Source organism: Pagrus pagrus (genome assembly GCF_965226575.1).
Source record: "Pagrus pagrus genome assembly, chromosome: 10".
NCBI lineage: Eukaryota > Metazoa > Chordata > Actinopteri > Spariformes > Sparidae > Pagrus > Pagrus pagrus.
The window spans coordinates 17,021,763-17,093,851 of record NC_140194.1 but is presented as its reverse complement, the minus strand read 5'-3'; the positions used below and the strand labels follow the sequence as shown (position 1 = coordinate 17,093,851).

General features: G+C 40.9%; 3 protein-coding genes across 4 annotated transcripts in view; 1 reads left to right on the top strand and 2 right to left on the bottom strand.

The window, feature by feature from the left end:
- The window catches only part of ppm1h (protein phosphatase, Mg2+/Mn2+ dependent, 1H), a 33,841-nt gene extending 25,836 nt beyond the window's left edge, over positions 1–8,005 (top strand). The window contains exons 8-10 of the mRNA XM_084364100.1: positions 2,648–2,755; positions 5,059–5,210; positions 5,565–8,005. Of these exons, the coding sequence (XP_084220226.1) occupies positions 2,648–2,755; positions 5,059–5,210; positions 5,565–5,712 (408 nt within the window). The 3' untranslated portion in view covers positions 5,713–8,005. The remainder of the gene's footprint in view (positions 1–2,647; positions 2,756–5,058; positions 5,211–5,564) is intronic.
- Positions 8,006–16,992: 8,987 nt separating this feature from the next.
- mon2 (MON2 homolog, regulator of endosome-to-Golgi trafficking) lies at positions 16,993–56,047 on the bottom strand. Of its 2 annotated transcripts, XM_084363208.1 has the most exons (35): positions 55,552–56,047; positions 48,492–48,555; positions 46,880–47,007; positions 42,194–42,325; positions 41,603–41,732; positions 40,349–40,446; positions 39,849–39,974; positions 39,382–39,576; positions 38,875–38,999; positions 38,211–38,347; positions 37,718–37,871; positions 36,914–37,104; positions 36,615–36,696; positions 36,266–36,447; positions 35,502–35,614; positions 34,408–34,512; positions 33,914–33,994; positions 33,731–33,804; positions 33,551–33,641; positions 33,283–33,384; positions 31,151–31,261; positions 29,615–29,790; positions 29,261–29,423; positions 28,422–28,715; positions 27,888–28,086; positions 26,546–27,189; positions 25,105–25,248; positions 24,145–24,162; positions 23,465–23,593; positions 20,448–20,638; positions 20,295–20,355; positions 20,082–20,205; positions 19,584–19,791; positions 18,201–18,283; positions 16,993–17,740 (listed from the first exon to the last, which is right to left on the bottom strand). In XM_084363208.1, exons 1-35 carry the CDS (start codon positions 55,657–55,659, stop codon positions 17,577–17,579), a joined length of 5,127 nt encoding a protein of 1,708 aa, XP_084219334.1. In that variant the 5' UTR covers positions 55,660–56,047; the 3' UTR covers positions 16,993–17,576. The 2 variants fall into 2 exon arrangements, with proteins under 2 accessions (XP_084219334.1, XP_084219335.1); XM_084363209.1 differs by lacking the exon at positions 24,145–24,162.
- A 3,141-nt stretch (positions 56,048–59,188) lies between these two features.
- slc6a13 (solute carrier family 6 member 13) overlaps positions 59,189–72,089 on the bottom strand; it is a 14,756-nt gene continuing 1,855 nt past the window's right edge. The window contains exons 2-15 of the mRNA XM_084365432.1: positions 69,019–69,228; positions 68,514–68,648; positions 66,994–67,134; positions 66,311–66,392; positions 65,870–66,002; positions 65,460–65,594; positions 63,154–63,257; positions 62,877–63,001; positions 62,504–62,616; positions 62,119–62,256; positions 61,775–61,877; positions 61,267–61,367; positions 60,820–60,990; positions 59,189–60,489 (exon numbers count right to left, since the gene is read on the bottom strand). Of these exons, the coding sequence (XP_084221558.1) occupies positions 60,325–60,489; positions 60,820–60,990; positions 61,267–61,367; positions 61,775–61,877; positions 62,119–62,256; positions 62,504–62,616; positions 62,877–63,001; positions 63,154–63,257; positions 65,460–65,594; positions 65,870–66,002; positions 66,311–66,392; positions 66,994–67,134; positions 68,514–68,648; positions 69,019–69,228 (1,856 nt within the window). The 3' untranslated portion in view covers positions 59,189–60,324. The remainder of the gene's footprint in view (positions 60,490–60,819; positions 60,991–61,266; positions 61,368–61,774; positions 61,878–62,118; positions 62,257–62,503; positions 62,617–62,876; positions 63,002–63,153; positions 63,258–65,459; positions 65,595–65,869; positions 66,003–66,310; positions 66,393–66,993; positions 67,135–68,513; positions 68,649–69,018; positions 69,229–72,089) is intronic.

The following is a 72,089-nucleotide window of genomic DNA, read 5'->3' as shown; positions in this document are numbered from 1 at the left end:
GTTGGCCGTGCCCACGTCGCGTCCTCTCCCTTTGAAGTGAGGCGTGGAGATGGATGGCTAGATAGAGCGAGGGGGGCTTTGTGCGAGGGAGAGGAACGCCAGAGCACTTCAAAGACCGGTGCGCAGCCTGCTGGGCCCCAACGCTCAACAATTAATCCCAGGATGTTTCCTCTTCTCCGCCGGAGGAGCTTTTGCCGCCACTTTGAAACGCTTTCCTTTCTCTACACCTCTCTGTCTTCTCTCTTGTGCTGCATACTGATCCATGCTCCTTCCTACCAGGCCTCACTCGCCCTCTCCTATGTGCCGTCGTGTCTCATACGCTGTACAGTAGATTCAATTAGCCCAGTTCCCCGGTCCTGTGCCAGCAGCCATTTTTAGAAGCGTTGGTGGCGATCTGTGCAGACGGTAGGAGTCAAAAAGAGTTTTGTACATCTTACAAATGAGTTTGAAGGCACCTGGGGCTCGGGGAACTATCATTAGGCACTCACAGCACTGGAAGATGCTGACGATGAGCTTGTGTTTATTTCCTTAAATGCTGCTCATCCATCCAGATAAAGGTTCCCACTGGGAGTAGCCTGTATCTGTCAGTGAAATGTGGCCAGGGATGTGTCATGCAGGTTGTTCTTCACAGTTATCAGGGATGAATGCAATAGGCTTACAGAAAGTTCACTGAAGTCATAGAGTATTTTAATGAGCTAAGTCTTGACTTCATCCGGGGAGGATTCACAGCGAGGAGTATATATATGCTCTTTGTCAAAAATATCCTGCTTCACATTTACACACTTGTAGCTCATTAGAGCAGTTTGGGCCCAAATTATGTGCTCAGGAACAGGAACCGACACAGCTGTCAAAATGTTCTTTAGCTACTTATCAAAGCCTACTCAACATATCGGCTTGTTTCCTCAATTCTGCTTCTCTTGGCTCAAAGGTGCAAGATGTAAGAATTGCCCATCTGTCAAATTCATGCTGCAAACAATTAGGGAGCAGCATATTACCAGAGTAACCGCTAACTGCTGCTACCTGTAGCGGCTTTTTTGCTCATTAGCACAGCTAGCCGTGGCGCTAACACTACTATTAGCTGACCCTGCCCAGGCTGGGAGCTCGAAGCACCGAAATGTTGGTGTTGTTTACTATCGGACTATCACCTCTTGAGGCACAGAGTGGCTAGGAGCAAGCTAGCTGGTTAGCATGCGACAGTGCTCCAGTAGATATCCCTGCAACACAATACACAGACGTGTACCGTTTTCTATTTCTTCAGCTTTCATCGTCATAAGTTTAGTTTTTGAATGTGTACTAAAATTAAAAATCTTACATATTCCAACTATAAAGATCTAGTGTGTAGGTTGTTTTTTTTTAGCTAATTGCTAAGATATTGAAGCGTAGTGACATCACTAAAGGGGGTGAGACAGGACAACAAACACAAGCAGTCAAGTGAGCAGATGAGTTTTAAATGAACCCCCAGGTTAGCTAGACTTACTTGGAAAAGACAATGAGGGCGAACTGTAAAATTATGAACAAAATTCCTTCCTTAAAGATCAATTTCCTCGTTCGACTTAAACTCTCTGTATTTGCCAAACTATAGTTGTGCGGACACAGTTTTCTTGTGCATTCCAGGTGTAGTCACCTAAATGTTTATCTCCAAATGTTGCCCTGTCTGAATTTGTTGTAGTGATGAGGCCCACAGCTCAGAAATCACTTTGGTGTATATATTATATAGATGTTTTTGTGTGTAAATTATTAATATTTACCAAAAATACCAAAGGTTTTGGAATTAGAACAGCAGATCGCCTCAGCTGGCAGCTATAATGGCTGCAATGAAATCCTTTGGGGCAACTCTGACTGTCAAAGTTATGTCCACTAAAAGGGCTTGTTTTTGGCACTGACAGGCTGAGGTTGTTATCTTAGGTGTCTAACAACATTACGGAAACTATTTCTGCAGAGAAACACCTTTTGTAAATGAATAAGACACATTTTTTCTGTAGCCAGAAACACAAGTCTCACTCACCAAGAAGTTCGCTCTGAAATTATGCAAGAGGCGAGTTGTTGCTGAGGGATGATGGTGGAAAAACATTACTTAGAGTTGGAGAGAGGAGTTTTGAGTTTGCCTCAAGGAACTGCTAGCTAGAATTTATTTCCAAAGTCCGCTTAACTGATTTTGAAAACCTAGATGCGGCAACAACCGTACCAACAAGATTTCAGAGCGAGACTTCTCCTCGATCAAGACTTGTGTCTCTGGTTCCAAAAAGGATTTTATATTATTTACCAAAAAGGTCTATCTCCGTAGGAATCGTTTTCATAATGTTGTCAGACACTTAGAATAACAACCTGAAAACAAGAAAAGCACTTTTAATGGGCCTAACTTTGACGACCGGAGTTGCCCCAAAGGATTACATTGCAGCTGTGTTGCGGCTGCCAGTTGAAGTGATCTGCTGCTGTCTGAATCATTTACACACCCAAACACGTAATAATATAGCACCCAGGTTTAAAAACATTGGAATTTCCCCATAAGACTTCCTCTTTTGTCTTTCTGTTCAGTAAAGAAATATTAAATATTCTCCGTTGGAGAAGCTGAACCTTAAAGTTGGCGTTTCCTTTGTTTGACTCACATGGAGCTTCTGCTTCCTCACACGTCTCTGATCCTTTGCAGGCTCGTGTGTTGGCGACCATCGGAGTCACCCGAGGTCTTGGGGATCACAATCTCAAAGTGCACGACTCCAACATCTACATTAAGCCCTTCCTGTCCTGCTGCCCGGAGGTAGGCTCAACTTTGAATGTTGTCCTCAATCACAGTGTGTACAGACAAATCCCCATTATTCTATATACGTACTTTAACTAAGAGTGGTTATACTCGTAATAAAAGTTTGGGTATTTGCTTGTGTTTACTTACCTACTGTCACTTCCATTAATAAGTGATTCCTACATTTCTGCCTTTTGAATTAAACCATACACACAGTATATTCTGGATGAGGGATATGAACTATTACAATTAAAGGATGAACACACCACACAGAACAACACATCAGCACATCTGAGCATGATGACAAATACAGAACAGAATAATGGGAATGCATCTCACATCATTTGTAGCAGTGCGTTAAGAGTGTTACAGTATTTTATGGTGGATCTTTCCTTTTATTTTACCTCGTAACCCCGGCCTCCTGGTAGAAGCAGAGCGCAGAAGTAACGATGTAAAACGCCTTTAGCCATTAACAGTCCCACGCTGTGAACTACGTGGTCAGCGTGCACATTAACATTCCCCACCGGCCGCTGCTCTCAAATGACTCCTTCCCTTCCCAGTGTCTACTGCACATGATTGCAGTAGACACGAAGACCATGAATTCTCTTGATCTTTAATTCATTGCCCTCCGAGTTCAGTCATAGTTCAACTTCCCTTTTGATGTTGTATTTCTTTTCAGAGTTTTTTTTCCCCTCTGAGAGCCTTGTAGTCGCAACTGAGTGTAAACACATTGTTGGTATATAAGACATGTCAAACCTGAGCATTAGAGGTCCCGCTGGATGTTTAAGTGCAGTGAAAAGTAGACAATTACTATAAAGAGATCATCTGTGTGGGAGAGCGCCCTGCAGGGATTGTGAAAAACAATTCCTGCGAAGTAAGAATAACTCTCTCAGGTTATGACAAAAAGTCTTAGAAAAAAAACTTTGACGCTTGGAGTCATCAGATGATACTCATCGTGAGTTCAGACATGGGCGTCGGGTCAGCAAGCGAATGCTCTGGTCATCACCCCTCTTTCACAGATGTTGAAAATCCCTATTTTGAAATCGATTCTGGGAACTGTCGTCTCTTTCACGTATTGATAGCCTCAGTCCTTCTCCTTCTTTTTGCAAAGCTTGAGTTAAATCACAAGGTTTACCACAACATGAAGGCTCATGATCCAGCGTAGAGGTCATTCTGATTCCATTACAACCGCTTCCACAGCAGCTGTGGTCATGCTGTGCTCTTTTCTTAGTAGCCTCTGCAGTCATTTGGCGTGTCTGCTGTGAATAGGCGACTCCTCCACAGTAGCAAAGTAATTACTTGAAGCAACCAAACTATTGCATTTCTTGTATTCTTTTTCCAAGTCCAAGGCCACTGGATGTATTTCTCTATTTCATAGTACGATTTTGTTCGAGGGTAGTAATTTGAGAGGTTGTGCCACACAAGAGTTGCCACAGTAACACCTTTTTCCTGCAATAGCTTGTAGAAAAAATATATATTGAGGATGATGATCCAAGAAAATAAAAGGGTGATTCCAAATGATGATATATAAATAAATAAATCCTCCCAAGGACTCTGTAAAGATATCCAGTGGTGTCACACTAACGTGCGTGTCTAGCATAAAGAGCTGCGGACATTTTATTCTGGCGACTGGGTTCCCCGATTCCATGCTAATTCTGGTGTGTTCACTCTAGAATAAAAGAAAAACAACACAGTCGATGATTACTAAAAGTCGCTTCATCTATAAATGTGCTGTTGATGTAAATACATTGCTCCAGGGAGATGGAAGAGCTGCTCACAGATTCAAACTAACTGTGGATGAAATCAGCAACAGGAACAGTTGGTAAGCCGAGTGGGAAAAATGTTCAAGTCGGCCTCTTCTAATTCCAAGTTGGACATATTGGGAATTTTTAAAACCAACGATTTCTCCCACTTGGCGAAAACAACTACAGACATGTCGAGAAAACTGCTGGCAGAATGGCGGCAGCATCGCTGGCAGTTACACCAAATTAAAATACAGTTTGGACACCAATACAATTAATTCAACTAATTTTAAAGGAGCTATACACTTTTTGTGGCTGCTACAAATGCATAACACAAGCTCAGGCTCAGGCTATTATGGCTCTTTGTCTAGTTTGGCTAAGAGATAAGCACCTTGGAATAATCTGATATGAACACAGGTCAAATAAGGGATGTTTTTCCTTTTCTTCCGACAATGTATGAATGCAGCCATAGCCTATTATGTGACATCTTCAAAGGAAGTTCATACACCCGGTCCAAATAATTCCTCGAAACCATCCATCTCTCAACCTTGTCCTGTTTCATTTCCCGTTCCCCTTCAGGTCAAAGTCTACCCACTGGCGCAGTGCGAGCATGGAGCCGATGATGTTCTGGTGCTTGGGACAGACGGTCTGTGGGACGTCCTCTCTAACCAGGAAGTAGCCGAGGCAGTCACCTGTTTCCTGGCAAACTGCGACCCAGACGACCAGCACAGGCATGTCTCTCTCATCACCGCACAGCTGCAGTTACCATCGGGCCCGAACTTTCTCTAACCCCCGTCTTTATTTGTAGGAGGATGAGCGTTGTTATCTTGTTGTAATTATGCAAATTTCCAAACATTTAGATAAGTCGTCTCTCTGATGTCGAGGAAAGGCTTGTAAGGCTATTAACTGCGTGCTCTGACTCTTCTTCTCTTGTTTGCTTATTTCTGAAAGATCACCGTAACATTCTCCAATTTTATTGCGCTTCTTTTTTTTTTAATCAACCTGCTTAGTCAAATACTGCGTGATTATTATCAGATGTGACTATATGACTACGCTTTAATCGCTTATCTATTTTATTATTTCAGGTACACAATGGCAGCGCAAGACCTGGTAATGAGAGCACGAGGGGTGCTGAAGGATCGAGGCTGGAGGATATCAAACGACAGATTAGGCTCTGGCGATGACATCTCTGTCTACATCATTCCCCTCATGTACGGAAACAAGCAGAACTAGCCAAGCTGCCAATCTACAACCACCACGGAAACAAAACCCTGCCTTGATCCCTCAACGTCACTTCTGCAGTTTCCCTTCATCCCTTGTGCTCTTTTTAAAGTGCTTTAGTGTGGACCTCCTCCTCAGCTGAGGGATCCAAGATGTATCTGGTCAGAGTTTTGGTCCAGGTCCTTTTCTCCTCGATCATCGTCAGTCTGGATGATCTCTCTCTCTCTCTCTCTCTTTTTTTTTTGTCTGGTCCTTTTTTATAGAAAAGAAACTGAATCGTGAAAAGAGCTGTTGAGGAGTTGAGGGACTGATTTGTTGTTTTTTTTTTGTTTTTTTAAATCTCGAGGAAGCCATCATGAGTCTCGTCGTAGGGTCGAGAGCGTGGACTCTCACAGATGAGATGGTGACGTGCATCTCAGGACTGCTGTTACTAACTAATGCACAATATTTATAAATGTGAAAATTGTAAATACTCCCAAGTGTAAGACGTTTGATAAGTGTATTCGGTTGAACACCTGCACATTGTAAAAAAAAACAAAAAAAAACTAACCTGATGACTGATGTCCTGCATATGTAAATCGTACTTCCTCAGTCCCATGTAGAGCTTTCAAATTAGCCAAGTACAGTCATGTGGGATTGTTAGTCTGTTGTCCAAAAAAACACAAACCTTCTCTAGACTAGACTTCTCTGTCAGCTGGTTCTCCTTATGCTGCAGTAGCTATTTTTGTTCAATTGTACCCCATGCGTTGCAATACCGTGCTCACTATTAAGAAAAGCCTCTTGCTGTGAAATTGAGGAAACACATTTTTGAAGAACACATTAATCGGAGGAGCCACCTTCAAGATTTTTGTACCCACTACATGTGAGACTACCCCAACAATCTTATCATTGTTGAATCTAAATCTGCTTTTTTTCCATTAATTTAGATTTAAGAAGGAATAACAAAGAAGTCTTTCTATTGCACTCATTCACCGTCAGCCATCTACCTCATAATTTTCTTCCTTTCAGCGTATTACACACCAAACATGTTGTTGTTGTTCTCTTCAAGTGGCTGTTTGCATTCATCATCAGCTGCTACGTGTGCCATTATTCACTTACACTGTTATGATTTGCTCATGTACCCGCGCCATTTGTAAAATGCCTTCAGAAAAAGCACTGAGGCGAAAAAAAGCTTCACAGGGAACTGTGAGGTTATGCTGTCGTAGAAAATATATTTTTTTTATACATCACGCTCAATAATCCATGGAAGCCCTGTGAGCAAGTGAAGAAATTGTTTTCTCTCCTGTGAGTATGACTTAAGAAAACTTAAGAATCTTTTTTTCCCATCTTTCCATAAAAAAAATAAAAATAATGTGGGAAACCATGTTAAAAAATGTTTGCACTCAGTTTTACACATAAAAAAAAAAAGTTTGCCTCCTGGATTTTTTCCCCCCTCCCAGTTGGTTTCACACATGAAAAGTATTTTTTTTCTCTTGAAAATATTTTTTTTCCTTGTGGTTTTGACACATGAATGTTTTTTTGCGCATGCAAAAAAAATGTCACGCACATATGTGAAAAAAAAATCCGTTTCACAAATGAAAAACTAATTTATCTTGGAAAAGAAATTAATTGTTTTCACAGATGGGAAAAAAATAATTAAGGAACTGAGAAAAATAATGCCAGCAAAACATTTTTTTTCCACCAGTTCTCAAGTAATAAACGCAGAAGAGAAAACAATTTAGATCACACTTAAAAAATGGATCACCAGAAAAAGAAATCTTCACTTTCCCTCGGGGCTTCCGTAAAACCCCATTATGAAGCCATTCTTTTTACCTCTTCTTAGTATCAGTTGTATATATTATCTGAATTTGGATAAACCCTTCGTCATGCATAGCAGGTGCCTCTAACAGTGAGAATCGCTCTGATCTTTAACATGTGTTCCTTTAAAGGAAGTATAAATACGGTTAAATAGACAGCACTTACTTTATGTCTCTACAATCAATATTGTTCCCTGACTCAGTGGTCTTCCACAGTTTAGTTCGTTAAGTTTAGTTGTAGTTTACAGCTTCTACTAAGTGTGCACAAAAATGTTGTATCTTAACTGCTGTACGAGTGGCTGAAACTGGTGAAACGTGGAACAGAGTAACTTAATTTAAATGTACAAAATGTAAATAGCCGTTTCAGTGGACACTTCTTTCTTTGACTGTAAGTGATGTACATCTTACTGAAACAAAAGACGTAATTTGTACCGTTTTGAAAACCGAGAACAGTGTAAAAAATGGTTTACATGCTCACTTTTCTGCTCTATTAAAAAATGATGACCGTTTCTGACCTTTTAACCTTCTTCCACATTAATCTGCTGTGTCATCAATTTAAAAAAATGTGGTGTACTAACTGGGTTTGTGATGCACTTGTATGTAATTCTACAATTTCTTAAACCTTAAACCAAAGTTGTGACCTGGCTGTCTGTGGGAGTGGAATGCTACTAAGTACATTTACTCAAGGACTGTACTTAAGTACAACTTTAAAGTACTTTTGCTACATTTAATGCTAATGTATACTTCTACTTCACCACATTTTGTGGGCAAGTATTCTTGTTAAGACTCACTACATTTATTTGACAGCTTTAGTTACTTTGCAGATTTAGGTTATGAATACAAAATACTGATAAACAAAGAAAATGAGGATATATAATTATAGGTTAGCTACCCAGCAATATATAAAGTAATTAAAATAGCCCCACTATATTAAGTTAGTGATAAACATGAAAAACACAAAACAGAAAACAACTGTTCTGAAATGAGCTGCTTTGCATGAATACTGTTGTACTTTTTTTATTTTAAAGCTCCTGTTAGTAAGATAGTTGATTTTCAAGTCTCATTCCCAACTCACTAAATACTGTTGGATGGTGGCCAACCTGACCTATGATCCCAAAGCATCAGTATTACTATCTTACTGAAAGCATCTTTAAAGAAGATTCTGAATGCAGGACTTTACAGATGCAATATATAGGAATTTCTGTTGAAAACAATCAACAAAATTAACTCTAATTATCAACAGAATGTGAAGAAATAACAGTTTTGACATTATTAGGTCTTCTGTTGCAGAGATATTTACTGAAGTTAGCATGCTAACCAGGTAGCCCGGGCCTTTCCCTGTTCAAAGCTCCTGTGCTAGAGGTGTTAACACCAACACTCCCGAGCTCAGGGTGCGGACCACTAGCTGCATGGCTAACCAAGCCAACTAGATAACAGCAGCTCTAGTTAGCAGCAGTCAGCGGTTACTCTGGTGATATGCTGCCCCCTGTTCGTTAGAATATGAGTTCGACAGGTGGCCAGTTTGTATATATTGCCCCTTTTTACTTAACAGAATATTTTGATACTATAGTATTGTGATTTTCACTTAAGAAGATCTAAAAACTTCTTCCACCGCTGTTTATCTGCGATATGTTAACTGCTACTTCATCGTAAGCCTTAAAATAAATGTTTGGATGAGGTTTGAATGGGGACAGACAGTAACTGTACAGTAACCACTCTCACCATCACCACTCTGACAAGAGTGTGTCAAGTGAGTCCCCAAAGCAATATGTGGATGAAGGGTATCAGTTCACAGAATAGCCTGACGGAAGATTTTATGGTGAAGGCTGCTGCGAGGGGCGTAATTTGACACTGAAGCACACACACACCCCCCGAAGTGATGAAAGACAACTTGATAACTTCGCAGAAAAAAGTAGCGCATGGGATGTTCGTCCCCATTTCAACTGGACAGTGAGTGAGAGTAGGTGTGGGACAATGAGGAATAACCTCCTCATTTTTAGGTGAAACTGCTGTGATACCAAATACTTATAGAAATGCCTGAGAGACCAGAGAAGGAAATCAAATCACAGGATAAAGCTTTCATAGTTCATGACACGACAGAGGTGTCGCATGAAAAATGATGTGCACCAGTGTATGGGTTGTGAAGAATGAAAGGAAACTTGATGCTTCTTGGCACCAGAGAGCTAATAATACCTCAATGTATGGTGTGAATCAGCATGTTTTCTCTGCCCTTTCATTCAGTACCCAATAGAGATCATTTTTCATGTGCCACTGCTTACAGCCAGTATTTTATTTCCGAATAATTTGCATGCCTCCCCCAAATTATAATTTTTGAAGGGTGGAAATACTTAATCAGGGACCTTTAAGTATCTAAATCTGCAAAAATACTCATTAGCTGATATTGAAGGGGCAATATGTAAGAATTTACAGATAGCCCAGGCCTGGTCCCTTAGAAAAAGGCCCTTTTCACAGTGTACATATGCTGACTTGTCATGGTAAGAAAGGCACAGGTGTTGCTTATAACATCAATAACGTTCTATCCAGGAAACCCTGAAACTGAAGCAGCTAAATGGAATTCAGCCATCATTAATTTATTTCACACTCGTGCTTTTTCTACTGTGATGTGTCAAAGTGTCTTCTGTGGAAAGGGCCTACACAGAGGATCCTTTTGTTCCTTTTATTCCTTACAGCATGTTTATTAATTACACATCAAGGTTTATAAAATGGGAATCGTGACGACTGAAGCATTAAAGGGCAACTTCACTAATTTCACACAATATTGTGTGTTTATAATGTCTTTGGGAGTACCACTATATATGTTAAAAAAAGTAGTATAAAACCTTTTGTGGCTCCAGAGGAAGCTGCACATGCAATCTGATAAACTGCCTCCAGTGATGATGCATTGTGGGTAATGTAGGCTCCAGGTTTTGAAAATGAATGTGGAATAAAAAAAGGCTTTGCTTTATCAATTTTGATCATTTGTTTTTAAACTTTCCATAATGAGTCCAACACTCTTGCAATGCAAGAACAGTGGACTTTTTCCCCAAAACCTGGTGCCTGCATTACCCACAGTGCAACTCAGCAGCTTTCTCTGGAGCCACAAAAGGCTTTATACCACTTTTTGCACATATGCAGTAGCACTTCCCAAGACCTGTAAACACACTTAATGTGTGAAATTGGTTAATTAGAGTTACACTTTAACCATTTAATATTATATTAAGTTTTGTTTTTGTCTTTGTGATTGATATGATATTTTTACCTCTTTATCAGGTATCTTTTTTTGTTTTTGTGTTTCTTTTATCGTCTAATTATGTAAAATGTCGACATTTCAATGACTGAAGTGAAGCTAAAAGTCACAACATGACTGTAGAATGGGAAGTAAATGCTCTGAGGGATACCAGAGCAGAGAGCCAGGAAAGGTTTACAGACCACGCATCTCTAAAAAATGTAAACAATCATTTATAACTCACTTGAAGATTTCTTTTCTACTCACACATTGTGAGTAGGATTCAAGCGCATCACACACATACATACCTTCGTGGATGCCTTATTCATAACTCATAATAAGTGTTATCATGGGAGTCTCACACTCCTGAGTCCATCTTGGCCATCTGGTCCCCACAGGCCAGCGCCGCATCCCCCTCCAGTCAGGCCAAAACTGATCTGGCACACCACTCCTACTCTCCACACGTGTGTGTGGTCCAGATTGGATGACGGCAATGATGACACAGTCATTCCTGTGGGTGGCTTGTTTTTCCAAGGTTGCAGCACTCCCACCCCACCCGTGGACAGATCTGAGGGAGATGCTGAGAGGGCTTTGCAGCGAGATACTCATCTCATGTAACTGGAAAGGTGACGAGCTGCTTCAGCCTCGCTTCAGAGGAGGGTTGAGTGAAAAGATACTGTTTTTTTATGTTGCATTACAAATAGGGCTGCAACTCACGATAAGGCTATTACCATTTTTTTCTCCCCTGAAACCTAAAGACATTTAGTTTATTATAATGTATGACAAGAAAAAGCTCAAACATTTGGGATTTTGCTTGAAAAATGACAAACTATTAATCTATTATTGCCTGAATTATACTCTACCTACCTATTTCTAGGGGCTGATGCCAATATTAGGGAATAAGGATTTAAAGCATACTGATATATCGGCCAATATACAAGCATTTTTTTACAGTGATTCCCACAAATTTGACACTTGTGACAAAGATATTTAACAATTCATTTTATAATATAATAAACTTTATTGTCCAAACTGACATCAGTGCACTGGATCTACAAACTTCAATGGGAATGTAATGAATATAAATTACCCCACGCATCTTTTAATGTTTGGTCATATCGGCACATTTGTCTCACATTTGCCAGTATTGGCCAACTGATATATCAGGCAGGCACTAGAATCTATTAGCGAAATATTTGCCAGATATTTTCTAGGAATTCGTTTCAGATCTACAATTGGCAAATACTCTGCTGATGTCAAATAATTTCATAATTTAATACATGAAATGGCCAAAAGTTGTGAAAAATGATCATCACAATTCTCAGAGCCCAAGTTGACGTCTTCAGATTTCTTGTTTTGTCCAACATTTCAAAAGCCAAAGAAAATCACATTTACATTTGGAGCTGCGACAATTGATCGAAAGCAAACTAATTAGCTATTGATTTTCATCGATTCATCGCTTTTTTTTTGGTTTATATTAAAGTTACTTGGGTATTTCTGGGTTTTTGACCATTGGTCAGACAAAAGAAGACTTGTAAGGACTGAATCGTCTCTCCCGAGGATAGTGTGGTTGGCATTTTTCACTGTTACATGCAAAGAACATCTGATCAGATATTTAATAAAATATTTGGCAGGACTGATAGTTGCAGCTCTTTAAAAGAAACCAGAAATCACATAACAGAAGCTGAAACCAGCTATGCTTGGCATGTTGCTTTTTAAATGACTATTATGGAGAGAATACTTTCCTGACCATCAACTCCTAATTGTTTCGGCTCCAGTTCCAAACATGTTGCATTACACATGTGAAGCTATTTGGTGAACACACGAGGGTCGACCGTGCTGTCAGGACGAGGGTGCGGCTGCTTCGACGGTGCAGCTGTGATACCCATCTGAGCGGGCAGCTTTTTCACAGGGGGCTCTAATTTACTGCTTTAGGGCTTCGGCTGCCTGAAGTATGATTTATCTGCGGCCCGGCTCAAATGAGAGCTCTGACACAAGATGGATGAGGAGGACACGCTGCTCACTGGTCCATAAGCTGGCTCTCTTTACAGCCAGGATATGATAAATGATGTTTGGTTTTACCCTGGGGGCTGGATTACTTGTATTTCTTGCATGAGACAAGACACTTATTTGAATATTTCTATGAGGCAGACCTGTAGGACTGATACTCAACAGGCTTGACGATAACTACAAGTCTCCTGTGTGGTTTGTTTACTAGTCAGCTTCTTCTCTTCTCCTTCTCAGCCTACGTGTATCCCTACAATGAGCGGCTGGAGCAGAATTTATGGTTTAATATCGGCACAGATGCTAGTGGGCAGAGCTGCGGCCCAAGATGAACATAACTCTGCCCAACACACTATCAAGTGTGAGCTCATAAATATTTCATGGGTGTCTTCTTGGAAGGTCAAACGCAGGATTCAATCTTCAGTCAGTAAGTCAGCTTGAGTGAGCGGCGTGCTATCATCTGGGCTGTGTGGGGGTCTGAACACAAGACTGCAGTCCCTGCACGGTTTCATCGACCCAGGCTGCCCGGCCCCTGCAGCCAATCAAAGCTCATTACCCATTCCGGTCCCCACCCCCATCACGAGACCCCTGCCTGCCCATACTAATGTGATACAGAGCAACCAGATGCTGCTGGGCAGCAGAGGGAGGATTTCAAAGGTTAACTCACAACGCATGACCCACATCAGCGCTGCACTCCCAGACCTCTGTGAGGACACCACTGCTCAAACGCCCGTGGGGGGGTTGGGTCATGTGGTGTGTCTGTCTGTGCATACCATAGAGTTCAAGCGCTGAGGCACACACCATCCAGATTTAGCATAATAATCAGATTATTAGGTGCACAGTGCCGGAGGCGCTGCACAGATTTGCGTCTGCCCTGCATAGAGAGGGTGTTTAGGTGCAGGAGGAGCACACGCTATCTGCCCCAGTGTCTGAGGGTATGCAGCATTATCAACAAAGGATGTCGGGGAGAGCCATAAAGCCAGCTTGTGCGTATCAGAGCAGATGTATTGTAGGATACCTCTGTGGGCAGCAGGAGCCACGTCACTCCTCTCCTCATAGCAACAGTACTGTTGACCTACATGCTTTCTACACAGCCCACTCCGCCTGAGGTGGTGGAAAACTATGCAAATCCACACCAGATATCGACTTCCTCGTGCACATTAAAATGTGCATACAAATTATAAAAAACTTGCATATCGGATTTCCATCCGACACAAGCAAGCTTTTCTCCTCCATCCTGCAGAACAAAAAAAAAACAGGGGGGCATTAAGGCATCAATTTGAATGACATGCATGGTCCAAAATCTCACATGAAATTAAAACTGCATACAAAGTGCTTTTTAAAATCCACCACCATCATTCACCGTTTTATTGGATGAAACACGATACAGTTCACAATCGGCTCCAGCTTTCTTAGAAATGCAACAATGCAACCATACAAGCCATGTTCCGGAGAAAAAGCAGTAAAATGCAGCTCCCGGTATAAAACGGTAGCCACACTACACTGGCGGTATGCATTACCTGTTATAACAGTACAAGAGCGTTGAGAGCAGCCTGGGCTTTTCTTTTCTTTTCTTTTCTTTCTTTCTTTTTTTTTTCTCTCTCTTTCCTTTTCCTCGGCTGAAGTGAAGGAAGGCACCAGCACTAGCAAGGCAGTAGCTTGCGCAGTCATCTCCATAGCGGGCAGTGTCACAACCCAACCAACAGCACAAACTACTACCTCAGCCAGTGCGTGGTCAAAATGCGATAGAAGAGCGAGGACGTTTGGGAAAAGGCGAGAAAATGTCGTCAAGACAGAAGAAGAAGAAGAGGAAGAAGAAGAAGAAAAAAAAAAAAGCAGCGACCACAGCGACATTCCCATGCAGCCGGAGCTGGTCCGTCCTCTCCGCGCTCCGCTCCTCTTCTGTGCAGACTTGAAATACGAGGGAAACCCCGCCCAAGCAGAGCTGCTCCCTGCGCTCTCCTCCTCCCTCCTCCTCCTCCTCCTCCCTCCTTCCTCCTCCTCCTCCTTTTCTTCAGCCCTAACCACAAAACGCTCCTTTCCCCTCATATGACCTACTGGATGATCTCAAACTCCGGCTCGAGGACCTCCAGGGGGGACACGGAGAGGGAGCGCAGGGGTCCCAGCAGCACGCAGGGGAGGCTCGCTGTGAAATTCCGTGTGTGGGCACCGAGCACGACGATCACAAGTGTAAAGAGGTGTTTTCTATTCCTGAGGTTTCCCTGTTGTCACTGCGTTGTGTTGTATAACCCCACCTACTGCACAGTGCTGACACCCAGAGCAAGAGACTATACAGAATGCTCTCTCTAAAATGTCCATCTGCAACTTGGATCCAATATTATCACCGGGAAATATCAATAAGTACGTATTAAAGGCTGCTTTTAGAGTGCCACACCTTAATATTAATTAACGGTATCAAATTTTGTGGGCCATGTTACAATAAGGTGATCTTATAGTGAAATATTAAAATTCTGTAAAATGCAAAAAAATTAAAAATAAAAAAATGTTCAGCTACTAAGATTCCAGGTGTCGTTTTAAATCAATTTCTGTGATTTAGCCCGACATGTTTAGAATCGTTTCTTTCTCCCTGTCACTAATTCAGTTCAGACTAATTCACGTTAAGCAGGCTGCACTTTCTCCACAAGGGGAGCTGTTCAGTTATGACCAAGGACATTGTATTAAAGAGGTCATATTGTGCTTTTTGGGTTTTTGCCTTTCCTTTATTGTGTCATGTAGCATTGTTGTGCACGTAAAAGGTTAACTAATGTGCGTCACTATGTAACAGGCATTATATAAATATATATTTTAATATATTTATTATAAAATATATACACTTCAGTCAGTCAGCAGACATACAGTTGCTACCGCTTTAGTGGCGTTATTTTAGATCATACTACTTTGCTCAGCATGACCCGCCCTACTCTGCCTCTGATTGGCTACATCCTGCTCGTTAAGTAATGTGCATGTGTAGCTAAAACAGAGTGTTCAAGACAGTGTGAAAAGGGATGCTGCAGCAATGCACCATATGAGAAAATAATGTGTTTTTTGATCAAATTAAAGTATGTAAACACGGACACGGCCTTGGAGGCGGAGCCCCATTCAGTCCCATGAAAGCTGCTCAGTGGCGTTTTGAAGCCAAAAAAGCTCGACTTCCCGAGTATGGAAATACCAAGATTAAGATTTAAGATTTCCCGTTGCGTGGCCCATAGATCGTGCGCACAGGTTTAGCACCCAGCTAACTTGAATGGTTTGTGTACCTACAGTTTTACAGCCACTTCTTTCACAATGTAAACTTATTTTTTATTTTACGGTTTGGCCACTATGAAAACTGGCTTCAAAGCATGGCGCTCTTCCTAGGGGCTTGCAAACAACCAATGGTAAAAGAAAGCAGAGGTCCAGACCATTGATGTATAATAAAAACTGGAAACGTATACAATTACCTGGTTCTTCCACATATCTTCCTCATTGTGGGGCTCGGATCATGCGCTTTAGAAACCAGCCAAGAGTCAGCTATCTTCCAGTTTAGCTCTACGCTAACTTGAATAGCAATAAAACATGAATCTATTATTAAGACCTGGATGGGACATCAACACTCAGCTGGGAAGTAAACCTGGATGCTCAAAAATGGCGTCAGCACCAGGTGAGAAATTCCCATTGGACTGAATAGGCGCCATTTTTGCACTCACCAACTAGTCCTATTCAAATCTGTGTCAAATCCTGCCACTCTTTCCTGGGGGCTTTGGTTCTGACCAGCAGATGTAGACCTGTCTATGTTAACTCTTAGAGGCAAACACTTGTGTCACTTGCAGGCAATAGGTGTTATAGCTGCAATCTTCATACATTTTTTTTTTTTTATAGCTGCCGTTTTGTTGTTTATTTTGTTTTTGAAGTTTTCAATTTTAAACACCGAGTTTGTTCGATACACACAGGATCAAAAAAATCATTAGATTAAAGATGAATGAAACGTAAAACAAAATAATGCTTATCAGCAAGTACTTGTTATTGAATCAACACATTTGAACCAGGACCACCTTGATCAACTATAACATTTTTATGCCTATTGTGGTGGTGAAATTTTAGCCATATGATATTTAATAATTCTAATGCTGTTTTTTTTTTCTTTTTATCTAAAAACACTACTAATATGACATTTAAATAAAAGGGACTGTTGAAAGAACATCTTGTTTTTTTTTTTAAATACCTTTACTTGTGTTTTGGTAAGGAACTTAACATGAATTGTAAGTGAGCACACTCACAGCACAGAGCTGATTGTAGAATTGTCCCATTTATTTTATACAGACAAATACATCCCTTCTCAGATGGCTGGCTAAAGATGACATGGAATGTTACAGTAAGATTTGTTTTCTTGCATAAAATCCTCACTGTTGAAAATGTTGCAAAAGTCTAAGTGTTCATTTTTTAGATCAATAAAGCCCCAGTTTTTGCATTTTTTTTTCTTAATTACATCATCAACACTATCACCACACACTGTACATCGACTCGGCCTCATCATGAGAATAAAACAAACTAAACCCAGAGGCAACACTGCAATTTTTTTTTAAATCTCTGTAGTTAACACAAGAGTGCAACCAGTCTGTATGAGAATGGAGGGGGGGGCAGAGAGGCGTTATCAGCTCACATAAGAAGCATACGATGATGCGTATGAAGGTCGGGGTCATCGACGTGGTCCGAGCCGTTCCTCGGATCTCCGTTCACCGTGGGTTGCTTCATGTCACCGTAGATGGGGCTCACATGGAGTTCATGTCCGTGCACTTGTAAAGCACGTGGGTTGAGAAGACACATTCAAGATTTCTTCATTATAAAAAACAAAGAGCTGAGAGCGAGCCTGGTCAGGATTCTCCATTCTGGACTCTGGAGACAGGTGGCTGCATAAAGTCTTTAAAGGGCCCCAGGGCCTCCTTCAGGGCTGAGCTCACCTCCGATGAAGAGCAGGTAATGCACTCTACCAGTGTGGGGTACAAGGCAATCACTTGAGCCCATGTGTTGCCATCCACTGCAGACAGTAAACAAAAGAATTGCAGAGCAAGAGGGAAACATACAAAGGAGGAGCGGGGACGGGAGGGAGAGGAGAAGAGAATTGTGATAGAAGGCAATCAAAGAAATCATTTGCTTGATACAATTCCCACAGGCGTATGGAAATGAGGTTTGTAATGCAAACATCTTGAAGGACACTTCAAAAACGTAATTTTAGAATGTCTCATTTCAATCTATGGTGGTTAGAAAAAAAGTCATTTCTAGTAATTGACCTTGCTGGAAACGTAAACACTTCTACCCAGATTGGAGATAAAACTCATTTGAAAAATGGTCCCAACTGTACTCTGACACATTTATCTGAAATGAACAGACGATGCATATGGTGGCATGGTGGCGTTATTATTTTTCCTTTAAGTTTTTTGACATTGTGTCACCTCTTTCCAAGATCTATTTAATCCTTGACACAGTTTGATACTCACCATTTTCTGGCTGTGTCTTTTTAAGCGAGTCCATCAAAGTGCTGATCGCTTTCAAGACAAAGATAATCTCTGTCACTTGTTGCCTAAAAGGGAAAAGACCTTCATTAGCTACAAAGACACACAAGACATCAAACCGGTAGATACTACAGTTCGAGGAAGGGTGAAAACAACAAGGAACATTTTGTTCTATTTGTACCCTTAAAAACACCTTTTTTTTTATGTGTAGCAGTTTGTATTTTTTGTAAGTTCTATAGCGGCCTCCCACATTCACAAATTGTCTCATTAAATTAGGAGTGTAATGCTAAATCTATGGAGTACACAAAAAGCTTTATTCAACTGTTTTCACAGATGCAGCAGTACTAAAGACCTTTAAACACACTTTCGATGTATTTTTTGGTTGAGTTCCCCTGTAAGTAATTTCTTCACATTTTCATATAGTAGACAGTATTTTACTCTTTATGTTCTGCTTTTTTTTTTTTATGCTCTAAAAATGCAATCCACAACTTTGTCATTCTTTCCATTCATATACAGTATATATATATATATATATATATATATATATATATTGTATATAAAGGGGCTCTGTGGAACTTCTGCGTTGTGCTGGAAAACCGGTCGTTAGTTTATGTTAGCGGACTCCATTTCTAAACTGACGTTAGCTACTGTTGCTCTCTGTTAGCGGAGCAGAGAGATCCACTGAGACGTGCATAAAGTCACATCTTTCAGACTGTCGTGGAAAATTCTCTTAACTTAAACAAGTCGTCCACAGGCTTTTATAGGCAACCAAGAGAGACGGGGAAGGTCTAATTTTTCACGTTACGTTACAATCTGCTCACATATGGGCAATAGAAAAGTGATTAATAAATGTAAATTGCTATAAAGTGTTAGGGTTATGTGTAATATAAAGGCACTTTTTTAGTTTAGTTTTTTTAGTTTTTAAAATGTTGTTTGTCTGAATTTGTAACCTTGCATTTGCTATTCATGTGTATTTTCTAATTATCCAATTTTCTAAACTCCCTCTAACATCCCTTTGGCATTTTCTGTACTAATGGTGCAATTTCCCCTTGGGCATCATTTAACTTCCATTGTCTCTTTAAAAAAAATCACTTATTGCATAATGAAGCGTTACACCCAACCCTGGAATGTGGTGCCAGTGTGTAAAACTGGATAAGACCAGTTTTTTGTGTTGTTTACAAAAGTGAAAAGGAAAAATAATGGTTGCATGGCTGGGTGGCCGGGGTGGTCTTGGTACTGCATTGCTAAATGTCTCAGTGGTAGAATCATGACGAAGCTTAATTTCTGATGGGGGACATCTGTTCAAAAACATGTAAAAAACAAAACAAAAAAAAACAGGCCAAAGCAGGTGTCTTATGTGGGGTGTACCTGGGAAGAGGGCAGCGTCCACTCAACCTCTCATCCTCTACGTAGCGTCGGAGAACATCCTGGGACCTTTTGAGGAGCACGGAGAGCGCCATACGAGAGATGTAGCCCTCCTGCGGGGTGGACACCTTGTTGCTAAAGGAAAACTGCAGCAGCGTCTCAAAACACACCTTAGAAAACTCTTCCCTCATCCGCACATCGATCTCTGCCTCTGTCAAGAGAAAACCATTTACTTATTAGATTATTTTGCTGACGCTGCTCTCCAGAGAGATTTACAGTCAGTGGACAGCCAGCTTTACTGTCTTGCTCAACACATGAGAGTTTGACAGGAGCCATTGTTGGTGATGAGTCACAGAGAGGACTTCTGCAACAAATCAAGGACTTGGTAACAGTACGATTCATTCACTTGGCCACCCTGCTGTGCCATAAATGTCAGAAACATGAGTAAACAATACAAACAATACAAGTCGAATTATTTTAGCTGCAAAAGTGATATCTTACCTGTGAACGAAGGAGACTGTGAGTGAATGGAGCCTCTATTGAGCATAGCCATGATCTGGCCAACAAAGTCTTTGGGGATGAAATTGGCAAACGGTAAAATCTCTGTGCTGATCAGCTGGACCACCTAAAATGAATGAGGGAGAGGGAGAATGCTGATGTAGACTAAATCACAAACTCATGCTATTAGACCGGATACTAGGAACAAGTATTTACCTCTACATCAATGGCTTCATTCTTCTGAAATTCCTGGATGGACAGGTTATCTGGAGGTGTGCTATAAAAGGAAAACCACCATAACAATGAGCTTGGTACTCTGAGCTTTCCAAATTGTGCATAATGTAACTTTAACGTTGTATACATCTGTACCTTTTGGTAAAAAGAAAGTCTTCAAAGGCATTGGCCAGCTCTGGCCACATAGTGTCAAACTTCCCAGATGAAGCATGCTGACGTGCCACCGGCAGTCCTATAGACAGCACCTTGAGCAGGGACGAAACCGCGAGCTTCCAGGTGCTCTCTGATGGACAGGCATACTTCAAGCCCAAGGGCATTCTTAAAGTCTGAAGGGTGAAAGGGAAAAGAAAGGAAGAGACTGCAATAACAAGAGATTGAGACTGAAACACAAAAACTAAAGATACAATCCACAAAACTAACTGAAGTACTTCTTCTATATAATACTGAAGTGTATGATTTTATTCCATAGAGTTTACATTCAAAAGACATGTTTGCATCAGCAGTGATCCTATTCAAGTCTATAAAAGCAGAACAAGTAATAAACCATCTTCATAACAAAGTCCTCTTTGCAGAGAGCAGCTGGTTTCCCCAAGGTTGAGACTTTACAAGTACCGCCTCTTGTTTTGGAGACAAAAAAAGGGAAATGGCCAGATTTGTCCTTAGGGAACATTCTTAATAGTTCTTTGGCAAATCCACTGTCTTCAGTTTGACTATGGGAAAAGAGTAGTTAAACACAGGTGTCAGAAACTGGATAAAATGGGATACTCAGTGCCAGCTTTAAAAAGCTAAGCCTTTTGATGACTCACACAAACAAAATCTTTTGTTTTTTGACCCAATGCATACGTAAAATGTTTGGAAAAAGCTGCCAATATTAGACACCACCTGTACTTCACGTCTGCTATATAAAAGCTAAATATCAGGCCAGAGACACAGTTGGCATGAGAGTTCCCCAGAGGCTGCTGGACATCGACAGAGCAATTCTTTGAATCTTTTTTACATCCATTTTTCTTGGAAAATAACGCACTCACAACATCAGCATCCAATTCCAATACGATCTCTACACCCTGCCACTCCACGACGGAATGTAACTCTGTGTGGAGTCACAGTCTCGGGTCTCTTAATTGAGACGGACGGTATAAATACACCAGCAAGCTTTAGGATGCCCTCACCTTTCTCCAATGGAAACAGAACATTCGTCAGCATGGTGTCCAAGCAATATCTTATCTTTCGGCTGGGTAATTAAACTAATATTTAAAGATTATCTTATACACAGCACTGTCAAAGATGTTGGTGTGTGGACAAGGACATAGCACACTCATTCATTAACACTACAATAATTTGGTTGTTTCAGCTCTGTGTCATTATTCATTATACATTCATACAATTATTCAACTTTGTGTGTCTATGATGTGTCCATGATGTGTCTGTCAGAGGTAAAGCAGCTTATTACTTATCCCCACGGAGCTCAATTTTGTAGGTACATGTGGCTGTCTTCCATCCCAGACACAAAAGAGGTGCTGCACTTGAGAGGACTGTGGTTTGTAAGCCTTCATCAATGCAGACTCAGTGTAGGAAGGTTTTGTAACCCACTCCCACTGTGAGAGTGAGTAGGGGGAGAATGTGTAGGGGCCGGAGTGGAACTGGGCTTCAGTCAGAGATTTTCTCACTCATTCATGGTTGGCCTGTCTGCCCCTTAGAGGCTGTTAGAAGACATGACATGACTACAGACAAAACCCTGAACAACGATCATTCTGACCTCCTTTCTGCACCTTTCTACGATACTGCTGACCTATGTATGCCACCGCATATATACTGCATGTCTGTTTGTTCAATCCTTCAGTAACCGTTTTGGGGAGGCATAACAAGCTATAAACAAGATATTGACATTATCTCCCTATGACGCTAATAACTAACTGGCGATTTTAGCGAATACTGGCTTATTTACACATCCAGCAGACACAGAGCAACATTAGCATTTACTTTAAGTTCTGTTTTGCTCTCGATCGACTACTTAGTGAATATTTTATTCCTTTCATGTTTCAAATGGGGAGCTGGAGGCCCGTCTGTTAAAACCTGAAGACCAATGTCACTGTTTTTATGGGTAAATGGGGTAACGTATTGAATTGTAAACTGACACGCCATTAAAGAAGTAGCAGATGTTTTTTAAAATTGGAATTCAGTCGGCCTGTTGAGAATTCAGTTCCGGGCATTCACATTTGTTGTGGGGGGAATAACCTGTGATACTATTACATTCTGATGAAATTGTGCAGCTCTTTAGCTGCTAAATGCTCCACTACATTCACCAGCTTGTAGCTAAGCTTGTCTGTGTGCTGACGATGCCGAGCACGGTGTGTATGAAGGGTTTTTTAGAGCCTTTTCCCTGAAAACAGCTGAATCCGGCACCCAAAAATGGCTCTGATGGGAGCAGTAAGAGTGAAGCAAAACAGTGATGTGGGTTTAAAAACTGAAACAGTGACTAAAATCATCGACTGCAGAGTTGGGTGGTAATTTCTCTGTAGGTTCATCACTATGAGCGACCCCCTTTCAGATACATGTAGTCATTTGATCCATTGTTGATATGAAAATAACGATTTTAGCAGCTTGAAGAGAAAATCAACACCGTGATGCCAAAGCTGGTACTTATCCTCAGTCAGTTAATGGAAAAAAGCTGTTCTGACACAATTGATAAGGTATGCCAGAAGTTCAACTTCCCTATAGGTTTAATCCAGTAGATAGCAGTGTGGCAGCAATTTCCCACCCTGTGTGTTCCTGTGTTAATACACTCTTTAAATAACAAAACCTTCTCATAACATCGAACCCCATTTTCAGCAATAACTGGTGCTCAATGGGTGGCCAGGAGAAAGTCATGTGAGAAAGTTACTTCAAGAACTCGTTGTCCTTATTAGGCTAGTGCTAAAAAACAAAAACAAAAAACTAAACAAACACAGTTAGGCCTCGGGGTTAGCCTAACATTAACACATGACTCCCCACTGGAGAGAATGAACATGTGAACAGAGTAACTGACAACTGTATTTTCCTCTTGAGGTATGCAGTGATCTTATTGGACAGGCTAGGCTAGCTGGTCTTATTGTTACCGTTGTAATTTTTTCGTGACCATGGAAATCATGAATACCCTATCAGGGTGAAAATACCTTGATGATGTTCTGCAGGACCTGCTCATTGATGACAGCTTTGTGGCACGCTGTTTTATGGTACAGGTCCACCACCACCTCCAAGGAGCGCTCAGCAAAGGGCACATAGTTTAAGGCAACCCATTCCGCCTGCGTGGGCAAGAGGATTTAACAAGAGGGAAAAAAAAGGGGGGAGACATCAGTCAAACAAATCTGAAAAGTCTCATGCCTACATTTTTGACAGAGCCACATTGAAAGCAGTTTTTTTAAAGGCACACTTTGTATAAGTATACAAGTAACACACAAATGTATTTTAAAGTTACAGCGGCTATTAGTCTGCTTCAGGTTTTGTTAGACTTATATGAGGACCGTAACTGACAAGTTATAGCCAAACAAATGACTTGACACTACAAAGTGTGTCTTTAAGAAATAGTAAGAGAACCACATGAGTGCATATGAACATCACCAAAAACACAAAATCAACTGAAAATGGAACTGCACAGGGACTGTGCACACAGAGGCATAACCGCCAAATTAGTGGCAGGCAGAGAGGGGGAGCATGGAGTGAGTGAAGGAGGCAGATGAGACATGAGAGCCTACCATGCGGTGTGATTTCTCATCTACCGCAGAGGGTAGGTCGTCACCATTCAGCACATCTTAGTAAAACTATAGAGGGGGCTGAAGGAGATGACAGAACTCACCGGTGCAAACAGCTGGATCTAAAATGGTTATCCAGTGAGTAGTCCCAAGAAACAGAATGAGAGAAGATCGCAATTAAACTGGTGCTTAAGTTGAATCGAATTTTCAGTGTTGTTGTTGGCTAAATGAGATTTATTGATCAGGAATGATTAAGGGGGAAAAAAAACACTCACTCCTAGCACCAAGGACATTTGAGGCAATCTGACAACGCTGGATAAAAGCCAATGAGGCAATAAAGACCACCCATAACATCTGTTTAGCTGGGGGATTTTGTTTGATCCACCAACTTAAACAATTTAAACAGATTCAAATCAACACAAATGTCCAGGATGGGGCTGAGTCTGGACCCCACATGCAGGATTTGAGACATGAAGCTCGTAGTGCTAACAGTTCTTAGCGTGTCTGTACCAACCTGCTAGTGCTAGAGCAAGACAACTTTCACCATTCTCCTGGAGGCAAAGAAGCTTATGGATTTTGGAGGTTTCAAGAACACCAAGGAGTAATAACTGATATCAGAACCATGTTGTGAAATAAGTTTGTGGGTCTTATAAATGAAGTAATCTTGCTCAAGATCACCAAGGTCCTTTGTAATTTAATGTGAACTGTATTTGAACTGATATGTAGTGGAACATTTCTGTGGCCTGCTGCCAGTAAGACGAAGCATACAGGGGAGAATATGGGGAAGAAATTGCTTGGGGCTAATAATGGGGGTCCAGGGGAACCTGTCAATCTCATGAAGGGCCACAATAGGCATTTCATTTGAACTACACTGAGGCGGGGAAGGAGAGCAGGTGCTTCATGAACATCAAAGAAGAGAGATGATCTTGTTAAAAATGTTTGAAGAGTGAAGGATGATGACTAACAGTGCACACAATCCAACATTTTAATGAAACAAACTGTAAAACAAAACAAACTGCAAATGAAAACCAAGCAGGATTATGGCCAATTCCATTTCCCCCTACCTGGTTGTATTTGGCATTTGCCACGTGTTTGGTTTCCATTCTGCCGTACTGAGGAGGCTTGCAGGAGAACTCCACGAAGAGTAGCAGCTGTTCAAAGATGGCCGGGTACATGACCTGCAGGTTCTCCGGGCCCACACAGATGGCCTGCAGCAGGGAGGGAACGGAGGAACAAACACTGCTGACATCCACCACAGGAGTGCATATTGCATTATTTAGCAGACTGACACGTTGTTTCCTGGACTGAGCTGACACAAAATGGGAAGGAATAACTTTTGGCTGACAGGGAGAGTAAGGAGTTGCTATATCAAGTAAAGGTGTTAATTAAAGGTACAAGGAAATGTTTTTCCCGATTATATACATCAAGTATATTAGCCAAATAAAAATAAAGATAAAAGGAAATAATATAAATATATATTTTACCTACAATAAATATTTTTCTCTGTTTTACATCAACAGAAATATAAACTTTGGACTATTTGGTTAAACTAAGCAAGCAATCTAAAGACATCACTTTGGTCTTGGCACATCTTACTATTTTCTTACAGTTTGAAGTTTGATGACTGAACAAAAAAAATCATCAGAATTATAAATTATGGAAATGATCATCTATTGGAACCCTTACAAAGTAATTTGGAGTGTTGTGAGTTATATGATAAACACCAGATTAAAGAATTCGGGCTGCTCCTACATTAGAGGATAGCTACGTTTTCTACCTTTCATTTATCTACTTTTAAGAATGTTATTTCTGACATTGTAAAGCAGATAGCTAGACTGGAAATCCAGAGAGAGAAAGAGGTGAGGATGACATACAACAAAGGTCCCTTGCTGGATCCAAACCGGAGACGTTGTGTTTATATAGTTTGTGTCTTAGACCCCTCAGGCTCTACCTATATTTTTGTTTGCTGACAGTCTAGAATTGACTGATATATCGGCCAAACATCAGTCTCAGGCAACATTCGACTTGCAGACTGCTATTGGCTTATGAGAAAATAAGATGACATTCACTGATGACAGTGGCTGATGTTTATCTGTATCACATTCTTGAGCTACAGGCACCGGTATCCCTGCTATTAGTTTGTATGGCTTTTTTAAGTACTGGGAAATTCTTACCATGGAGTAGGTCATTGTATAGCAGGCTATAAAGGATTTAAAAAAAATAAAAAATCTTTCATGTGAAAGAAGGTCATTTGAAAGGTTGTTTCATAAATGAGTACGGTTGAATCTGTGCTCTGTATGACCTTAAAACTGATTTGTTATAATGAAGATTTCTTTGTGTCCTTGGCACAAAGGGGGGGGGGATTTAATAACAAGAGAAAGAAAAGCAACAACACAAAAACCCAGCAGTACCAGCTATCGGTCAAACTGTTGTTTTAAACGTCAGTATCAGCCCAGAATTTCAGAATCGCTGCATCCCTACTGATAATACATTTCCTTTGCCCACCTTCTGCAAAACATCCAGAGAGGTGAGCACAGCCTCCTGCAGGCTGGTGAGCACCGCCTCAGTGTAGGAGGGAAGGATGAAGGGCGAGGCATCGCTGCTGATAGGCACGGACACAGCCCCATGGAGGATGACCCCCAGCTTCTTCAGATCCTCCATACTAAAGTTAGCTTTTATGTGCTGGTAGAGTGCGGGGAAAATCTGGATCAATGCTGTGAGGAAAGGCTGGCTGGGGATGAAGGAGAGCTTCTCTGTTGGCCCACTAGGTGGTCTCGTGCTGTCTGTTCCAGTTCGATACCACGTGTTCCACGCTGACCACCACAAAGCCGAATCTTCTAAGGCCGACTCCTCCCCTGGGGGAGGGGCTTGCAGCTCAGCGCCGTTGTATCGCGTGAGCCTCTCGACCAGCGAATCTGAACGCACCAGGGGTCTGCCAGGACCAGATGCTGAGAGGGGGTCAATGAGCACTGGGGGAACGCCCATAGCAGCAAACGCATCACCTGCTTTGTCCGAGTCTTTCACAGGTGTAACAATCTGGAGGATTTCTTGAAAGCTCTTGAGGGCAGCCAGCGAGACCTCGTTGTTTTTGCTGAGAGCAGCTGACTGGATGTGGTTCAGCAGCACCTCCCAGGCCTCGAAGAAATCACCTGCAGCAAAATGATGGGAGAGTGTGAGACTGCCAATTAGCGGTGTGTGCCAACTGTGAATTAAGTGTGACAATTAGCACGCTGATATGTGAGGTTTCAGACCAACATGAGGCAACTAACAATTCATAAGAGGCCACATAGTGAGAAGTACAGCCAGAGCTGCAGGTGTATCAGTCAAAAACACAGTTTCCTGTTAATACATTTTGTCAATATGAGCCTATTTTCAATGACATAAAATCATCCTCGGAGGCCCATACGGTGACATTACATTGCCAGCAACAGTTATTCATTTTTTTCTAGGTTGTGTGTGGGAAGAGCAGCCTTCCTCTAAGTGATTTTATGTGTAGTAGGCTGGGAATGTGTTGTATATTATGAGTCACCTCTTGTAATTTGGCACTGGCTAAAATGTTCAGAGGAATGAGAGCAGTTAATGAGGAGCTCATGTTTTATCATTCATATCTCCCTGGAATATTAATCCTGTCTGCATGGGGCTTAACATGACTTAATGTGTGGTAATATTGCAGTAACAGCTGGGCCTTTTCTGGACCTTTGCTACACTTGGCACAGATTTATGAATACATTTCAATATGTAATTCACATTGTTTACAATTCTGTGGCAGCTGTAGTGAACTGTCTCGGTTTGTACACCAGTATCAGATACAGTGGTTCAGTTTAAGAGCACAGTATGCATGGCTAACCTAACTGCTGGAGGAGGTACCGCCTTGTGTTGAAAATGCGTGCCACCCCGGCTAGTGTCAGCACCCACGTCTCCGCCCACTGTTTTTCAGCTGTGTCGCGCGAGTGGTGGATCAGGATGTTCCCGCCGCCAGACTCAATCTTCTCCTTGTCCGCTGTGGTGGAGGACTTCCTCACGCAGTCTAGCAGGTGGAACAAGACCTAGGGGCAACAAGATAGTTCAAGCGGCAGACCATTGCATTTGGTCAATTACAGAACAGCAACCTATTTAAATTTGAGACTAAAATCATTTTAAATGAGATAATTATTAAGAGGCATTAAATCTAATGTAATCATACAAGTTATTATTGATCTTTTGATATGTCACAGACAATCTGAGAAAAACAAAACATACTTTGGATTTAAAGTGTGTTTCTCATAATATAAATATATTTATTTTAAGAGTATTCTGCACAAACAATATTGATGACAGCCTCCTCCACCTCCACCTCCATCATAACAAAATGAAAAGAAAATGACAAATGCCTTCATGCTACCTTCCAGATCACAATATGCCATGTGGGCTGCTGCAGCAGGGTTCCGTGGGCAGCGATCGTGGAGAACAACGTCTGCCCAGCGCTTTTACGCACAGCGGGCCGTGGGTCGACGCACAGCTCGCCCAGCTTGGCGTAGAGGCACAGCCACAGGCAATCAAAGGGAGGGGCCGGGTGGAATGGCCTGTTCAGGGTCTCGCCTTTCTCCTGGGCCTGCTTCTGCAGAGCTTCTTCTTCCCGCTCCAACTCCTGTGTGATGGCTTCGCCCCGTTGGAAGAAGTAGTCTGAAATGTTCCACTGTGGGCAAAAAAAAAAAAAGGGAAGTGGGGGGAAAGAGTGGGGGCATGAATTGAAGAGGAAGGTTGGTAAAATGCTTCTGGCAGTTCTGCTATCCTATTACCATAAAGTAATCTTGCAGGAACCGCCACACTCCAAGAGAAATAATCCTGCAAACCACAGATCAATATCGGGTTTTGCATGACCTGAATACTGTACAAAGTATCTGCGAAATGTCAGCAGTGTGGTTAAGTGCTGTTAAATTAGATAAAATAATGCAAAACAAGGAATTATGTGATAGTATAATTGTCTAATTAGATCAAACGTACTATGTTTCAGCTGTAAAACTATTGGAAAAGAAAAGTGTCCAGCCTGTCATTCCCCAACGAACAAGTCATGTGGCAATAATACTATAAGTATGGCAGGAAGTTTCTAATATCTAATTGTGTAATAAGAGTATTTTTATAGGTTTTATAGGTTTATTAGGTGAGAGTAGAGCACTGACATGGAATCCTGCCTATGTGTCTGCACATGAAACACACAAGATAAGAGATCTGTCATCTCACCAGTAGGCCAATGGAGGTGAGGCTGATGTTAAGCTCCTGGTTCTGCAGGCCGAAGCTGCCGGCTACATCCACTACGATCTGGAGGCACGTGCAAGGCATGGTGGGCAGGAAGTCTGTCACCACCAACTGCAGGCACTGGAAGGCTGTTCGGATCAATGACTCGCTGAAGGGAAACAAGACGCACGGCACAATTATTCCAGTGTAAATTCAAGTGTAGTTATAAGAGAAATTTAGGATGGCTCTCACAAATAAAATGTTTGCAATTAGCATACAGCAAGAAATACTTCAGCGACAACTAAATATGTAAAGCCATGTCTGTTTTCTCCATTCTCTCCTCCTCCCCTGTGTGTTTACCCTTGATCATTGCGGATGGCTCCTATGACACCCAAGACGAGGGGCCAGCCTGGCCCCAGGCTGTCTCCCTGACTCTGTAGGATCTGCAGGACACTCTCCAGCTGTTTCTGTCGGATGTCTGCATGTAGCACGTTGGACAACTCCTTCAGAGGGTTCAGCAACAGAAGCTGCAGCCGCTTTGGGAAAAAAGAGGGATATAGTAACTGACTTGTTAACTGATAGACAATAATCTAAAAAGATGAAATCTTTACTTCATAAATGAGGCTATTACAACACAAATAATATATTATATACATGATTTTAAATTTTGAACATATATGTATACATATACATTCAAAATTTAAAACCATTCAATCTCGTGAATACATGCTAAAGTCATCTTTATCTTTCCGTTTTATAACATCCAGTTTGCGGGAGACTTATATAAGTATGTGTACACAAATGCTCCATATTCGGTCCATATCAACCGAAACTTTATACATTGAGAGCTGCCACAACAGATCTTTTTTTTATAGCTCAAGTTATTATAGAGTTTGCAAATTTCCAAGCCCTGGTAAAATCAGGGCAGATATTTTTGTGCCTCTGCAGGAAGAGTTGTTAAATATGAGTCATAACTGTCATTTTCCTTGATTTGTTCTCACACAATCGAGCCATGGATTACTTGCATAACCCCTGTTCTCTGAGTAGCATGGGTGACACACTGTATAGACAGGTACACATTAAAGTAACCTGAATGAGGGGAGGAACATAATGAATGCAGATGCCTGAGTCATTTTGAGACACAGACACAGTGTCTTTTAATATACAGCAGCTATTATGGGTGATATTATTTTGGTCTTTTGGTGGGAAAAAAATACGCATGAACTAACATACCTTGCAAAAGTGTGTTTTCTAAACTTTCAGTGTTTTTAGGTATGTGCAATGAGTCATAATCAAATCTATTTCTGTTTTTTCATTCTTCACTCTGTAAATCATGCCATGTTTGGATGCAGTCAGTGTAATTACAATTACAGTATTTTAACAAAACAGCCAGCTGTGGTAAGAGCTTGCCCAGAGTGAAAGAAAGGCCTTGAAGAAATTATTGCATTGTGCATTTCTGCAGGACAGCCATCATTCGTACGGCTCTGTGCTGTCCCATTAACCTCCACACGATTCTTCTGCCCTCTTTGAGATAAGCTTGGTGCCATTCCCTTTATCTGTCGCACTAAGGTGAAGGTCGCAGACTCTGTGCACCAAATGCTTAAAATGTGAAAAACAGAAATGTCACAGTCACTTTTTCTTGTCACTCACAAACACACTCTTATCTATCATGACATACACTGCAACAGTGGAGGAGATTTCTCAAATGTCAGCATTACAAACGAGTTAAACCCAGAGAAGACCAACAACACCTTTTTCTGATGTGTCTCTACAATGTTCCTATGACAGAGAAGAGCTTAGAGCGAAATGGTAACAGTGGCAAGTACAACTTCCTTACACAGATTTCGTTCCTGCTCTTTTCTCATTTTGGCCACAACCACCTGTGTTCTTAGCTACCTGATTTTGAGCCAGTGGAGGGTCGTGTTTGTAGGCCAGGCCAGCCTTGATGAGCGCCGTCAACGCCTCGGCCCCCCACTCTCTCATCCTGGAATTAGGGTGCTGGCAGACCTGCGGGACAGACCACATTGACACACAAATGCAGGCACGTGCGTACGACAGCAGATCAGATGCAGAGGCTGTTCAGGGCAGTGTCTCCCAGCAGTGTTCACAATAAGTAGGTGTGAAGCAAGGAGGGTGAAATAAACCACGAACTGTGTGATTGAGACTGGGTTCCCCTGTGATAACAGTTTATGCTCTGACAGACAATGTAATCATGAAAGCTAGTGTAGATACACATTGAGAGGCTGGGGTCAGCAGTACACTAATGTGTTATGAAACCTGTCTTCTGCTTGAAGCATTTCAGCTAATCTGTGATCCAAATGAATCATCTTTGGTCTATAGGGAGGTTTGTCAAACAGATTTTTATTTTTCTAGTGTCAGGATTTAGAATTTTAAGCGTAGAAAACTTCGTATTGCTTACAGGCATACAGAGAGACTGCTAGGAGGAAACAGTACTGTAACTGTATCCTTTCAGAGCCCAGATGGTCCATGTGTATCTATTAAATAATGTGGCTTCTTACATGATCATTAATGCCTCACATTTAATCTTAATCTTTATCATAATGTGCATCTGTAAATAAAGACATAATAAAGGCAAGTTCATTGTCACATTTCCTTCAAAACATAAAAGCACTGAATTTGAATAAGCCTGCAAAGAAAGATAAGCAGCATTTTATCTAAGTATACTTTGCATTAAGTATACTTTGCAGGTACAGCTTCAGATTCTGCTTCTGTGACAAATCAAGAGCTTCACATTGCAAATTGTGCACAAGACTGTAAGGTCAAACACTTGAGGCGCAGCAAACGGACACATTTCGACATAGCGACCTCTCAACTCCGACATGTGGATGCCAGACTTAGAGGGAGAGAGAACAGATTGGGAGAAAGGAAAGATATGGGGAAAAGCCAGTGATTATGGTAGGAGGGAATCTGAGCTTACCTTCTGCAAAACAGACAGGAGTGCAAAAGAGAGGAGAGATAGACAAAGAAAATGTGAAGAAAACCTCTGAACACAGACCTTAACACACATATTAATCCTCTTACAGGCAAGAGAAAATGGGTTCCAGTAACTACAGAGTGTGTTGTATAAACTACAACAAGCTATGTTAACCTTTTCTAAAAGAAATTGCACACAACACATATGCTTTAAACTCATAGCTGTTAGCAACTGATATATCTGCCAGGGCTCCACAACATCTGTCATTTTACATTTCAAAAAGCAGTGCATGCAACTTTAGATCAGACATTTTAAAAAAGTTATTTTAAAACCCCTAATGTTGTCTCATCAGACAAAGTATGCATGGGGATTTTCCTTTCTTTCTTAGAAGTGATGAGCCATCAACAAAATCTCCGGTCAGGTCATATTACATATTCTGCTAATAATTCTGGTATAACAATCATCTAAATTAAAAAAAATCACTGTTTTTATCAAAAGCTGTAATTCTCATTAAAAACCCTTCTAAAGCTTCCTCAGCTATTTTTCTCCTTCATGACTAAACCACCAGAGCGGAGCTCAGTCTCTGTGTTGCTGCTTGCAGCTATAATTTCATTTCAGTTTAACTTTCAGGGCTCATGTGCGGCAGACTCCATGGAAAACAAGGGCATTATTAGAGACTTGGTACTGGATAAAGTAACCAAAAGGGTTTAGCAGAAGGGGGCAATTTTGACATTCCTTCAGTTTCTGGCTTTCATTATTTTTAAGAGAAGGCTCCAAATTTCTCCAACGAGATCATCAGCAATGGAAAAAGAGATAATTACTGTTTCCAAATTTAAACATTCCCCCTTAAGTCCAGTTTACCAGGTCTAATTCCCTGAACAGTTAATATACAGTAATAGATGATGTGTAACCAGTAAAATAAATCTCGCCTCTAAAGCGATTGAAAAGGCTACTGTAAGACCTCGGTTGACGAAATGATTTCACATTTATAAACTGTATCTTCAATCTTTCACCGAGTTTGAATGAAATGTAGTGTTTTAGAACAGAGCTCTTTATCTGCACCTTGTGGGTTGGAGCTATAAATAGATGTTACCTCCAATAAGTGTCCAGTTAAGGGTCTCCACAGGATCTCTATACGGTCCATGTTGACAAGGCCTGTCTCCAGCAGCTTGGCTACAGCAAAGAGAGAAGGCTCCTGAAACCAAGACAAGACAATAGAAAGTATATAAATAGGGGCACCTTGCTGATTGGATGCATGCAAGAATGGTGATCCATGACAGAGAAGCAAGACAACAACTCCTCTAAAATTGTTTAAAGACAGGTAAAGTTTCACCTTGTGCTAAAATACAGGAAGACTTTACCTTGTTGTTTCCATAAGCCATTTCCATGGCCTCCAGGGAGAGGGAACAGAGCGCATTGATCAGGTGATGCAGGGACACATCATCCAGGTACCTAGATCACAAAAACAATACATAAAGCATATTATATGTGCATATCTGGCATGAACAGTTTGTTTTCACAGATGAAGGACTGGTCCTTACTGTGAGCTTTCGAATAGCCTGGACAGGATGTTGGAGATGACGGGCAGGTCTGTCATCACGGCTGTGGTCAGCACCTGTTCAGGTTAAAGACACAACCACGGCCAGTAAACTCATGGCTTTCAACAATAACGGTAAGAGACATTCAGTATAACGCTTCCAAAGCACAGTTCCCATAAAACTCACTGTACTGGGTCCCTCCACAGCTCTGCCAGGCTTCAGGGCACCGCCCACCCCCGGCTTCAGCCCCAGGATCCACACTAAGTGCTGGAAGAGAGAAGTGAGAAGCTGAAGGGCCAGACAAGATGTGTACACTAACGTACTAGTAGATGATGCTAAGAAGAAATGTGAATAAGATAAGAATGATTCAATTTAAAATCCAAATCAGCTCGTGTTTGTTTATGTGAAATTTACAAAACAAAAAATAAACATTTAAAACAAATGAAGTAACACATTTTATTAGTTTACTTATTAACAATTATTCTTGTTAAGTCATCTCTTTTCCCATTTCTCATGCAACTAAACATTTATGCGTGTATTAATGTAATTTGTGTACATGCACCTGTGTGCGTATGTGTGAGTGTGAGAGAGAGAGCGAGAGAATGTGGACGGTCTATTTTGCCATGTCTGATTAGATAAGAGTGTGTGCATACGTGTGTGGTACCAGGTGGTAGTCGTACCTGCAGTGTAGCCAACACCAGCTGCCAGGAGGTGCCCAGCACGGCCCCATGGCAGTGGGCCAGGTTCAACAGTGTTCGCATACACTGGATATTCTTGGCAGTCAGCTGACAGAAGAGGACAAAATACACAAACGTAAAGTAGTCTTAAGACCAGAAAAAACATGTGAACGTTATTATCATTATGGGGAAATTTTTTATTAAAGCATATGTAATGTGCTGTCAGGTTCAAGGTCACTTCCATGTTTTCTGAAATGTTATTATTGTCCTCAAGGGAATTTTAGCAACAATGACCTGCCCTTATTCATAACAGTTGTCCCCGACATAAATTTTGCCTTGAGAGAGTAACTGTGACTGTTTTTATGTGGGCGTTATTATAAATGGGGTTGTTGTGCACATTATGCATATTAATAACACTGACAACCTGCATACAAATGGCTTTGCTTTGCATTTTATTTTATTTGAGAGTACGGGTACAACTCTGTGTAACTGTTCAGTGAAAGTTCAGAGACAATGGATGGGATTGCTTTTTTATGCATGGCACATTAGCTTGATTCTTAGGGTTATACCTTCGACAATATAGCTTATAAATACTTAATGCTAGTCAAATCATAGTTCAAGGTTCGTCTCGTTATGTTTTTTTGTTCTTGAAATGGTCTGGAGCCCATCTGGTCTCTGTCTTCCCTTGGACTTTCAGGTCAGGACTACAGCTCTCTTTTAGATTATTCAGGCTACTCATGCTCAGTTTTGCTTGTCCGCAGCAGTTTCTGGAAAATTGTTGTTTGTTTAATTTATCTTGATTATAAGATGTCTGTCAGCTTTGTTTTTGTCTTTTACTTTTTTATTTTATATTTATTTTACGAGCAAATTGTCACAGACATTTTTTTGTGCTGCTCAGTTTTAATAGTTATTTTATTGTATTTATTATTGCTACATTTATTTTGCTTTTATTGTCCCGCGAGGCACTTTGTAACATCTGTTTTTATTATTATTTTTATTTTTATGATATAACTGCAACATTAAATAAAATGTTCATTGTCAAGTGTAACCATAGCTTCTTCATAGCTCCATAAATGTGCGTGCAAGTGTGTCCTTACCACCACAGTGCCCTGGGGCTGGGCAGTGAGCGGCTGCCCCACAGCCACCACCTGCTGATGAGATTCACTGGAGGGACTGATAATCTGCACACTCTGGCCCTGGATTGAGTAGGCTGTGGAGAATACAGACAGAAACACACATGTGCAAACACACACAGGACTCTTTAAATCAAAGCCCGTAATACACACAAACAGGTTTTGTACCAAGCTTACGACATGCAAGAAAAGCTTTCTTAATTAACTCCGAGGCAAACATTCATCGTGAGTTGAGACCCAATTTGCAGGCTTTATCTCTGAGAGCTAATATGCAAATAATGAATGTCTGAGCGGTTGGTTTGAGAGCAGCTCTGAGTGTGTGTGTGTGTGTGTGCGTGTGTGTGTGTGTGTGTGTGTGTGTGTGTGTGTGTGTGTGTACATTCTCCAGAAACATTCTCGTTGGTTCCTAATTAGAAGGCACGGTCAAAAGTTATGGATTAACGCAATAAGTGTAGGGCAACAGGGACAGGTGGAGTACCAACAGTTTACATGTCAAGCTCTCTGCATGCGCATCCAACCATCTGAAACAGTCAAGGTGCTCATTAGCGTAACATAAAAACACACAATCAGAGGCAATCCCCAGGGTTGTAAAGTGGAGTTTCATCTGTGTGTTGTACAGTTATGTATTAGATGTTGGATGCCGACAGGACGGCGACTCTGCATATCACACTCAGCTGTAAAGTGGTTTGCAGTATTATCTGGGTATTCCAGGTATATCTGTGCCGTACCTTTGCTTGAGAGGTTGGCAGAGTTGCTGCTCAGCACAGTCAGGGCATAGTGTGGCGGCAAAGATGCCTTGCAGATTGCTGTGATGAAGGCATCACGAGGCGTCACCAGGCCCAGACGACCACACAGCGAGGCCATGGTGAGCTCTGCCTTTAGGATGTTCTCTGTGGCCGTCTCATCGGTGCTGAAGAGGCAGGACAAGAGGGGGGAACAGAGTGAGTGGAAACACATGTGAACACATCAAAAATGTTTTCAGTTTATTGACAATTCATTCTCTAATGGTTGATTTCCAAGAGTGTGCATCCAACATGACTGGTGAAAGAGCAGTTAGTGAAAAGAGAGTCCACTTACCTCGCGTCTAGTAGCAGAGACAGAGCAGCCAGTAGACCACACCAGCAGGCACTGACCATCTCCTCCCACACCAGGTGGGCTCCTGAGAAAGAACCACAGAGCATTGACCAACCTCAGATGACACAAAGGCACAATACTGGCCACCAGAGGTCATAGCCGTGCTACCACGAGACTGTAAACATATGTGTACAGTTTGCACAGATATTTTGTTTCACTTTGCTGTGCCTCTTGAAGCTTAGTTATCTCTTTATATTTAATTTAGAACCTGCATGTCTTCCTCCCATCCTGTTTATTCTCACCAGGTTGTGGCTGCCACTCCTGATCAGGATGAGCCTCCCTGAACTCAGCAGCTGCCTCCTCCTCCGTGGCCAATTCCCTCTCAATCATGGAGGTGATGCCCCGCACCAGGTCCAGTAGGGCACTGAAGGCCACGGACATGGCATAGCCCTCTGGGATGGACGGGGGCTCCACCTTGTCCAACATCTCTAGACTGGAAGGTGGCAAAAAGGGAGAAAACAAATGAGACGAAGGTGTGCAAGTGCTGGTGTGAAATACATTTTTGTTCATAAATTAATCATTATTAACGTTACAAGATCCATCCATAAATTTAAATGCGTGTGTGTAAGTCTACTACAAGAGTCAGCTCTGTGCAGCCTCCAAAACTAAAAGCAAGAAGCCTAATTACAGGAAATAGATTTCATAGATTTTCACAACATCAGAAAGGGTAATTGAGACAGCACCTCCCTTTGACAGAGGAAGGCTTCTGGCTAAAATAATTCCCTGCATTTCAAAACTTGCTTTCCGCTGAAAAAACAAAGACTAATGACGATAGCGTTTTTACTCCTCATGCAGGGTTGAAACTTTGATCTCTGCCTTATTATGATCCCCTGTTGTTTAGTGCGAAGTCACTGATTATTGCTTGCAGGATAAGTTTACTTAATAGTGATGCTACAAGCTCATGTTTGTGCCACTTAGCAGCACAGAGATGATAATCGCAACAACTCTTCACTTCTTCTGTGTGTGTTAGAGGATTTAAATGTGTGTACACGTTACATAAAAAGGATAAAGGCAGTCATATAAGTTTGTGTGGTAACAACACTCACTATGTGGCCTTGGCGCTGCCCTGGACACTAACAGTCATGAGGGGGATCCAGGTACCACGGTATTCAAATGCAGCCTGGGTGGTCAGGTTGCCACTGACCCCTCCTGCCCCTGGACCTCCCTGTGCTGCGCCCTGGGTCCCTGAACCTGAGCCTCCTGGAAGGAGTGGATAAGACAAGTAATGACAGTGGAATAAGGTAAGCATGAGATGGGGAAAAATAGTAAAATATAAAAAAAACACATTTTGCTACAAATATCCATGAATGAGGATTTCATGTTTCAAATGCACCTCAATTAAATTCTAATCTAAATCTGAGTTTATTTATTTTTTTATTTGAACACATTTCTGTACAGAATTAAGGCTAAAATGAAAATTCATTGACTTTTACACATCTCCAGGAATCCTAATTGCTGAATAAAAAGGAAACCCATTACTGTATCACGGTCTTACAGAGCTGAAAATGAGGATTTGATTATTCTTAAAAATCAACTGACCAGCAGGCGCACTAATGGCAGCAGCGCTAGCATTGGGGACGATGAAGAGGGACTGGATGAAGGAGCCAAGGGCGTTGACGATGTCTCTGAATACCTTAGTGGAGTGTTGTTTCATGTCATACGACTGGCAGAACGAACTAAAAGGGAAGTTAACACAAGAGGTAAGCAAGAAACTGGTCACTCTAACCATAATAATGGCACAGTTACAATGTATTCACAAAATGTAACCTATGTAACATCCTGTTGACAGCACCAACTGTATGAAACACTGAGAATGCTAGCAGCTTAAACTATTTGGATGGTACAGGAGCAAGTACCACAGTGGTACTTTAGATTTTGTAGGTTTATTTTCCTGCATAGCTCAACCTCTGTTGTTGTATCAAGAGGTAGATGAATCAGCAATTATAGACACATTAACTCTTATGACCGGATACATCACACTGTTTGGCTGCTAACTGAAGAGTCATTAAGGAATGATTAGCTACAATAAAGCAGTAGGCCCAAAACACCTCCAGTCTTTTTTCACTCTGTGCAGCTGTGGAATATAATATAGAGTATATAGAGTTCATATTTGAATTAAATAAAGAGAAAACAACATTTGAAAGTTTTCACACTCATTAAATAAAATGTGCGGCCTTTTTTTGTGTAGCTTAATATCCCTTACCGTAATAAATGTGGCTGCACACAAAGCCTATGGACTGATTCCACAGCCACTGCTCTCAGCCACTGTGGCTTCTCGCCATCCAGAAACTTCACCAGCAGAGACAAGAAGATCTCACACTCAGTCACCTGCAAAACAAACAAACACATATCAGACTGGGACAGACATTTGGCCAGCTGCCTCTGGCAAAAATCCCTGAATCCCTTTGGGCCTTGATTAGGCTATTCTGTAGCTTACTACGCCTCTTGCCTCAGTTAGGCAAAAGACACATTTTCATTTTTCAAGGATTGATAGAGTATCACTTAATAAAAACAGCTGCAATGCTTAATTACTTAGATGCAGTTAAGCTCATTAAAGCGCCTGAAGCAGAACTAAGACAAAACTACTGCTCTCTAATCCAATGTTAATCAGACCAGATCAATTAAGTGTATCAGCTCTGTGCTGAAGAAAATCCCTTACTCCATCCATCATTTCTGACCAGTCAACCATCACTTCAGAATGGTTCCTTACCAGTAAGCTGTAGAAGTGCTTGATGAGGACTGAGACAACCCGCAGCAACCTCATGCAGATGGGAAAGTAAGGTTTCTCTACAGGAGCTGGTGAGGCGGCGCTGCTGCTGCCCTGCCGGAACTTGATGTTGGGGGAGAAGAGTTTGATGACGAGGGGACACACTCGCTCCTTCAGCAGGAAACTGAATTCCTGGTGCTGAATGGGAAACAAAGAAAGAGAGTGGGGATCAGATCGAGCAAAGCAAAACCAAGACACACTACTGTTAAAGAGTATTTTTTCCACTGCACTGAGATGCATAATATCTGATGTTAAGATCAAATAAAATGTATGGGAATTGGACAAAACACTGAAATGTCTGATAAAAATTAAAACAAAATTAAGAGGAAAACACATTGTCATTATCTTTAGGGCCAACGTTTTTGGAGAGCTATTTCAAAATTCTCTTACTAATAAGCCATAATATGTACCTGTAGGAATACCCCTGGAAAATCATTAAGAACAGACTCCAGCAGCTCCAGGCCAAACGTCCGGGTCATCTCTGTCATCCCTACCAGCCAGTAGGGGGCATCAGCATTCACCAGCTGACACAAGTCCTGCAGGGAGGCGCACAACAGTGTTTGAAACAATGGAGTGTTATGTCCGACACACATCACAGTGGTTGCACTTTTGTGTGGTCATGCTTGTCCTTCCAACAGAGCTCAGTGACTGCACTGTTTCAGAGTGGATGAAAGTGACAGGGGACTTAGAGACAAGGGACCTTTGAATCACTTCTGGCAAATTTCACAAAGATGAAAGCAGTTACTAACTTATTTTCCTCTTTAAAACTCACGATTATGTATAATTAAAGCAGTTTCCTGCTGCTTCTCTCTAGTCCACAAATGATCATGAGTCATGTTTTCAAAAGGCTTCACCCGAAGCCATGAGCTTCAACATTGTGTAGAGGGCTGCTGCCCCCTGGTGGACATACCTGGAACAGCATGTATGCATCTTTTGCACTTGGCCTCAGAGTACTGACAGACCGCCTGTTGGTGTTTCCTTGGACTGGAGGCTGCTGCTCCACAATGCCTGAGGGGGGAAAAAGATAAAATATGTATTTCAGGCCTATATGCAACTCATTGAGAGATCAAAATTTTCTTTACGTATCACTACCTGTTTGTTCTTACACATCACCCATGTGATGTGTTTTGATACCAGTTTATAAGTGCTTTCTCCATCACAGTATAACACATTATTATTATACGGTTTTACTATATTATATTATAGTATTTTAGTCTAAGCTTTTATATTCTTAATATTTTATCATGTTTTATTCCTATGTTTTAGCTGATGCTTTTTATACGCATTGCTGGAGGTAGCCTGGAATTGAAGGATTTAATTGCCTATGAATTTATGTTTATGAGCAAAATGTTGTATCTGATAGCAAGGATGGATGAGCATAACCCGAACAAAAGATTATTCCAGAAAAAAAACAAATCACTGTACTTTCTGTAAAGTGAAAGGACAATTCTCTGTTGTCAGTTACAGACAACTAACTGTTGTTTACGCTGATGTAAAGCTGCAAAAGCTAGTCCATTACTTGATTAGACAATCAAAAGAAAATTCATCTATTAACTATTTTGATTCATTCATTGTGTCAGTCAAATATTTGCTGGGGCCGGCTTCTCAAATGTAAGGATCTGCTGCTTCGGGCTTTGGACTTTTTGCCTGGACAAAAGTAGCAATTTGAAGATGTCACCTTGGGCTCTGGGAAATTGATGAGCATTTTTCTTCACATTTTCTTTTGGTAATTTTTTGAAATTTTATAGACTTTACTATTAATTGTGAAAATAATCGGCAGATTAATCAAATGAAAGTAACCGTTGGTTGCGGCCCTACTACACTGCCGAAGGCAGTAGCAGTAGTAATTTACCTTAAAAAGAAATTGCAGGAAAGCTATTGGATTCTTGTCCTGGCAGTAAGAACTTAACTTTATTCTAGATTACAGCTTGGCTTCCATGAAACCAACATGTAACCTGTACCCTACTCGGTTCTCTATAAGGAAACATAGTCATCAGTGCACAATGTCTCATGAACGGATGCTTAACCTTGCTGTAAATCTTCCATGAGTCCAGATGTCACATTTCTCTGTGAAAATATTGCAATCCAGCAAGGTTTCAACTTCCATCACTATAAAATCTCTCCATTTTCCCTGAGATAGCAACAACATCGCCCTCCCTCTGACCTTTGAAACGCTCGTCCTCAGCCACCATCCTCTCAAAGACCACAGTGACAACCTGTCTGACGGTGGCAGCTGCTGTGTTGTTGGTGATGTTGTCCTTGGTGAAGTGCAGACGGAAACACAACACAATGGCCTGTGTCGGACAAAACATGAAAGTATGATGTAGCATATGCACATAAACATCATATATATTGTACAAACTGAGCCTAAATAGATTATATTGCATTTGTGGGCCATCTTCAGGAGGCGTAAAATAAAGGATTGAACGAGTGACTTCACACAGTAAAACAGGAGTCACAAAAATAATGTGAACAGAATGAGTCCTTAGTTATACAGTTTATAGTCCATATAATTTGCATTTGACACTGTGTTATGGTGCTGCACAAACTGGAGCAAGGATACCACAAATGTATGTATTCATGGGCATAATAAAATATTACAGATTACAGGCACAATTAAATAATGGATGGGGGATGACTCACTGAAACAGAACTTAGCTACATGGACACTTGCAAGGCTTTGAGTCCATACATAAATACAAAGGAGCAGGACATACAGTATATACACAAACAGTTTGTGATATTGTTCTTGTACCTTGGAAAGTACTTCATCGTGTACGACTGTGTTGGTGGTGAGCAGGACCAGGACCGTCTGCAAAAGTTTCAGCTCCTCCAAACCGTTCTCCATCAGCTGCCACAACATGTTGATGATGTTCCCCGCAGCTGCCTGTCATTTACACAAAAACACCTTCAGCTGTTTACATTCATCTTTATCAAATCTGAGCATATTACTGATCATGCACACATACATGTAGTTCAACTCATGAAGCAGTATCAGAGCTGGTAGACTGTCAGACTGAATGAAATAGGCAGAGGCTCAGCCTGAGGTCACACAACCCAAAACCAAAGACACGCACAAAATACAACTTGTGGGACCAGCTGGTGCTGCCTGCTTAGGGGTCACAACAACACAGAGTTCAATAACACCAAATCTAGCTGCCAGTTAATATTATGTCACTTGATGCTCACAGTAAGTGACATGGCATGTCCTTTCTTGGGTCATACTGTCCAAAATACATGTACCCATCACGCAACCGCTCTGAGCTCTGCTCTTTTGTGAAAGACTCGCTGGAGTCACAGAAGGACTCATTACTTTAAAAAAAAAAAAGGGAAAAAAAGGAAAACAAGAAACACGTTAATTTCCAATTTATAATGAGTTTTTGCAACTGTTTGATCCACACTAGGACTAAAGATGCTAATTATTGTTGTGTTATTGTAGCACAAGATTGCTTTATGTCTGACCAACAGTCCTAAAACAATAGACAGGAAATACATAATCATATAAAACAAAGAAAGGCAAAGCAAATCAGCAAATCCTCACATCTGAGGAGCTGGAACCAGCAAATGGTTGGAATTTTTGCTTTATTAATGACCTGAACAACTGACTGATTTTTAATTTGTTGTGTTATTATTTTCTGTCAACTACAATCACTTTTAGCTCTAAACCCACAGCGACATACAAGATATTACAGGTTTAACAAAGCCTTTTTTCCTCTGTTCAGCGAGTTTTGCTACACTGCAACTACCAAGGGTTTCTACAGGGCTTTAGAAGCAATTGGCTTTAGATTTGCCATCAACTTTGGCACATCTCATCGTCTTCATGCGGTTCAGGAGCATACAATTATGATTAGTAGTGTTTTCTTTGCGGAGGTTGTTGCCTAGATTTTCTTATGTTGACAGTTTTGTTCCTGGGGTGTTGGCCACTACCAAATAGGAGTACAATCACAATAGGCACTTCAGTGTCTGCTCTGTCCTATTTCAACATTTTCTTTCAAGACATTTGAACAGACCCCTCTCCTCCCCCGAGGAAACAAAATGACATTTTCTATCACCCCTTTCTCTCTACATGACAAAGTATCAGACTCGGTTGTCTCCAGTGACACCTTAATAATCAATACAAAGGTTTCGTCTTGTGAGTCCCTCAGCTAGCTTGCTTTTAAACCCTGCAGTTCAGAGTTGCTGATGAAGTTGAGTGCCAGTGGCAAGAGAAAAGAGAGGAGTTACAATGCTCAATAGATTAGAAAAAGTGTGTGTTGAGGAGTATGTGAAGAGTGTGTCTAAGATGTTTAGACATGTTTGTTGGGAGCAACAATGTGATAACAGCCACTCAAAGACAAGGATGAAGACCTCTGGCAAAGAGGAATAAAAAAAGACACAAAGACAAAATGGTATCGTTAAGGCCAAGAGACATTCCCAAAACATCAGACTTGCTGAGAAAATCTGCCTCACTTAGTCATGCTGAGCTGCTCTTGAACAAAGGACTCAACCACCACCCACTCAAGTAGGCCACAACATAACTGACTTTATTATAGTCAGCATCTTTGAGGCGTTGAGTTATGCAACAATATGAACTAAAGTGGATTCATGTTGAAACGATCAGTTGACATAAATAAATAAATCCAATTATAATGGTCATTTATGAAGTAAAAATGAAAAACAACAGCTGGCTTCAGCTTTTTATATAATTAGAAATCAAATGTTGTTTTGAACAGGCAAAGCAGGCAACAAGAAGATGTCACATGAGGCTCTGGAAAATTGGGATGGGCCTTTTTTTGGAGTATTTGCTCAATTAATCAGAAAAAACATCAAACAAACAGATGAAATAGTAATGATAATTAGTTGTAGCCCAAAAGTGCAAAATACAAACTGAAAATAGAAAAAAAATGTGGCTGAAGAGTTGATAAAAATGACACCAAATAACATATGACAGTTGTCTTGTGAGAGGCTTTTCTCTGGGAGGGTAGAGCACTTAGACTATCTCACCAAGGCAGAAGCTTTGAAACCTATGTTAACCTAATTAAATAAACGCCTGACATCAAAATTTAGAAAGCATGGGATGGCTCAATAAGCTTTTAATAACTGTCTTTTATGGTGTATTAACAAGGCAGTTGTGCAGCAGCTCCGGGGTGCCAGCTTTGAAATGGCTCTGATCTCAGGTCTGACTCCAGCTGGGTTATTTAAAAAGGTTCAAATACTCATCGCCCATCGCATAAGCTTTTATTAAAATACATTCATGTTGAAGAAATTATACATTCACCCAGTTCCTGAGGTGGATATTTAATTCCACCTTTTTCTTCAGGGCTGTTTAACTGCCACTGCACACAAAGATCATGTGAAATTACTGTACTGGAGCTCCCTAGTAACATTTTTCTAGGTCAGTGTTTTCCAATACAATGGCTTGTGCTGAGAATGAAAGATGGTCAACAACTGCGGGAAAGAATGAGTAGTGGAGGAGGAGAGGGGTGGTTGGGGTCTTTCAGATGTAGCCGCCAGTGACAGGAATGCATTTAGATTAACCAGTCTAATATTTGCCTTGCCTGATTTAGGACTGATGAGTTGCATTGATTCCTGTATTGATCGGAATGAATTAGCCCTTAGGATATTACAGGGAATGTGCCTACGGTGGTAGGTGAACTTAAATTTGCAAGGAACCATGCACTGAATGTGCAAAATCTTATTTGTTGGCAGGTAAATTGGCAAATGAGAATCTACATTAGTCCTGTATTAATTGTGACAATCCATAATATGTTAACAGAACTAATCTTTGATACGGACAAAGGTAAGATCACCTGGAAAAACAAACAGCTGTGTAAAGTGATCGAGGGATTGCATGTCTAGGAAAACACCATAAAGAAATGTTGCCGATGTGACGCTCTTTAGAAATGTGTTTTCGTAATGATTACATGGGAAAAACGTTCTCCACAAGGACATGTGTATTGACTCGACACCCTTGGAGATGATAATCACCTTGTGTCCTTCTATAAAGTCGAGTGACACGAGGTGACGAATCCTGATAAGAGCAATGGCCTCATTGATTTCACTAAAACCAGCTTACCAAAGATTAAATGTAGATAATAATGAGGCCTGAAGGATTGGCACAACTTCATATGAGCTAGGTGTTTCTGCTGTTTTCATGCTAGATTCAAATATAGTCAAATATCATCCATTTTTACTGAGCTAAAAGAAAATTCACAGAGGCCGCTGTTGCCAAAATCACTAACCCAAAGCGTTGGTACAGTATATGATAACCTGAGAATGCGACAATCATTTTTATTTCACTAGAATTCGTCCTCCTTTCAATACAAATTAAATTGTGCCTGTGATCACACAGTGAGCCAAGCTAATTTTTTGCAGAAGTTTGACTGCTGGGATAATTTGTGTTCATTCAGCCTGAACAGCCAGAATGCCCTGCTGTTCATTAAACGTAAGCTGTTTGTGTTTTCAGATTGTGTGTTGTGTTTGTTTGTGTTCAGTTGAGCCTTTGACTAAACTCTCCAAAGACTCCGGTTATTTCTCTCCATTCTCTTCCACTCTCCTTTGCAAAAGTTTTATCGAGAGTATCCTGTGTTACTGTATTGTATGCTGGTGTGGACATTCTAAAATCGCTAACAGAGACAAATTCGGAAAAATTGTGAAGAATTGTGGGAAAATCATAGGAAAACACGGGCTGACCTGTACCACCTGTACCTGGCGGAGAAGGCACTCCCTTCTGGTCGGAGGTGTAGACCCAAAGATAATAACCGAGCGAGCAAAAAATGTTTTAATAATAAAATAAAATAATGCTCGTAACTAAGGTACATGATTTGTAGGACTCTAATGTACCAGGGGATGTGATACAAAATGATACATAACGGACGTGCATCATACTACTAATTTTTGATTTTTTAAGATAAATGTTAACATGCACTTTAAATATCTGCCTGGACTGTGACGACAGTGACGATGGCTGCCACAGATCATCTTAGGCTATTGTTATTTCTGTCTGTCTGATGTGTTTTTAAACGCGTCTGTTCTGTGCTGTATCGCAAATTGCCTCTCAGAGGACATTAAACTTTTTTAGTCTTAGTCTCCCTGTATGTTCAGGAAGTTAAGTTCATTTTTCCTCCAGTCAGCAGTCAACAAGACCAAGAGAGACTAATTACAGTACACTGCATCCAACAATGAAGGTTGGCACGTCCGCAGCTTCGCTGCTGACAGGTCGAAAAGGGGGAGTGAAGATAAATCCACTTTTAAATCTCAGAGTTTTTAAGAAAATAAACTCTTCTCTGCAAGTCCTTCTCTTGCTTGGTAAACGTCTCTGGCCTTTATACGTAACTGCGTCATGCAGAAAGGTTTATAATATGCTAATCTCTATTTTAGTGGGCATATTTCTCAACTTTAAACATAAGCCCTGGTGTGCTGTATGTACATTGTGAATATCAGGCTAGCTCCTGGTCCTTACCTCAGATACCACCTCATGGGACATGAGTCTCTGGATGGCAGCCAGACACAGCTGGGTGATCTTTGGCTCTTTGGTGCCACAGCCCATCAGAAAAGGCTGCACGACCTCCGAGCTGTTCTCCTTCAGAGCTGCAGGAAAAGGACAGAGATCAGGCTAAATGTCACTGTACATGTTTTGGACATCTGAACAGATGCTTCAAGGAAGAAGAGTGCAAAGATGCTTTCATTAGAGTTACCTAAAATATTCATAATGTTTTAAAATGATTATCCAATATGAATAGTTTCTGCATGAAAGACACGCTGCTGTTTTGAGAGTCCCAATTAATGATTTTTATATCAGTATTAAGTACTGGTAGTGCAGAGAAGGGGTTGAAGAACAAATATTGAACCAAAGCATAGATTAAATGGTCATAATACAAAATAAAATTAACAGAACGGGAACATTCTGTGTGGAAGCTCCACAGTGCTTAATTATTAATTCAATGTTGAGTTATGAAAACCTTTTTTTCAATGTTATTCCAATTCCTTTTAACTGTGAATGTTTGAGGATATATATCTATATACAGGGATATTACCATGGAATTTAAAATTCATGTAAAAAAAATTTGAAATTAAAGTGTCCTAGACACATTTGTGCTACTGAGAAAGTGCTTTGCATCCGACTACCTGCATCATTTTCACCTTCATTACACTGGATTTAGTTTCTTCGATTCATATAACCTGCACAACGGGTTTGACCACTCAATCTCACCTCAACACCTCATTACGCTGCTGCGACAACTCACAAATTCAGTCTGGAAACAAAGATAAATGAACTCTCCTGTAATGAGTTGCTGTAAAGATTACAGTTTACAGAGTGGCAGCCGGCGTCGGACGGTCATCAGTGGAACTCGGAAAATGTCGAGTATGTGTCAACTCTGCAAATGCTACTAAAAGCTGGACTTTGTTTATGAGGACAGCATTGAAACATTTTCCGATCCAATTGTTTAGAGAGCAGACGCGTGAAAGTGCTTTGTAGTGAATTCAGAATGTGCAGGTATGTAAAAGGCTAAATGTATTCAATCGTCCCTTAAACAAAGCTGAGGGATGAGTGATAATATATAATACTATACAGTTCTCCTTTACGCACTGGGGAAACAACCTATATCAAAATATATATATTTTTGGGAGGAATTAAAGGCCATATCCTCACAGTATATCACACATCTGTGCATGACTTGCCACATTCTGACTCCATAAATAAAACAGTGGCTTCTGTAGCCCTGCAAAAACTGTGTCATGTGAATATGAAAACATTCACCTGGGACAGTGTACATTTACCAACAATTACACTGAGAAAAAAGCGATGTAAATATACCAAAGATAGTGTTCAAAATGGCAACTTTGCAACTGTAATCCAAAGCCAAACTAGAACAGACAAAGCAAGAGAAGTCTACCAAGAATAACCTCATAACATGATCAAATCATATCTAAATAACTCAAATTGACACATTATATTGTGGAGAATTCATGAGAATTCACTTTCAAATCAGAATAAAATGCACGTTCACACAAAGTGGCAGCTAGATATCCAAGTTGTGTCCAATCACCACCGATCTCACTCTCTCACTCACCTGCTAGTATGTCTGTATTCCTGGCTGCAATGGTCTTAATCTTCACGATGCCAGACTCTGCAGCCTAAGGGTCAAAAAGAAAAGAGGAGACATTTACATCCCGTGTAACACGTTCCAAAAGGTGCTGATGGAGCAGCAGCAACACTGTGGTAGAGGCATCAGACACAATCTCTTGTTGTGACGGCCGCAGGGGAGAAACAGCTAGGCCCGACTGCTAAGAGACAGAAGGAGGGCTGGTAATCTGTTGAGAAGGGGCTTCAACTTTAGAGGGATGTGCTGATTTCCCCGGTGATGTGTCTGGCAGGGGAGCTAAGATATGGAAAGGGGGATGGAGGAATTTCAAGAGACAGGAAGGGCAGGAGGGGGGATGACATGGAGACAGACTAAATGTGAGACAGTCTGTGTCTGTGTGAGAGAGAACAGAGATACTGAGCATTTACCAGTCAAAACAGAGGCTGCTGCTGTTATCTTTCTACAACAACCACGAGCCGCCGAAAAGCTGTCAAGATATTCTCTCCTTCTCTCTAACCCCTGCTCATCCTCTTCCCCAGCATTCTTCTCCATCACTAACCCTTCGCAGAGCATGTTCTACTCCTATCTGACTATTTCTGTCTTAATAACCACGAGAAAACATCACTTTTTCATACTGCAAGTAATCTGTCTAAAAGATACAGGGTGCAAATGTGTACCTTGAGACAACTGTGCTGTAAGTCTACATATTTTAAGACCATAATTAGATTGTTTATCTCTTTTATCAGTCATCTCAACAAGCATTTTTCTTTTGGCAACCTGATGCTGAGGTAACGACCATCTGCACAGCCCACACATGGCAGGAAAGAAGCACACAGCGAACAAAGACAGTCTGCTCAGCATACATTTAACTATTCTATTTATTTACACGATTTAGAATAAGGTAACTGAGCTCCCTTCTCAAAACCTGAGCCAACATTTTGAAATGCAATTTCTAGTCTAACATGGTGAAAAATATCCTGAAAAATACACAATGTAGTAATGAGCAAATCATACCACTTTGGATTAGAGACCCTTGATGAAGAGAAACAATGCAGCTGCCCCTTATGCTGGAGTGGCTGAAATATTTGACTAAATAGCATGATTACATCACTTGTCATTTAAACAGCGACAAGGTCGAGACACAGTGGAAGTCATCAATTCATAACCCGCTCAGCAGTCTGTTACCAAACAACCGTTTGTTAGCCTGTCGGGCTGTTAATACAAACTGTGCTCTGGCATTTTACCATGCAGCTCCTTAAAAAGTTAATCTTCAAAATATGCTAGTCTCCGTCTTCTCCTTTGTTCCTCGAACGGAGCCACTGAGGTCTTAACAGGGCAGTGAGGGGAACACAGAGAGCCTTTTTAGTCCCAAATAATTACAAGCATGCTGTGGCTGCTTTCAATATTCCCACAGGCTGAGACTATAAATATACTCTACCTACATGTATGAGAGATAACTGAAAAGACAAGTGGCAAAAACAGCAAAGTTTGGGGATAGTGTTTAAAGAAACAAACGATACAAATGATACAGACAAACTATATTTCAAGCTTTACGATAAAAGCCCGGGCAATGTTTCTTCTGGCTGTGCACTGTCCATTTAAAATCAGACCTTATTTACAGCTGTGGTCTGATGAGTTTTAGATCAATTAGCCAAAGGACAGAAAATGAGAAGTAAACTGTTTTGATTCAAAGTCTTTTTGTCAAGGAAAATGTGAAACATTTGCTGTTTTTTGCTAGCACTTCAAAATAATGTCAACCGTTTGTCTGATAAAACAAGTTATTTGAAGACATACGACGGGCTTTCCTCACAATTTTCTTAGCAAAACACTTAACCAATTGATAGATAAAAAGAAAATACTGATGACTCGTTGATACAGCATGAGATGAGTTGTGCTTCAGTAACTGCAGGTTTTCAGATGTCTTCACACCTGTGAACCTGTATGCTTTATTGGTGCCTATATACATGCATATATGTATACAGTACATGCCTATATGAGCTAACTGCTCACTGTGCTGCAGCTGTCAATCTATTGAACTGAAATGAGTCACCCAGAAATCATGCAGCCTATGGCCCAAGGGCGGTGAGAGATATGAGGATGTTTCCTCCTCTCACCAACTTTTACAGTAAAAAGTGTTTCAAGTCCCCTTCGAATACTTCTGATGTGAGCCTTTAAAGATACGGCTTTCCCAAAGTGGCCATGCATGTTGAAAGAAGAGAACAAATTAATGGAGCAATAGAATTAAGGGAGTACTTATCAAAATATTTGGCCCTAAGGATGTTGTTCAATAACAATAGTGGATGCTTGGAAGGTGATTTAACAGGATAATATCATCTGTGATTTGCTGAGGCTGGTGATGATGAGACACAAGAGTGCCGTCTTGGAAAATAATCTCGAACAATGTCATCTGTCCTTTGCACACCTCTGTCAAAAAGATGTTTTCTTCCATGTCTGTGGAATCTGTGAGTCAGTCAAATAAAACCAATTAACCAGTAAATGCCTCTAATTAGAAGCATATTGTTTGGGTGCGTACCGCCTCTAGTGGAACAAGTAAAATGCTACATGTGGAAAAAAGGTAACATTTTGTGCACAAAACCTTCTCACTTTCCTCGACGAAAACCTTTTAATACTGGCCTTCTTTTTGATGGAGTTCAAGGCTGAATGGAAATAGCAATAGAAACACATTTATCCACCTACTTCCTCACAGAAAGTGCTGTTTAAGCCTTCTGTTGTAGCGTAGCTCTTACGTCTCTATGAAAACTGTCAGCATAATGAAGTCACCTCCATGTGGAAGGAAATACCACTGGCCTGATGATTTCTTTGTAACAGAGATACAAAATCCCACTTCCATCCAGTTAACTCCTTTCTAAAAAGCTAAAACCAGCTGTGCTGGATAGCATAGGAATACTTTACCAAGACATAATGATGATTACTTTGTTGGCAACCACCAGCCTAACTTTCAGCATTTAACATTACCAATGACATCATCACGCATAATTTAAGCATCAGCTTATTGACAGAAATATTCATTTCAGGCCAATGCTAGTATTTCATTTTTTAAACCTTCGGTCGATACCCATTGCACGCCGATATTGTGCACCCCAAGTTCAAAAAAAATCTTGATATATTCATCATTAAGGTCATCCTTAAAAAAGGATGACGATATTTAAAAACTATGTTCTGTGCTAATATTTTAGAGTTCTATTAATGCAAACCAAAATACAGTCCTGGACAAATCTGACTTTTAAATCTCCACGACAAGTAGAAAACAACATTAAATACTGGTCTCTGCTGTACAGATGATGTCACGACCAAGACATATAAGAAGTGCTCGATACTTTCAGTTCTTCTCTAGACTCTCTTTTTTTTTTTGGAGGAGATTTTAAAAGCAGAACTGACCCATGTCTGAGAGCCAGCTCATTTTCTCCTGAAAACCGACATTAGTGAAGCTCATCACAGAATGACTTCCTTAGAAACATGCTGCCAGAGTCTCAAAACTCAGCAGTTTTTGGGAACTGACTTGGCATATTATAAAAAAAAGGCTTATTCAGTCAGAACTTCAGTGCAATAGTGTCAGTTCACCAAATCCTCACACCATGTTGTTACTTTGTCTCTGTGCAGCTGAGCTTACACAACCTGTCTCGCAAATGACTTGTGCTAACTGAGCCATACAAAGGTTGCCCATAATGCTTTCATTAATTCTGCAGGTTTTCCCAAGACAAGCAGTCACATTTCACTGGGAGCTACAGACAGTTGACAGCGCCTGACTCATCCACAGAGAGAGAGAGTGGAGAGCTGGCTGCCTGATGCCTTATTTTCACCTAGGCAAAAGCAATCAGAGCACAACAAACAGCAAAGCCCTGGTGGTTTCACTGACTGCTACTCAATGAAAGAGAGGTTGAGTGTGAAGCTATGATGCAGAAAAATCAATGGGAGTCTTCTTGGCTGCTCTTAACCCGGAGGAACCACTGTCTGTGGTGCAATGTCACTGTGGGAGACAGGCTGGGAAATGTGGGAGGAACTGGAATGGAGACTGGCTGGGGGCTATGAAGATGGGGCTTGTTCAGTTTTATTTTGCGATAAGGAAAGAACACTTTGGTGTTAAGTTTTGATAATTTACTAACATACGTAACAGTCATTCATTTAAAAAATGTCCTGGGGAAAATTGGGAAGTGCTGAAAATGTGTGTAAGACAAACAAAAAGAAATTCAGGAGTTCCGTTCAATAAACTGCAAATCGTAAACAGACATCTAAGTATGAATAGAATAAAGACTACAAAATAATATGGATTCACAACCAACACACAAACAGAGCTCAGCTTGTTTGTAGCACAAATACATCCCAGCAAATATAACCATGATGGCTCAAATTGGAAAAGGTTGTTTCAATCACAACACTATCAACTGGAGCACCAGTGAGCTGAGGCTGTGGGAAACATCAAAGTGGCTCCCTGCACTGCTGTGATCCCTAAGGGGAGATGTTGGTGAGGACCAGGAAACATGGGTGATGATTAATCAATATTGACGGAGATGCTGCCTTCATGAGGCCCCCAGGGTAAGGACCAGCAAGCAGTCTGGAATGTGAGACCAGTGTGCTTTTTATGGTCCTGCATGACTGCCACACATCTCATAGTGAAGTGTGAGCCACTTAAGTCAAGGGATCAGTCTGCAGTGTCCGAAGCACACAAGGAACTGGAAGGGCTTGCCGAACTATTTGTCTTTCTCATTGTGATGTTGTCTTTAACCAAGGTGAGCTGAGGGGAAAAACAAACTAAGCCAGTGTAGCCTGATATGTATTTTCCCTGCTGAGCTGGCTGACGAATACTTTCATGGCCCCGAAAGCCTCACATACAGTACAGCATTTCATCTAATGACCCCTTTGACCGCTGTTACATATGCAAGCAAACAGTGAGCTTGCTATACCTGCTGGGAATTAGAAGGAATTAAGGTAAAGAGGCTCTGACTGAGATGGTGTCAGCTGAATTACATAACTTTGGCAAACACATAGCATCTGTATGTCTACAAAGTTAGCAAATGCAGCATGGGCAAACCAGCACAGAGTGAATGGAGGTTGTGTTTATCTAATATTATATGTCACCACCCTTTCAATATGTTGATCTTTTGTCCATTTAACTAAGGTTCAAAATAACATAGAATCAATTGCCAACTATTTTGATAATAAGTTTATCATTTTGAGTCATTTTTAAGAAAATAATTCATTCTCAAATGTGAATATTTGGTGTTTTCTTAACTCCTCTTTTAGGGTCGTGGACATAAGACATTTGAGGATGTCATCTTGGGCTTTGGCTGATAGTGGTCAACATTTTATAGAGCAAAGAACTTATCGAGAAAATGACTGACAGACAATCCTAAATAGAAAATAATCATTAGTTGTAGTCCCCAAATACAATTTATTACAGATGTAAATGAACTCTGACTGAAACCCGGTGGACTGCTGAAAGCAGACAATGCATGTACTAAAGAGGGTTGTGTCGTTAGGGGCAAAGTGGATTCACATAAGCTGGGTTGACTGTTGTCTTCTATGTGAGAATCTAACAATACACATACACTGTAAGAGGCCTTGACAGTGCACCTCCTTGTACTATTCTCTTCTCAAACCAAGCCATGATCTCACCAAGGCTGCTGCACAAGGAAGCCAGTCAGTAACTCCAAGGAATATAAAAAACTAAATACTGAATGAATGTATGTACTGTATGAAATTGCTTCTGCTGCATTGATGCTGGCAAACTGACTGCAAAACCAACTTGCAATGTGAGATGTTAGACAGACCTATATAAGCCAAACAGAGGTCTTCTATATTATAAATAATTAAAAATAACATTTTTGCTGGAAATAGCTCACCTGATCATTGTCCTCCCATCAAACCACTTCTCTCCTGATTTCAAAATGAACAGCACTCAAAAATCTCAAAAATATATATTGTCATGAGTAATATCTATTTAGCGATGCTCACAGTTTTGGTTTTAGTTGCGGAAGGCAACCACATACAACAGGTTTGAATGGAAACCTGATGTGCTCAAATCACTGGAAAATAAGAGCAACATGTCTAGACACAACGTCATGGTCATTCAGGATCATTCACAAACCTGAAAGTGCACAAGTGAGGAGATATAATTGTATGTTTGTGTATTTGCTTTGTGATATGTAACCACTGTTATTTTGATTCCAGGGGAGAAGTGCATTAATGACTGGATAATGCTCAGGTGAGCCATTTTCAGCAAAAAATCTTTTGGTTTTTACATTTGTCACAGAAGACATCTGCTCGGCTTGCGTAGGTCTGTCTAGCATCTCACATTGCAAGTTGATTTTGCAGTAAGCGTGCCAGTATTAATGCAGCAAATGCAATTTCATACAGTACATAACTTCCAATTAAGTGTTGCATATAAAAAGGCCCCTTTTACATTATTTCAAAATAAAGCATCCAGTGTTGGTTCACCATAATCAGAAAATAGACATTTCATATCTTAGCTCCAGCATTATAGACATCCCAACACTGGTTTGCTTTGCACAGGTTTCACTGCTAGGGGTAAATAAGAAAACCTGTTTGGTGTACTGAGCCTTAAAATAACGGTACTTCCATGTCATTTTCACCAATGTGACACTGCACTGGTGAATATGTCTCGTAAATAACCTGACGCCAGTAAAAACAGTTAGCTAGGTGCGTGGTGCTATTATGTAAATACAAACGTGGGTCAGCTAAGTTCATTCGGGTTACCTCCGACTAACATTATATGAATGTTACACATTAGCTTTTTTTAACCGAAAAGGTTAGACACAGGCCATTTTAAACACTTGTGTCAGCTACTGGAAGGGCCCACTAGCTGACACAACTTTTAATTTACCCGTACAGTATGAGGACAGCTCGGTGTCCACATCACCCACAGAGTGGAGGCCCCGGTGGTTTGAGGGGGAACGGGCTCAAACAAGCAAATATGTACAAATCTACCAAATTAAACTCAAGATTCACAGATGAGACAACCTGCTGAACACCGGGGTAACGGCTCAGTGAAGCTAACTAGCCGGCTAACCTCTTTGACTGGGGGGAATTTCTTCTTGCACTCCATGGACAGAGACCGCAGGTCCGTCTGCATGTTCTCCAGCAGTTTCTTCACCGCTTCGGGACTGCTGGTCGACATCTTTGACGGCGTCTTCGACAGAAATCTCGAGAAACTTCAAACGATCAGGAATGCCGGAGCACAGTAGCCCCCCGCCCATCCACAGCGGGAATATAATCCGTCGCTACTTTATTCGGCTCCCCTGGAAAGGAAAATATAAACGCCGCGGTCCATTGACACAGTATCCCACTTCTCTGCTTCGGGCGCCCGTGCGCTGTAGAGCAGCGATGACACCGGGTTCCTCTTCCTCACAGCCCGTTGACATTAGCTTCGTGAAGTAGCATCGTTACCTCTTTATTTCTGGCTCTTAAGGCTGCTCACTATCGAAGATATTCGCCAAATTGAGCAGTCTGCCATCAGCGGCCGACAGCTCCACTTTCCTTCCCACAATGCTTCGGTGGACAGTGACACGTCAGTCGCACTTCCGTAAACAGTGAGCGATTCAGAATAACGACGACAGCGACCCCTGCTGGACAACATGGATACTGACAGAGACACGCCTGGGCTCCACTGCACAGTTATGTAGACTTACACCGCCTAAAGGTTAAGAAAGAAGTTGCAGTTACAGACACAGCTGCTTTTATACATTTTTATTGTATTAATTATACACTGTTGGGACGTAACTATAAAGTTCCTAGGCCTACTGGACATATGTGGCCTATAAATATGATGAATGTGTGGGAGTACTTGACTTGAGAATCTCAATTTTCTCCTTCTTTATTACACTGCTGCATATCAAAAGACAAAATTGCATGTTTATCTAAAAAATGTACTCACTAAAGTTTGGTGTAGATTAAGATTTTACATCCAAAACTGTTTTATAAAAAAATATGAATTGTTATGGTTAAACAGTATACAAAGTAGGCCAGTTAAAAGGAGCTCAGATTCAAGCAGCTACACCGTTAAAATGCTGCTTGCACATCAATGCATCATTATATTAAAGGTGCACTATGTAGTTTGGAGGAAGAAATTTTAATCAAAAGAGAAATTGACTGATTTTTTAAAAAACATTTTTACAACTAAACAAACTAAATACATAAACGGACCTTAACCTTATACTGTTTAACTTTGACTAGTTGCCGTACAGGTACACTGCCACCTTTCAAGCTTCAAACAGTGATCAGGGGACCTTATTTTCCTCTGAGAACAGCTTGTTCATTCAGTTATGGAAGAACTAAATATTTCTGAGTTTGTATTATTACCTCATTAAACGTTTGAATTTCTCCTTCAAAACAAAAAGTGCCAGTTGAATTAAGTAATTAAAATATGTAATCATATTTCACTGTTCTGAACAGAGTACTTTTACTTTTGATAGTTTAAGTATAGTTATTGATAGTATACTGATAGAAAATGTAAAAATTTAATGCAGACTGCGAATGTGGCATTTTTACACTATGGAATTGTTATTTGTACTTTTTCAAAGTGATGGGATGAGATGCATGAAAGTAATATTGCAGCATCCGTCAGCCTGGATATTGTTTGTGAGACTGAAAAATGATATGTGCAGACACGGTAAACAGGCGCACCCATTCCCTGAGGCTGCACAGTGACAACCAGAAGGAGCCCACATACTACCTGTGAGGGGAGGCAGGTTTCTATCGGGCTATAAGAGTAAACACAATGCACCAGCTTCCTGACTCTCTTCTTCACCCTGGCTCAGTTTTCAGTGCCCTTTCACGACATACTTTTCAAATGAAAATGTCTTAATCATTTTTTTCTTTGTTATCTAAATGCAGCAGAGAAACTCCTTCTAACCTTTTAACAGTATTCAACTTGTAAGAGCTTCTCATCTCACAAGGAGCCCTCCACACGTCGCTTATTTGTTTTTGTTTTTTTAGGCTGTTGAAGTTCTGTGTTGTTTTGCTGAAGAAAGAGCTCTTGTCCTCGGGGAGTACAAACTTCCTCAACTCCTTAAATCCTTTTGAATTTTGATGAAAGGGAAAAACAACAAACAACACTGAGTGTAGCAACAAGAGAGCCGCAAAGTTTTTCATACCATCAAGGTGAAGTGAAGTTGCTTTCAGATTAAACCGTATAATGTATACTGTTTAAACATCTCTGATTAGAGAGTGTTGAGTCTTTTGAATCCCAGCATTACTTTTAAAATAAACTCTGCACTTATTGATGAAATTCACTTTTTTATTTCAGTAATTTATATGAGAAAATTGTTTTGGAACAGTTTTGCTTCATACACCAAATCCTTGATGCTCTGTAGCTCAGAGCTGCACTCCATCTACAGCCTTATAATTCTATATATATATATAATTCTGGTACTAAAACTTCACTAAATGTCAAATTGAGACATAAATTGTACTTCAGCAGCACACAATGAATCCTGTCAGAACATTAAAAGAGTGCAACCCCCGGCGATTCTTTATATTTCTGGAGATTTTTAGTACTTTGAGATGTGAAGAAATGACAGCATAAAGCTGATTTGTGTTAGTCACACCATTTCCCCAGCGTCACTGTCTATAAATAACCTTTTGTATGAGCCATTCAGATTTCTTTTGTATAGTTAAACACTTGTCTTACTTCATTCCAGAAACTTGCTGAATTGAAACAACACCCAAAACAGCCTGCTGGTTTGAAGGTAAACTTTCCATAAAGTGCAGTCAATGGATTTGAGAAAAATATTTAGTGCATTCCAGAGACAGGAAATGATATAAAATTGAAACTGAAATTGAAATGACTGAACACAATAAATGACATAGTATGTCATTGGATGGATGGACTTTAAAAGCTAACTGTTCACATATCAAGCGCAGACATAGCCTAAAGCCCACTACATTGTGTATACATCATTGTATTGCCTAAATTATAATGTGTTGCAATATTATGGTGCATACATGTTTTTTTTTCATGATCACTTATAATATGTAAAAATGTAATTATGGTACATTACACTAACTTGGCAATGCGTGACTTATCATTTCAAAGGGAATTAAAGGGGCAATATGTGATAATTTTACTTGAAAACATTCAGAAATCAACTAAAAGCATCATCAGAATGGGAAGAAATGGCAGTTTTGAAATTATGATGTTCATGTTTTGTGTTTTGTGTTGCAGAAATATTCACTGAAGTTAATATGATAACCTGGTCCCCGAGCTCCCACTCCATACCACTAGCTGCACTGCTAACTGAGCTAACTAGCTAACTGCGGCAGTTTGCAGTTACTATGGTGATATGTTGCCCTCTATTTGTTTTGAGTATGAATTTGGTGGCCAGCTCTTACATATTGCACCTTTAAGGCTCAAAGAAACAGACTGTAAAGTGTTAATCAAAAACAAAATAAAATATAGTGTATTTTACTTTGTTGTAATGTTGCAACTTAGTAATGTGTTGCTTTAAATTACATATACACCATAACATCCTCCAGTGGCTTGAGAATGTCGCTGTAAATGAGTGTATTGCTCGAATTCAGAATATTTCTCTTTTGATCATCAAAATAGATAAATTCATTATTATGAATAAAAATAAATTGAAAAATAAATTGAATATCCCACAAAATATAAACATATTTGAAAAGAAGATGTGAAGAAAGAAAATGTGTCAAATGAGGGTATTTTTTTATTCAGTCATAAAAAATAATTTTTAGCATATAAAAGTTACATATGTAAAAGTGTTCCCTATCAGTAATCAATGATCATATATTCATTCCAACATCTAAAGAAACTCATTATTATACAGCGGAGAAAGAGTTTTGGAATGAAACCCTTCGACCAGCCTGCCATGTTAATATTATCTATGTGGCACGACTGTCTCCTTCAGGCACTTTACATTTTATTTCCATACGATTCAATGCATTAGAGATAAGGCAAATCGACTAAATTAAAATCATGTCAATACTCAGAAGATCATGTAACATGTTTATGCAACTGTTCCATACAGCAATAGAAATAAAAACAAATTGAATAAATGAAAATCATAACAGATATCTGAAAAAACAAAAACAATAACAGAGCTTAATTGAGTTGTGGTCAGTTCAGCTAAACGTAAATTTAAAATCCAATTCTTACATTCTAAAGCATTGGTTATTAGTATGCTTTTGTAGGATTTTTTTTTTATTAGAAAAAAATACATCCTGAGATAATAACTCTCTACCATACAGTAAAAACAGAGCTGTCAGCATGATTGGATTTAAAGATGGAATACAAAATACGCCTTTACTCTGTATGCATTACAGACGTGCTTTAAGACACATTCAAGTGAACTTTTAGGATCTGCGCACTCATGAGACACCTCTTCTGCTTCCTTCACAGCAGATGTTAGAATCAAGAACTTGAATGTCATGTCAGACTAATCGAACTTTAGAGATGTCCACAGCACAAAATAAAAATGCTTCCTTAGAAAGCAGACGCGCTCAAATTTTAATTCTTAGCCACTGCTTAACAACAATGGCCACATTTTTTCAAACGTACATGTGACTCTGCTACTGGCAAATGAGATGAGAACCATTTCTCCAAAAAAGGATGTACTGATGCCATCATACAGTATGGCGAAGGTGATGACGAAGGAGAAAGCTCCAGCAGCAGTGACAGGTCAGGTGACTCTTCAAGTCTGCACTGCGCGTGTTTCGCCACCTTGCCTGGTGAGGTATTGTAGAGAGAGTTGGGATGCAGACAGAGTGTCAAAGCTCAGGAGTGACCTTTGACCTCTACAGGGCTCTGATTCCGACCCTCAAGTCTCTAGCAATGAGACTCCTTTTCGTCAACGGGGAAGTAGCCGTCCTTAGTGGGAGGTGCTTTCTGATGGAGGCTGTCGCCGTCCGCTGCGAAGATGGCCAGCAGCTTCTCCTGTTCTTGCTTTGTCTTCGGCAGCTCAGTGGAAGGAGTGGTCAAGAGAACAAGGCGCTGTGAATGAAAAATCCATAAACAGAGGAAAAACTGAGAAAATGTATATCTATTCATTTTTAAATCAAAGAGTGCATGGCAGTAGAAAAACTGAAAGGAAATGAAGAGAGAAAGAAAACGGTATTACAGCCAACAAAGGTTCCCCAAAGTAATCTAACCATTGGGGTTATTTGGTAAAACGATAGACCACAAGAAGAATCTTTGATTATTTCTGCCATAATTTTGGCTCTATTAAAAAAGAAAAACTGCTAAATGTCAGCTAAAGAGCTTAAGTGCTGGAGTGACAAATGCAGAGCCATTAATGCATGTGCACCATTGGGTGAAGCTTACCTCTCTCAGTGTTCCAGGGGTGTAGTACAGCTTCACTGCGATCCAGACAGGGATACACAGCATGGAGGATAGGGCCAGGATCCAGCCTATGCCATTGCCCCACCATGGGTACACATATTCATTGTTGTACTTCAGAGGTGAGTACTTGATCAAGGCGAAAGCAAAAGTTCCCTGATAACGGAGGCAGAGAGAGAGATTTCACGGTTATGTATGGATGGCTGCTACATGCCTGATATTTTAAATACTAGTAGGTGACAATATTCCTTAATTGTAACCGTATTCTTACCATATTTTTAAGATATTGATGAAAAGGCTTAATTTAAAAGGTTATTTGATATAGTTTGCAAAAATTTAAATGTATTTTCAAAGTCAGCCAGCAGAGGCTGCTCCTCTCTCAGGAGAGTCAATTGTAAAAGCATGCAAAGTGAAAATGAATGTGAAACCCACAAAGCATGTTGCAGGGGTGAAGAAAAGCCAGCAGTATTTGATGACAGGGCCGGGGCGGTAGCCAATCATGTCTTCTATGTTGTCATAGAAACGGTCCGCACCTGTAATCAGGGAGAAATGAAGGGAACGCCATGGAGACATACATCAATATCTAACAATCGTCTGTGTTGAGATTCACTCTGTTTAGACGGCAGAAATGGAGAAAACACCCATCACATTAATAATCCAAAGACAGGAATGCCTTCGTAAAAACCATAAAATTGGCTTTAACACAGCAGGCTACTTTACTGTGATTTTTTTTAGCTCCTTTAATTTATTTTCCTATTATTGATTTTATTCACTGTATAAACCAACTGACTGAAATAACATTCCCCTCAATAATCCTTGAGAAAAAAAGCCTTTTGTTTTTATTGATTGACAGGAATGAATAGGACCTGGTGAGAAAAAAGCCTTTGTCTTTTAAATGTCCCATTCATGTGTTCCCAAACAGCCTGACCCTCACACTCACCATAAATCCAGGCAATACAAACAGTCTCAAAAATAGCCACGAAGAGCAGACACATCCCACTGGCTGCATAGTAGTCAAAGAGCTGGAAGACGTACATGCCTCCCTGTGGAGACAGGCGAACATGGGTTTATACGCTGGAGGTGCAACCAGCAAAAGAAAACCTGCTTGCAGCCAAATAATGAGAAAAACTAAGACAGAGAAAACAAATATTGTGTTAAGAAGATCATGTTCAGATGATTAACAGTTAAAGAAACACTTGTACCTGTACTTGCTGTACAGTTACCCCTGTTTGAGCAAGATTATATGCTTCAAAAACATTATAAAGTAAGGTCACCGAGACCCACCTCAGTCAGCATGATGAGCCCCAGGAGGAAGGACACCACAGCCACTGCCAGGATGAAGAGCTCCCTGCGGTTTTTACGCCGGAAGGTGGAGGGATACATGTCCACCATGGCTGTCACCAGGCTCTCCACACATACAAACTGATCGAGAAAGAAACAAGAAGCATGAGATATTTCAGCCACTGGATAGTTGCATGGAGTGATGATGGCGTTTCAAACTTTTTAGACTTGACACAACTGGATATCTGTGCACATTCGCCAAATAAATAATCCCTGGTGCTTTGAAAGAATGCTGAAACTGTAATAATTGTAATATGTAATTATTAATTGTAAACTGTAATATTGGAATTCTCTGTTTGTGTGTTTTTGAGTGGTGCACGAGTCTTACTTGACTGTCCAGTCCCAGAAAGCAGATCATGATGAAGAAGCAGCAGGCCCATAGAGGGGAGAAAGGCATCATGGACACAGCACGAGGATAGGCTATGAAGGCCAAACCTGGACCTGAGTTTAGACAGATTTTAAAAGTCATTTTCTCATAAAAAATACCGTCATTTATTATTCTTGCTAGTATTACTTTCATCAAAACCACAGAGACTATTGAGAGGTTTAAGGAAGTCCATCAACTCAAGTCTTTGAAATAATTCAACAAAGTAAATCGATCTCTGCCACAGAACTTGTCTCAGATAATGTCCCTGAGGATAATATACAGATCAGTGTGAGTGCAGTGACTTAATTTCATAAACAGCGAAAGAAAAACCAACCAGATTCAGCCACTTCTGAGATAGGCACGTTTTGCTCGTAGGACATAAAGCCCAGGATGGAGAAGATGGCAAAACCTGCAATGAAACTGGTGCCACTGTTCAGGAAACAGAGGGAGAGGCAATCCCTGAAAAAAAAAACACAGAGAGGTGAATATAATGATGAGGAATTAACAGGTTGATTCTCTTCATCTAAAGATTACAGATGAAGGTTAAACAACAGGTTGACAGAATACAGAGTTGTTCATTGTGCCAAATGCATCATCCTTTCAGTGTTTACTTGTAGCAGTTGTTGTTATATTTGTTGTAACTTCCCAGTGCGGTGAGGCAACCCAGGCAGATGGCATAGGAGAAGAAGATCTGAGTTCCAGCGTCCATCCATACCTGAGGCGCAACAGAACAGAAACAACGTCACCAAATAGAGAAAACACATTTTAAAGGAGAAAACAACAATAAAGTATTTTTTGGCCTTTTCATGGCTTTATTCATAGGGCAGCATTGAGAGATGACAGAGAGAGGGGAAGACATGTAGCAGGGGGCCACAGGCTGGACTCCCTGGGTCGCTGCTGCAAGGGCAAGGCCTCTGTACTTTGGATGCACGCTCTACCAACTGAGCTACTGGGGCGCCCCAAGCAGAATCTAATTTAAATTGGGATGAGTTAGTTGTATCTGCTGAGAAAGGACTTCATTTCATGAAGGTAAATTCTTACTACATCAAGTATTGGGGACTACTCTGCACCACAGCAGCACTAAGTGATGTCCATTGTAAGCTTGACTTTTACACAGCCTCCCGTGTACCCTACATGTTGAGAGAGAGTTACCTCCACTCACACCACCTCATCACTTTTTAAAAACTAAATCGAACTCCCAGACTCCATCCATCTCAACCTTAGCCTCCTGACATCACCCACCCAGCAAAGTCTATTATCCATCCCGGTCTCTCCGAGGCATGAAGTGCAGCACTTTTCCACCCTCTCTTTGAACGCTCTCTCACACTCCAAAATTTAAATAAGGTTTCTCTTTGTGCTTGAGATTCTGGTGAAGTGCTCGCAGGGCACTGGGGCATGCTTTAGATAGCTGGCAGTCAGTACTGAAGATCTGATTGACCGGGGGTTCAACCAACAACACAAGCTCTGGACACAACATTACACAAAGGCAGGTATTCCCAAGGCAACAGCTCCACTGGCCTAGCTTGTTGGCCTGTGCACACAGGGCTTGTATTCATCCCCACAGCCCTGAGAGGGATTAAATAGGGCCTCTCTTTTTGATTTTCACACTAGTTGCAACAGCAGGAAAGACGAAATGTGCCTGTTACCACCACCATTCTCAATCCACTCGATTTCCTTCAGCAGTGGATAAGTTCTTGACATTCTGCTGGACAAATTATTAAATGACACTTTCCCCCTCGAGAAAAATCGGTGGCAGCGGTGCATGTTTTTTAAACTTCAGGCATATTTTAGGTTTAAGTTCTTGCCACAAAATGTGATAGAGATGAATGGACGGATACCAAGAAACATCAGGAACAGGAATTGCATTGTGTCTCCTTAATTGTTTGGCCACTTGAGGGCAGCTGAAACAAGCTGTGATCACAACACTGACACAGTTATTAGCATTTAAAGTTGATCTGTTAGCAAACTTTTGCCCATTTATGCATCTAGCAAGTACAGTAAAAACATTAGAATTTATTTAGTTGTGTTCCTGGTCACCTGAGCAATGTAAGTCCAATTTTGACTGTTCTCTGTTTTAGGCCCCACAAAGTCTAGTGTCTGCTGCACTGTGAGTGTGGCGACAGTGAACAATACAGTCAAGTTGCAGGCTGGAAAACAAAAACAATGATCTATTGTTAATCATATCTGAGTACTTTTTATTTGCCTAAACTAAACCCCGCCTCAGTCAAAGGGGCAACAGATAAAAAAAAAACTGATGCTGGTAATACCGCTTATAAAGACCTACTTCATTGACAATGTAGCTTTTCTCAGCTCTTTCAGACAAGATTTGCATGAAAAAAAGATACCAACTCACTATTGTGAAGTGTGAATTATCTTGCATTCGTTCCAGGAGTAAAGTCAATAAAAAGCTTGCCTTAACTGCCAACTAAATAGCCTACACAACCCACAACAATCATGCTATTTTATAACAACTTCCTCCACCAATCCACCCTTAACTGGGATGTTTTAGGTCACTGGTCAGGCTTTGCTAGAGTTACACATGGGATCTGCTCATTTATTTGCGAAATAAAACAGCAGAGACAAGATTTTCTTTTTGGAGCCAGGAAGGACGGGCTGTTGAAAACCAAAAAAGGTCAAAAAATACCTTAGTATGGGTTAGAAAGACCATGTCAGCATAGATGTGTATAATTAATCTGTAGGGCTTATTATCCCAATGCAGTATTGTACCAGTTTTTAATATCATGTCCCCTCAGAACCAGGACTTTTATGTGTGCATGTCTGTTTGAGATGGATACACGTAGGACGTCAGAGCATTTTGAGAGCATTAAAAGGCTGGTAGACGTGACATCATAGCCGTTGTTTTGATTGTATCGGGCATACATACATGTGTCTGTTAGCAACTGCATGTCCAGCCTACCTGTGGGTCGGACAGACGTCCCAGGTCGGGGTAGAGGTAGAAGTGGATTCCCCTGGAGGCTCCTGGCAAGGTGACACCTCTGATCAGCAGGATGATTAGCATGGCATAAGGGAAGGTGGCTGTGAAGTAAACAACCTGAGGGGAAACAGCAGCACCTCCTTATCACATACACGTCTGCAAGACTTATGTCTATGCCTCACTTTCAGCAATTGAATTGTGTTTAAGCTCAAATTTGAATGATATATTGTGTTAGATCTGTGACAACGCTTCAAAGGCTATTTTAGCTAACAGTGATTTTGCTAGCGGCACAGTTTGTGTATCATTTATTCCTGCTGCTTCTGTAATAAATGCATTACAACAGGTGTATATCAATCAAAACCAGAGCAAATTATCATGAATGGAGGATTCACCTTGCCAGTAGACTTGACTCCCTTCCAGATGCAGAAGTAGCACACGACCCAAGCAACAGCTAGACAGATCACCAGGTCCCAATTCAGAGAGCCAATGTGATGAATACCTGAGGAAATTCTCAGCACTCTTCGCCTGAGACACAAACACACAGATATTATAAATGTTTTATCAAGAAGTAATTATTTACCACATTCAATGTATGCTCACAACTTTTGTCTGGGTCTATAAACAATTCAAAAGGCCGTGTCAGAAAACTTAAAAACTTCAGAACCTCAAGTTTTTTTTTTTCTTGTGTAACAATCCGGAATATAAAAACATAAAGAATCTGGTACGATTTAAAATAGGACACAAGATTAAATTACTAGTAAAGTTAAATATTTGGTGAACTTGTTGGCGCCTAAGGCCATCCGAGGACAAGGCCAAAACAAAAAGGCACTTACTCCCAGAACTCAATGACAGGAGAGGTGGCGTTCTCATGGTGATTGATGGAGCTATTCCCCCTCTGAAATGCCATACAGGAATCTTGAATGAAGGAGAGACAAAAAGACATTCAATCCTGTGAAGAAATCCAAGCTTTCTCTCAGGTTTCCAAGTTACACACAGGCGAGCGAAACAATGCCACCGCTGAGGCGGAGGAGTGAAATGGTGCAGGAGCTTTCGATCCCTTCAGATCAAATTCAACTATAAATGAATGAAATGATGAAGGAAACATCAGCAAACATATATGCAGACAACACTAAGAGTCAACAGCCGTGCTCGTGCTTCAATGGTGATGTTTAGCAGGTATAAAGTTCTTCATCCCCATGTTCCCCGGGTCCTGTGTTCCCCGCTTTGTATGTGACCGGGGAACATAGGACCCTTTTTCAAAAAAAAAGGGTCCCGTGTTCCCCGCTGTTCACTCAAAGGTATTACAAATCATCCTGAGGGGGGATAAATGTCTACCAAATATCATGGCTATTATTCCAATATTTTTCTCTAAAAGTCCAAAATGTCTGCCTCATGATGGAGCTACAGACAGACGTTGCCATCCAGATGGAGGCCTGGTTAGACCTGATTAATGCCAGAGTATATTTGTCTAGTAGAAGCAGATCTTATGCTCCAGGTATAGTGTCTTGTGTCTCACCTGTGTTCCAGGTGTTGTTGCAGGAAGCCCAGGGCAGATCCCAGGTGAAGGAGTTGGACAGGAAGAAGATGGCCCAGGCTAACACAACGATGTAGTAGATGTTCAGCAGAGCAACAATCACCTGGGTGGCGTAACCCACTCCTGGAAGGAGAAACATCAAGTTTATGAGTTAGAGCTGACATTGAGGTGCGTGTGCAGCAGTATCCGTAACTCAACCAGGCTCAGTTTTGAAAAACACAGTAACTGTGGGAGTGCAGATTGACGTTGAGTCACCACGTGGAGATGGCAGTTTTCTGTTGAGACATTTTAGGGGACACTACTGCAGCTATATTGTTGAATATATTTGTTGAAAACCAGTCTGTTTATTTTTTAGAATCCGACCACGACATGCTAAAAACCGAACTAGAAGACAGTGACGAGGCACGCCGCTTACAGGAAAGAAGACAAGTGCTGTTGAGGCTTGCCGATGGGCCTGCTGACATGCCTCTCGATGAACTGGCTTGTAGGTAAGCCAACCACACAAGTGATTTTCAAGTCTTGGAAGCCAGTTCCAACTACTTCCGTCTCTTTCCTCGTTTTTGTCTTTGCTCCACACTCCACGCTAGGACCAGTAAATTAAACACTCACCCCTAGACCTGACTAGTCAGTACAATAGCCATGAGTTTTTCTCCAGTGACTCCCCACAATTTTGAAGTGGTGTCAAGAGTGTCCTAACAGCTCCATTCGTCATAGACAAAGAGGCACATTTTTGCAGTACTTGATTAATCCCATCCTCAGCTCACCGCTGCCGCCCTTTCAAACAACTGCACCACAGGAGGGTAAATTAAATGCAGGGGAAATTATAATAGGCACAGTTTTAGGTTAAACTCTTGTTCCATCACGATTGCACGCCTGCCTCGATTCTTCACCAGCTGTCACGCTCTGTGGGTTATGACTGATTAGAGACTTGTTTTAAAGCAGGAAAGGGAACATTAGCCAGTGTTGGTTGCTTGGCAGCCGTTACAGCTACATCCATCACTATCCCACATCTTTGTGGCGTGCACATGCACCGACACATTGTAGACACATGTTTGAAATTCCTCCCCCATCCTACATTTTTGTGCAGCATGTTAAGCTGTTGTCGCTGGTTTTGTCTCATAAATCTTTGTTTGTATCCTGTGTGGTGCACAAGCAACTCATTGTTTCAGAATAACACACACACTATTGATGGATGCCCCCCCCCATACACTCGTAAAAAGCACAATATGTTCATTGTGTCATGAAAGTGTCAAATAAACAGATCTTGCTAAGCATGTGCTGTAGTGGATTATTTTATTCCTTCGCCGTCATTAACTTAAAAAAATAACGAACCGTACCAAATATTGAGGAAACTCCCTACTTCGTCTATTCAATGTAGTTTATTTTTTGGACGTTTCAGAAGGCTTTGGATTCAGAAGGCACAATTTCTTTGGCACCAAAGCTTCTAGGCTTTTTTTTTTTACATCACTAAACATCCATTTAATGATATTTCTCAAGATTACCTTCAAACAACGGGCAGATTTTCCTCCAGCAGGTGATGCCACCCTCACTGGTGAACTGACCCAGAGACGTCTCCAGGAAGAAGACTGGGATTCCACAAGCAAACAGGAAGATGAGGTATGGGATGAAGAAGGCACCTGTAAAAGCAAATGGATCATAGGAGCAGTTCACTCACATACCTTCAAGACGCTCTCGAGTGATGTAGAGGAAGAGACTGGAGCAGGTTGTGTCAGTTGATTAACACATTTGCATTGCAGAGAAATGTTTATAGTTTTTGGGTTAAAAAAAATCTTAATGTGAATGTCATGGTACAAAGTCATGCAAAAAATGATGTCAGCAGAGGAAATCTGGTTACCAAAACAATCAAAGAATTTAACTTCCTATGCATTGTTTTTAAAGGGTAGGGGGACTACACACGTGAATAAAGTACTTAATGCAGAAGCTTTTGTGTTGAGCAAGCAATGAGAAAACAAACCAGAGATAAGATAAGTTCATCTGAGCACTCACCTCCTCCATTCTTATAACAGAGGTAGGGGAAACGCCAGACATTCCCCAGGCCAATAATTTCTCCAGCCACTGACAGAACAAACTCGAGCTTGTTGCCCCACTGACCCCTGTCTGTCATCTTCTCCTCTGTACTGGGCACGATGTCCAGCGGCCTGCTGTGCCCATTTGAGGGCTCCACCTTGGACATGTTCTCCGTGTCATCCGTGCTCCCTAAAGGTTACATCAGAAAGAGCAGAGGGGAAAAAAATAAACATTACAAAGAAGAAATGGGGCAGAAGGCAAAGATAAAGCCTGCATGATGGCAAAGGTCCAAAGGTCTGGAGAAGCAAAGTTGCCTCGGGTTTTAATGGCAGTTCCTTTGAAGAAATAAAGAAACAATCCCATAATATATGTTTAGTTTTAATTCAACAAGTCTCTTCTTTATCTGAGTAGCAGAGAAACAAACGTCATCACTTGGAGACAAGTCCTGCTCCACAGACAGCGATTTAACTGAATCACCACATTCATATTTTTCCGACCACACCAACAGGAATCAAACTGATGACTGTTCAGTGTCATGAACTCTGTTCCACTGATTTGTATAACATCTGTCATAACACTTTACAAATGTTAAACAAGAATTTCAATCACTAATATTGTCAGCTTATAGTAAAATTTGCTCCAAATCGCATTTTGACATTTTTTCCAATAGGATAATGTGATATGACCATATTATCCAAACGTGATTCAACTGCCAATCAATAAATGATAATATTGGATTATCGCCCTGCCCTTGTCATAGTCCTCCTGAGAAACACAACAGATGAGGAAGAAATTAGGAAATGTGAAAACCAAATCCTTTACGATCCCAAATGATTTGAACTTGCACAATTTGTTCACAAAGTGTAAAATTGCAATCCAAAATGCAGCAGCCAGTCTTCATGCGAACACATATAGCTGAACGTACCACTGCACTGATTAAATCACTTCATCAACTCCCGGTGCAAAAAAGAAAAAGAAAAAGAACTTTACCATTCACCCAATAGTCCTTAAATAATTGCAAATTAACAGTTTGGCTCCAATTAGACTCATCAGCTCAATAAATGTCAGTTTTCTATGGATTTGTTGAGGATGCTTTGTGTTAATTTGATGCATTCATCATTTCAAAAGCAAAGTGCTTTATACAATTTGTCATGTATCTACAGCACATTTGGTTTCATGTAGTAAAAAGAACACATAAAGTGTGTTCCCCCTCCTGGTAAAAGGTGACCTATTTGAGGATTAAATCTACTTAAGACCTGCTGGGAGAGGAGAGAAATTCAGGACCTTGGCTAGTTCTCAATCAGAATTCCCACTCGTCAAATATGCCTGTTTATGTTTACATTCGCTATGAAGTATGTCACTTTTCCTGCATCAGATGAGGTCAGTAATGGCTTGTTACGTGACCACGTTAGAAGTTTGACAAGACCTTGGCAAGACCCTGTTTAGGGGCCAGTGCTGCTGAAAGAATTTCTCTCTGTGGAGGAAACAGACAGCTCACTGACTGTGCTCACTCCTGTCAGCTTGCATTAACAGGCCTCTCACCAGCCATTCTGTTATCCACTCTCTGTGGTCCAAATTCAAGCAAATTGGTCATCGGTCTGCAGGAGACATGCTCTGACTAATTCAGCTGCAAGGATCCGTCTCAAACTTCCTTCCTTTACTTTATCTTCCACACATCCACACAAACAAACACGTTACATCTTGCGTGACCTGGTCTCACGGGACCAATGAATCTGCCTGTTTCTTTGAGTTCAGTTCTGAAAACAACACAGTGGTTGGAAATCCAATTTAGTCAGAAACCTTGTGTGAAGCCACCTTTAGGAATGAGCACCTCCTGGCAAAGGGCAGAGGTGGAGCACAAGTGTGACTGTGTGTGTGCTGTGTGCATGGGATTGGAGGTTGGACCTGTTTTAGGTGCCAAATTCTGCAGAACTGGAGCCAAATTGTGGCCTGAGGTAAAAATAGAGCTCCTTGTTTTCAGAAGGTATGCTTGGTGGGAATGAAGTCTTGCTTCAACAAAAGCAGAGGAGGCCGTCTGCTCTGTGCTGCCAAATGAGAATCCACAGTGGCCTTGCAGCCAGTTCACAGTTTGCCTCACTTTTTCACAGTTTCTTTGTGGTTGCTATGAAGGCAAACCGGACTTCAAATGGTCCTTTTAATAGGCAAGACCAAATAACATCTTTATTTATAGTATGTGCTGAAATAGCTTTTGTACATACATGCTTATAAAGCGTCAGAGGAGAGGCACACTGTGAGAAAATATGCCAAGATTAAGAATTACCTCATTGAGGCCCAGAAGAGCTTTATCCCAGGAAGCAGTGCCAACTTCACCTCTCTCTGAAAAGCTGTGCACTGAGCAAGTGAGTGACAGACTGACCTATTGAATGTTTAGTGGTGAATGATTGGATGAATGTGTGGCTGACTTCCTGGACATCATGTGCCCGGCTTTGTCCATATACCCATGGTGCTTAAAATAGTACTCCAGCAATTTGGTATTGCACTTACAACATTGTCAGGTAGTTTTGAATGAAAATTAAAATGGATGCAGCAAAACCAGCTACTTTTTCCCTGTGTAATCCTAGTGTCTACATTACCCACAATGCAACGGAAGATGCTGCACTACAAGCCTACCCGTTGGTTCAACACATTTGGGACATTGTTCTTAATGATAACCTCAAGGGGTATTACTTACTGTAGCATTGCACTTCCTCTAGTATGGGTCATGCTCTAAAAACACTGGATCCTACATTTCCCATAATGCAACTCAATAACATATTTCATTCGACTCCCTGCTACTCCCAAAATGTGACTTCTCCAAAAAACCTCGTGCCTCCAGTTTATAACACAAGCTTCCTGTTAGGAATGTCAGATGGTGCATTTCATTTGGCAGCCTATCACTCTAACTTCCAGGAGACAGTCAGAGTGAGACAGGAAGTCGGCAAATGTGATTAAACAAAATGGGACTAAAACATTCCTACATCTGCGAACATTTCTGCTGAGATAGATTTTCATTGGCAAGGGTGGTTGCTTAACAATGAAGACAACAACTC

Excerpts from the sequence above, each read along its gene's own strand:
- mon2 (XM_084363208.1), bottom strand. The coding sequence starts at position 55,659 with ATGTCGACCAGCAGTCCCGAAGCGGTGAAGAAACTGCTGGAGAACATG. Across the intron at positions 35,615-36,265 it reads TGCCAACCTCTCAAGCAAAG|CCTACTCAATCCAGGGCCAG; the intron begins GTACGGCACAGA and ends TATTCTCCACAG. Across the intron at positions 28,087-28,421 it reads GGCATATTGTGATCTGGAAG|GTCTTGTTCCACCTGCTAGA; the intron begins GTAGCATGAAGG and ends TGTTGCCCCTAG.